The following is a 72,089-nucleotide window of genomic DNA, read 5'->3' as shown; positions in this document are numbered from 1 at the left end:
TGACAGTTGTGGTGAGCTTCCGACGGAGCAGCGTTGAGCTATGTCTGTGGCGGCTATGGGTAGTGTGGGTAGCTACGGCGGCGGCTGTGGGCTATGTTGGTTGCTTGCTGCCGGAGTGTTGTTTGTTGAGGCCGAGAAATAAAAAGGAAAAAAACAAAGGGAAAGTATAAAAAGAAAATGGAAAAAAGCACTAAATTACATATTTACCCCGACTTAACGGTGTACACTAACGGGGAACCACATGTCCGTTATGGAGGGACTATATGTGCATCGTTTTGATAATTGAGGGGCAACATTTACACCCTTTATAATTCAGGGGTGACATTGATAATTGGCATATTATAGAGGGGCATTTTTTACAATTTTCCCTATAAAAAATTTGTCTTTCCCACCATTACACATTGTTTATCAAAGAAATTTACATCCAGGTACGCAGTTAAAATTTTAGGTAATCTAATATGCAATATGATTACGTAACGATACAACACGTGTGTGTGTATATATATATATGTATGTATGTATGTATGTATGTATGCAGTACTTTATATATATCTTGATTAACTTGACTTTAATTTTTTAGTACTTAATTAATTTGATGACTTGGTGATTTTTTGGCATATGGTTTATTAATTTAGAAATAATTTATTAAACTCTTAATTATTTGTTATGATATTTTTTTTTTAATTTGTATATATGAAGGACATATAAAAATTTTACTGGGGAAGTTTAAACGAACGAAAATGTTAATTAATTTTTTAGGTAATTTAATTGTTATGTTTTCATGTCACACCAAACATGTTAATTAATTTTCCCTGAAAAGTTATTCCTATCAAACATATTCTTTGAAAATATTTTCTCGATAATTTAATTGATGGGGAAGTTCCAAACAGCCTCTAAGAATAAATTATGTAGCTTAATTAGGAAAAATTAATTATGTTTCTAGAATTAGCAGGATAATTAGGATGATATAACTTAATTAGTGGCAGATCAGAGTTAATATATGCCTAAATTAGCATATATAGGAAAATTATGTATTATGTATATCATAATATTGTAACGTTTTATCCGTTACTATTATTATAACATTAGGATAAGTTATGATAATATTCAGTATTTGATGTGTGGTGCAACACTAATAACCTAATAGCTAGACTACCATTATGATTATGAGTCTAGTTTGGGTTTAGGAGACCTAAAGACATACAACCACAAGGATGACCAGTGGTTATATAAGGTCACTAGTCCTCTCACTGCTCACATTACATACCTCATACACCATCTAGAGAGAGCTGAGTAAAGTGAGAGACAAAATACTCATTATCTATACAGTAGTCCGGATCGTTCAACCGTCTCAAGAACTATGGCTGGAGGTTAGTCGGTCCTGTATCACATATTATATGCATGTGATATATATTTAGTCTAATAGTTGGTATCAGTCGCCATAAATAATCTCTGCCTAGTTTTTAATTGCTTAAATATTTGCATATGTTGTATACGATTTTGTATAATTGAGATACATATGTGAATATTCTTGAGTTCGCAATTAAATTTTTCTGGACTGCTGAAAATAATTTTCCGCATTAAGAAACAACAAAAAAAAATTATTGGATAATTAATTTTGGCTTTTGCTGCTACTTCACCGTTTTTTTTTTTTTTCATAATCCGATCGCTGGATTATACGAGTATGCTGGCAGCTATTGTTGAAGGAGACGACGATTGCTCATACGTTCGCCGTTCTCCCTTCAGTGACTGTCAACAATGGTGCTTCAGCAATGGTGATGACAACGCAAAGGGTTCGGCTGGACTGGTCTGCGACGTTGGCCGAGGCGGGCGAACGGTGTTGGCGTAGGGTGGCGGCCAGGCGGCGGCGGCGCTAGGTTTCCCGGCGACGGTGCTACTGTCTGCTCTCCTTCCGGCGTCCTTTGGCTGCTGTTCGTTCTCCATGGCTTCCCGTTGCTGCTCTGTAGGCTGCACTGCTGTAGTTTAGACGAAGAAGATGAATGAAGTGGATGAGGATATGTAATGGGCCGGGTCTGGCCATTTGGGCCAGACCTAGGCTCATTATTATATAAAAAAAAAAACTGGGCCTGCTATGGTTTTGGGCCAGACCTGAATTGATATTTAGACTACATCAATTCATTCAGTTTAATTCCTTCATCATATTTGGACTTCTTCTAATCAAATTATCCAATTGAATTTTTTTTATTAAGTCTATTATTAAATTATCATTCAACTTGAATAATTATTCAGTTTTAATTTTTTCAGTTGAATTTTAATTTAATAATGTTTTTCAGTTTAAATTGTATTGAGTGTTGGAATTTAATTGTAGAGTATTTGTGAGTAATGTGCATAATCTGAGCATGCTATTTATGTCTTTATTGCAATAATTATTTGACTGTTATAATTATGCCTGTAGAAAAACATGTTCATTAAGAAAAATTTAGAGCCTTTTAGGTGAATTTGTAACACCCCCGATTTCCATGCCATTTTAAACTTAAATAAGCAAGATAATCTAACTACAATATAAGCAAATCACAGCGGAAGTCTAACTATATAAAACTGGAGAACGAAGAGTGTTATGTCACGTCCACACTAAGGCACAGGCAAGAACATCATCAACATCAACAGTCTACAAGTCTATCATGAGACAAGGTCGAACCAACAACAATCTATTGTTCATCATAAGAGGCTCACAGGCCCATAACAAAACTAACAGAGTCCGGGGAACTACACTAGCCATCTCTATATCGCGCTCGCCACTACTCGGGACCTAAAAAGCACATAAATAATTGGGACGATGCCCGGTCAGTGAATAATGCTAGTAACCCACCAATACATGTTAAGTATCGTACATAGATAGTATATACAAAATCATTTTCGAAGCGGAATACTATACTGTATATATAAGTTCAAAGCCAAAGATAGAAGTCAACCACAAGACTCTATATCACTCACAACAAAATTAAGGGAACACATCCCAAGACATCAAGAAGCAACAATGACAACACAAGTAAGGCTCAAGGTATATTCTACCATCACTCAGTAGAATATCACCCGACATGCTCAGGACAAGAGAATAAAGAGACACACATTGGCAACACATGCCTTCGTGACATCACACATCACGAATAGAGAAACACACATCGGCACACATGCCTTCGTGACATCACTCATCACAAATACAATAATCCTTCCTTATGCCCGGTTCCAACCTTATGGCTACCCCCAACCTTATGTCTAGTTCCAACCTTTACATCCAGGACCCCTGTACACCAAGTCCAACCTTATTCCTCCGAGGACCGTCGCCCCCACTCCGACAATCTCCAACATTACCACCGATTTCATAGTACACGAGGGTACCGACCACACACTTTGGCAACACATGCCTCCCAAGAAATACGTGAACCTTACACACAGGTCACAAACTCCATATTTGCGTCATAGCCACCACGAGGACCACTGCCGTACCTTGGTGACTAATGTCCCATTCCATTAATCGTGCAATCCAAGTACAGCCACACACACAACACCATCATAGGAATCAATCAACGGATCACAACGAAGATATGAAACCATACTCAATCAAGGAAAGGATCACAATCCGACAACAACGATGATTGACAGAAGTCATCATCCACAATAGGAAAGGACAAACCACACACGCTAGCATTTCAACACCGAACTAGCATGCTTATCAAATGGGTAAACAACACATAGTTCCGAAGAACACACAAGACTCACCTGGTTCAACGAATCACAAGGTTGAACACTTAGCACGATTCAAGACACCAAAACCTACATGGAATCCTACCATATAGTTATAGACCTACGAAACATCAAGAAGACACTCAAATAGTTCCGCAAAAGAACATTGACAAGTCAAAACATCGAATACCGAGCCAAAAGAATCACGGGGAAAAAATCCCCAAACACCACCATATATGTACCCCGCGGGTGGGGCCACGGGTGGACCCCCACCCGTGGGAATACATTCCCACACGCCTTGTTCCCCACGGGTGGGGCGACGGGTGGACCCCTACCCGCCGTTCCGCCCGCGGGTACCGAACCCTAAACAAAATAATCCCTTTGGGGATTTTCAACACCAAGCTCAAATTCAAGTCCAAAACATGCAAAATCTAACCAAATACAACAAAATGACTTGAATCAAAGGAATAACCAAGCAATGACATACAAGAACCCTAATAACAAGCTCTAGATGTGCATTTTCACAAGACAATGCATCAACACTCACTTTTTATAGCAAAATCACATGTAGAATCCAAGAAATCACCATATAGGTAATGAAAATAGATTTTGTAAAGCATGGATTACCTTATTCGCTTAACATCCAAAAACAACGCCAACGTAGGCTCAACTCACAAAGCCAAGCTACCGGGAACCTGTGGATCAAACCGGATCTCAACTATTAACAAAAGTACTAATTAAAACTAATTAGGCTTATAAAGGGATTTGAACCCTAGCCTATTTTAAAATTATCCACACCTTAACTAACTAAGCTAGGCTTTTCTTTGTTTACTTATTCATTCTTAATAAATGAATAACTAAGTTACCAAGCTCAAAAGATATAACTTATTAAATAAAACCACTAAATAGAGCTTAAGCTAAAGGGGAATTAAACCCTAGTCTTTCATCCTAATAACCACACACTAAACCACTAAGCTAACAAACCACTTAGTGACTTACTTAAAAACAAAACTAATTAACATCTAACTAAACAACAACAAGAGAAGCAACTCACCATCCATCACCTTCTTCGTTTTCCTCAGGCTGTCAAAGCCGCGGGTGGTGCCACGGCAAGATCCTCCACCTGTGACATGCCCTGCTTCGCCGGAGACTCCAAGCATGCCGGAAGACCTCCCACGCTGCCGAACTGCTTCGCCCCGCTGGAAACAGAGGGGAAACAAAATATGGTCCACACAATAACGATTGCAAGAGGATAGGGTTACTATATTTAACTTGGGCTAGTTAAATATAGAAGGTTGGGTTTGGGTCCTTACATTTTGGGCTCATAAATAATATACATATATTTATATGGGCTTGGGGTGGTCTAGCTTGAGTTCCAAAATCATTAGTAGGCTTTTAGGAAATAATATCATTTTGGGCTTATAGTACTTGGGTACAAAAATACAGGTTCACAGTACTAAATAGACCCGAACCCGTTTACAAAATAGATATATAAATATTTTATTAAAATATTTAATATCGGGACTATAACTTATTTTAGGAAAATACGGGGTGTTACAGAATTAGTGCCTTTCAAGTTAGATTATGCATATTATTACTCTACTCTTCAGTTATTACTTCACTCGTGTTTTATAAAGTTCCTAAAGCACATAAAGTACATAAACAATTCGTAGTTTACCCTATTCAAAGCCTTATCCATAGGTGAAACTACTCTTTAGATCTCTCAAACGATTTTACTTCAAAAATGAGAACACATGAATTAGGGAAGTTTCTTGGGGAGGAATACTAGTTCTATGGCCCTGGCTTAAAAGCCTTGTTGCTACTTGTCCCCTTGCGACAGTACTCTATCTAAGGAGTTGGTTTTTAACCGACCTTCGTCTCGACCAACTTTCCTGGGAGTATACCTAAGGATTGTCTATCATATTTTGGTTTAATCTGTTTGTTTATTAGGCTTTCTTGCTAATGTGATTGTTCGTCCCGAAAGGGTGGTGAGAAGTTTAGAGGGGGGGGGGGGGGGTGAATAGACTTCTCTAACTTTTTGAACTTTCTTCGAAAACACACAAGGTAAATAACACTTGTAATTTCAACTCTAAGTAACAAGCATTAACAAGATAAACAACTTAGAGTGTGCAGCGGAATGGGTAGCGGTAAAGTGTTATGCTTAATTAGTGCGGTGCTCAAAGAGAGATTCTAAACATGCAACATGTTAGAAACACTTGATATGGTTCAAAGATGGTGTACGTAAAGTTTGGCTTGCATGCAAACGTGGGAACTATCAAACCCAGACAGATAAAGATATGCGATAAATCGTAATCGGGTTATTTCGCAGTTAGAATAAGCATGCACAAAATATATGAGCAGTAAGTAAATAGAGAGAGAGATTTATAGTGGTTCAGAGGTGGTGTAATCCTCCTAGTCCACTCTTCTCCTTTCACTTCAAGGAGGAAATTCACTATTCTTCGATCACCCAGATACAATAGTGAATAAGTGTCCACCGACACTTCTCCGAGTGCTTCGCACAAAGCTACACTCCTCCAAGGTTTTTCACAAGCTCCTCTTGTTACTCCGCCTTCCCGAGTACTTCGCACCAAACTGTACTCCTACACCACGAGAACTACGCACAAAGCTACGTCTTCACAGGGTTTTCACAAGCTCCTCTTATTACTCTGCCCTTTACACTGAGTGCTATGCACAAAGCTACACTCAACCAGGGTTTTTCACTCTCTCTAGTTACTCCGCCCTCTTTCTACACTCAGTAGAGAATTCTACAAAGAGATAAAATTTTCTCTCAATGTAATTCTATGAAGCTCTGTTTCCCCCTTTTTCGGCTAATTGAAAAATAGCTTGTATCTTTTGCTTGTATGTCTTAGCCGTTGTTCAAGTCGTTAAGTCGCTTCTTGTCTTCAAGTCTGCTTGGGTAATTTATAGCCCATGAAAGCTATTTGCCCGTTGATCAACTTCCGATCTCGATCGTCCATTTTGAATTGTAGTTGATCAAATAATATTGTCAACTTGATCTGAAATATTAGGTACAAGTCATTTCTCCTTTTGTCAGATGATTTGAATAATTTGCCCGTTGCCGTGTCTTGAATTTTGTAGCCTCCAAAATTTGAATAAGTTCGGCGCGGCAAGCTTGATATTTCTTGTCCTTCATAAATGCTCTGACATGTCAAGTTGATTAAATAATTTATCTGCTGATTCTTGCTTGAGTATAAAAGAATTTCTCCGCCAATCAGCTTTCTTCGAGTGTCTCCGGTTCCACCGTAAAAACTTGATGTTCAGATGAAAATATATCAGATATTTTCTCCTTCATGTTCCTTGTAAAATAATATACTGGAACCTCTGTAAAAACTTCATAGTTGTTCATGTAAAATAATATACTGGAACCTCTGTAAAAACTTCATAGTTGTTCATGGTGAGATGCTCTGTTTCGATTTTAAGCTTGGTCCACCATACTTAGTGTGTTTCTCCATCTGGTGCATGGCTATAGTGAGACTTTGTGCATTCACTTTGGTTAGTCTCCATGTTAAAAATGAGTCACTTGAGATTTGAACTTAGGATCATTTAACATAACTCACACGCATTTCTTCCAACTCCTCTAGCATAGTTCTTAGTGATTTATTCGCATCATAATTGTGTTAAGCTATAATCCCGCTTAACTTCTTCAAATAAATTATGATCTTCCAGACTTGTACATGGGTTGCATGATATGGGTGCACCATACTCCGTAGACTTAAACTGACTCAAATAGAATAAAAATGGGGACTACTTGATTTTTCAAAAATACATTCGCCTCATCAAAATTTACAATATATTCCTAACAATTTTCCCCTTTTTGATGATGCCGAAACTTATACCCAAGTCATTTTGGCTTTGCCAATTTTGAAAAATAATTTCTTTTTAATTGCTTTTATTTCGACTAGCCAATTGACGGGTTTAACAAAAATTGTGACTTAAAGATTTTGAAATTTGGACAACCTAAACGTATATATGAGACTTTGATCGTGGGGTGTTCATTTTTCTTTTTAGCTTGAATTTTTCTTCCCCCTAAATTTTATATCCTCATTTTTATACGTGTTACATTAATTCTATGTCCAAATTAAAATCTTGTGACATACTAAATAAATAAAATAACTAAGACACACTAGTATGGTACGAAAAGATGTCATGCATTTTCAACCCATTTTAGCTTAGCATAGATATAGTATCAAGAGATAATGTGCTAGCTAAAATAAATTATACACCAAAAATTTGATTTGTCAATCGAAATTTTTACCTTCCTTTCAACTTGGCATTGATGTATTCTCTTAATTTCTTGAAATCCTTCTCGAGGCCCTTGTGTTGATAAGGTGCGGTTACTTGTCCGGTGATATAGTTGCCATAAGCTTCTCTTATATTTTCTCCTCTCAACACGCCGGCTTCGTGCCAAGTAATGCACTCATCAAGTGTTCGGCCATCGCTCATTTGCTCACTTCGGTGTCCGAACTCCGTTTGAAGCTCTTGCAATTTTTGTATCCTCGTGGCAATTGGCTTCGGCATAGGTGCAATTGGCGTGGATTGTGGCAACACATCATGAGGAGTTGAGCTTGAGCTAGGACAAGTGCTTCTAAGATAATCTAGCATGCTCACACGGCCTTGTCCACTTCGACCTCTTGGTGTTGATGACGGTCGAACAAGTTCCACAAATGGTCCTCTTGGAGCTCTCGGCTGTGCATAGGCTTGAGGGACAAAATGACGTGCTAATCCTTCCCCCTTTTCGGCAGCATTAATGAATTTTTGAAAGCTTTCGGTGGAAGAATTTTGCTTGTCACGAACTCCTTCAAGTAGATCCAAGTTGATGCGTGATTGTTGTAGAAGACCATTCACTTGTTGCTCCAAAAGTTTTAGCCTTGAAGTTGTTTCGGATCCAAACTTTCCCATTCAACAAACAATTTGATCACTTCATTCTTCAATTCTTCCTTAGCCGTATCAATTTCATTTTTCAATAGGCCTTGCCTATTAAACAATTGCACAACACGGTCCACCATGTCTTTGTGATAGCCATCAAGCTTGTTGTCCATTGCATCCACCTTGGTGTTTAATCCTCCCGTAGACTCTTGAAGAATTGCTTTGACATCCCCAACAATTTCTTCCAGTAAGGATTGAGCATTGAACATTGTTTCACTATGCATCGGTGGTGTTGGATTCGGCAATTGATGAACAAAATCATCTTGAGGAATAGTGATCATTGTTTCGGCTAGATTGGGTTCGGCTTCATCATTATTGTAGCAAATCAACAATGTATTTCGGTTCCTTGGGTGATCTTTATCGTACAGCTCACAAGTTGTTGGTAAAGTAGGCAAATTCCGTGCTTCATCCAAATTTAAAGAAATTTGTTGACTTGGTGCACTCACATCACCATGAATAGACTCCGTAACCTCCGTTGCGGGATGTGGAAAACAAGATTCATAACTTAAATTTTCATCCCCAACAGTGGCAGGATACGGATCAATCTCCGGCAAACTTCCACCATCAATCCGTGCCAAAGATCCCTCTCCGGGTCCCCTTCGGCTATCCTCCAAAGATGCAATCGTTGCCCGACGAATTTCATTAGGATCAAATTCACCTATTGGCACTTCGGATGCGGCTTCAACCATGACATTCTTCTCGGTCCTCTTCTTCTTTGCAAGCTTAGTCAAAAAACATGAATTAATCACCGAAAGGCGGGTGGCTCGGGCAAGATCACGTGTGCCTAGCCAACTCAAGACTAGTTCTTCTCTTTCCAAGGTTTGTGGCCCAATTGTCTCGGCCAACTTGTTGTGATCTCCTAGCCTCCAAGCTCTCCAATCAAGTGCCCGTTTATATTCCTCCAAAAGTGCACTATCCGCCCCAATTGTTGATATCTCATCATCACTTCCAACTTCAACTATGTCACACTCAACAACATCCACTTCCATTCTATTTCCTCCTTCTACTAAGCCGTGGCTTTCAAGGATAAAGGGGTTCGGGTTTGGGAAGGGTAAGGGTCTTGTGGTTATTGGGTGGCTTGATTGTTCTTCATTGGATCGAACGGCAGGAGTGTTTGATCCTTCCTCGAATAAACTATCTAAGGTTTTGGAATGGGTTTGGTAATTTCCTTTTTTTGGGTTGGTTTTGGTAGGCTTGTGGGTAAGGTGGGATTTTTTGGTTCGGTTGAGTTTGGTGGCCGAAAGAGGTAGCTATGGTTTGTGATGTGTTTGGCTTTGGAAAGGGTAACATTCTTAGTCCTCAAAATTTCACCAATTGCAAACCCGTAACCGATTTCCTGTTAAAACCAACCATCTACCAAAGGTTTTGCCTTCTTCAAAGATTCACATAATCTCCCAAACATAAATGCACCCCAATCAACACAAACATTGTTCAAGATAATATCCATAATCAACAATTTATCCCCCGACAACTTGTCACGGCAATGATACCGGGACTCAACACACTTGTGTACAATATCCAACAAGAGTCCGTAGTCCTTCTTCAAGTCTCTTTTGTTGCCGTTTATTCTAGGAGTTAGCGGTGCGTTTGCATCGCGTATCTCGGCCCAAGTGGCATTAATATCAAAAACATGATTTTCTACCCGCAAATTCGTTTCAACAAGATTGAAAATTCTCCGAAAATCATCGATTCTTATTTCTACATCAACTCCTTTGATCATAGAAATAATCGAACCATTTTCAATTCTAGCATTCATATATAATTCGGTCACCTCATCTTTATAAAATCCAACATATCTAAAAGTGCAAAAATTTAACAACCCACAAGATTCAAGAGAGTTGATAATTTTTACCCCAATTGATTTGTCCTCCACTTGTTTGTTGAAATCGGTGACATCAAGAATCATTCCACTGAGCACACGGCTAGACTTCCTTGTTCCTCTGGTAGTAGTTGTCTCCATCTCCACTCTATCAACCTCCATTGAGTAGAACTTGAGTTTGGGAATTTTGGTGAATTTTTGGGCTATTTCGGCGGTGATGTTCGAAAATGGGTAAGGAGAATGGGTATTTGGATTTAGAGGATATTTGGGTGAGATTTTGGGTTTGGGTGATGGGTTTTTGTGTGTAGAAGATTTTTGTGTAGAAGATTTAGGATGGGTATCTAAGCATTGGATGATTTGTAGCTTCTTCTTGTTCGAGAATTCCGGCCGGCGAGAGGAAGAAGAAGAAAAGAGTTTGATTTTGGAGTCTTCTCCTTCTACCCGTTAGAATTGAGAGAAAAAGGTGTGAAATTACTTCTTTGCTCTCTAGTGGATGGAGAGAGAGTATTGATCTCATTGAGGATAAATTCGACCTTCCACATGATTTAAATTTGCAAGCTCAGATTTATATACTCCATTTGTGAGTACATGACGCCAAAAATTGTGCTTCAAATAACCGCCAACCTGGAGCAAATCAGATAAAAAAAATCTCAAAAATAATCTGTTAGAGCAATAAATATATTCCAGATAATTATTATCATCTCGATTTCATATTCTAATAAAGCTGATAAATTTTCTGAAATGAAACCTGAAAAGAAATATTGGACAGACAGATATCTAATTTCTGAAAAGAGCTACAAGTTCCCAAAACATTTAAACCTTTTGACTTTCTAAAATTGGGCCTAACTTGTTTGACTTTTGATTCTCCAAAATGGGCAAGCATTCATCAGAAAATACTCCCTTACATATGAACCCAATTAGACATGCAAAAAAAAAAAAAAAATCTATTTTCCCCCTAAATATATGCTTTATCTATAAAATTAACCCAACAAAAAAAATTTGTTCCCCCTTAATTACATACTAAGCTTTTTAAATTAAATTAATTAAGCAAACTAGGCAAATAAATTACACAAATTAAATATGCTAAAACGTGACAAAATAAATAGACATACGTATCATATAAATAAATTAAAACACATGTACGCAAATTTCGTAAGATAAAATTATAACACATTTAGGCACATATAAATTTTACGAATACATGTACACAACTAAACACATATTTTACGTACATACAAAAATAAAATAAGGCACGTAGATCACATAATTCACATGCAACATGCACAGTGCGAATAAAAAATAAAGAGTTTAGAAATTGCTTAGCTCATTTCGATCATTCCCATTTCATGCCTTAGAGTTGCAAAACGAGATTCACACAACGGTTTTGTGAGAATGTCGGCAATTTGATTTTCTGTAGGAACATGATCGATTTTCAAATCTTTCTTTTCGACGTGGTCTCGGATAAAGTGGTGTCGAACGTCGATATGCTTGGTTCGCAAATGAAGCACCGGATTTTGGGTTATGGCGATTGCACTTGTATTATCGCATAAAATGCTAACATTTTCGCACTTAATCCCATAGTCCAATAATTGTTGCTTCATCCACAAGATTTGTGCACAACAACTCCCAGCTGCAATATATTCGGCTTCGGCAGTGCTCGTAGCTATGGAGTTTTGCTTTTTGCTGAACCAAGAGACCAATCTTCCCCCTAAGAACTGGCATGTCCCTGAGGTACTTTTTCGGTCTATTTCACAACCTGCAAAATCTGCATCTGAATAACCAGTTAGATTAAAATCTCCTTCTTTGGGATACCATAATCCCACATTGATTGTTCCTTTGAGATATCGAATTATCTTCTTGGTTGCAATCAGATGACTTTCTTTGGGCTTTGATTGGAATCTTGCACATACGCCAACCGAGTAGGATATATCCGGTCTGCTTGCGGTTAAGTATAATAACGATCCAATCATCCCACGATACATCGTTTGATCGACGTCTTTTCCTTCATCATCTTTATCCAATTTTTGAGTTTTATCGACTAGACCTTTGGTGAATCCACAACTAATTAAGAACATCGACAAGGTGTCGTACCAAGCTCGCGGAGCTTGTTTTAACCCATACAATGCCTTCTTTAATTTGCAGACTTGATCACCAACGTCTTTTACCTCAAAACCGGGTGGTTGTTCGACGTAAACTTCTTCATCAAGTAAGCCATTAAGAAATGCGCTCTTTACGTCCATTTGATAAACAATGAAATTCTTGTGCGCTGCGTATGCTAGGAATATCCGGATTGCTTCGAGTCGTGCGACGGGGGCGAATGTCTCATCAAAATCAATGCCTTCTTCTTGTGAATACCCCTTCGCGACTAATCTTGCTTTATTCCTAACAATGACGCCGTCTTCGTTTGCTTTGTTCCTAAAGACCCATTTAGTGCCAATTACATTTTGGTGCGTTGGTCTTGGAACAAGTTTCCATACGTCGTTGCGCTTGAATTGATCTAATTCCTCTTGCATGGCATCTATCCAACTTGGATCGGCTAAAGCTTCATCAATTTCTTTTGGCTCCAGTTGTGATAGAAAGCATGAGAACATTGCATCTTGTTGTAGGTTCCTAGTAGATGATCGCGTTTTTACTCCGTCCCTCGTATTTCCAATGACTAAGTCATGTGTGTGGCTTCTTAGCCATTTTCGATTCGGTTGAAAGCTCATTGGATTCTCAGAGTTTCCTTCTTGTTGCAAAGTCACTTGGTGCGAATCCATTTGTTGCGAATTGTTGACGGGTACAGCTTCTTGTTCATCTACTGGAATTTCTTCTTCTTGAATTCTGGGTGCAATTTCGGTTTTACGTGATATTTCGGGTATCACATTGGATATTGCCTCAATTTGGTGAACACCCATATCACTTGATTCTTCTACTTCATGCAATACATTATCTTCCAACATATTGTTAGAAATAATTAAATCACGATTACCTTCACTATTTTTGATATTTATGACGTGATTTTCATCGAACACAACGTGAATCGATTCTTCTACCACCATGGTTGATTTGTTGAATATTCTATATGCCTTGCTGGTGGATGAATATCCCAAGAATATTCCTTCGTCCGCTCGCTCGTCAAAAGTCTTTAATTGAGACTTTCCATTAACAAGTACAAAACATTTACAACCAAATGTATGAAAATAGGTGAGATTGGGTTTTCTACCTTTCCATAATTCATATGGTGTTTTGTTATAAGACTTGTGGATTAAACTGTGATTTTGAGTATAGCACGCCGTGTTGATTGCTTCTGCCCAAAATCTTTTTGGTAATCCGGCGGCCGTTATCATGACTTGTGCGACTTCCTTGAGTGTTCGATTTCTTCTTTCAGCTACACCATTTTGTTGCAGCGTTCGTGCGGCAGATAATTGATGTAAGAGTCCTTGTGAATTGCAATAAGATTGAATTACTCTGTTCACGAACTCTGTTCCTCGATCGATTCATATTGTTGCAATCTTCATGTCCTTTTCGACTTGTAGTAGCTTTAATAGCTCTGGCAGCTTTGATAAGACTTCATCCTTTTTCTTGATGAATATTGTCCAAGTGTACCTAGAAAAATCATCAACAACAACCAAAGTATATTTCTTACCACTTATACTTACTGGGTCTACTGGACCAAATAAATCCATGTGCAGTAGACTTAAGGGTCTTGATGTTGACTCTTGAGCTTTGGCTTTGAATGATGCTTTGATTTGTTTTCCTTTCTGGCATGCGTCACATATTTTATCTTTCTTGAACACAATATTGGGTAGTCCTTCGACTAACTTCTTTTTGACAAGCTTGTTGATGGTTTTGAAATTCAAATGATTTAGCCTTCTGTGCCATTCCCAACTAGCTTCATTCGAATTATTTGCCATCAAGCATACAGATTCCTTTGTTGTACTCCAATCTACAACGTACATATTTTTCTTTCTTGATCCGGCGAGTACGACTTCATTCGTGGATTCGTTTTTGACTTGACATTTGCCTTTGTAAAATTCTACGAGATATCCTTTGTCGCAAAATTAACTTGTACTAAACAAGTTAAATTTTAATCCTTCGACATAAGATACGTCATCAATTCGTAGACCATTTTTCACAATTGCGCCGGTTCCTTTTGTCATTCCATATCGATCGTTTCCACCGAAAACTACTTTTTTTCCTTCGACACTTTTGAACTCAACTAGACTAGCTTTATTCCCGGTCATATGTCGAGAGCAACCGCTATCGAAATACCAAACTTCCTGCAAGAAAGATTAATTATTTTTAGGTACCCATGCTTGATTGGGTCCTTTTGTGTTAGTAATTTTTGGCATCCAAATCCACATAGATCTCATTGATCCAAGAGTAGGTGATTTGTAACCATTAAAAACATTACAATCATAGCGCACTTTCGAATAATGATTCGGTGCGGGTTGGGAAGCAGATAGTTGCTTGATTCTATGAAAAAGAGCAAATCTGGACTTGGTCCATGGTTTGTTATCAAGCGACCAATCTTGTTCTGAGGGATATAATCTCCCAGCCCCAATTCTCGGAATTCTTCCCATATTCCTATGAGGTTTTGTTGCACTTGACTCGTTGGCTCTCTTTGGAGATACAAATTTTTGCCTTTTAAAATTTTGTTGCCTATCCGAGATATTAATTTTTGGATTCGGCCTTGCAACATTTTTCTAGGCATTTATTTGATTACCAACTCCTTGTCTCATTGTGCTATACTGACTTTTCACAAATTTTACCACTGGAACTTTATTAATTAAAGTAGTAGTAGAATTAGTCAGTTTCACAGGGGTTTGAGAACATGATGGATCATAGCCTAGTCCGACTTTATCTCCAGCGGGTTTTTGCATGTTTACCATTTTATCCATTATTTTGGATGAATTTGTAAATGATGCGATCACTTCCCGAAGGTTATGTTCTTGAACCTCTCTAGCTTTGCACTCTTCTTGAAGTCGAACATTTTCGGCTTTCAAATTACTCATTTCATTTAGAGCATTTTGCAACTCTTGTGACATTTCTTCCTTTTCAAGAATTAACGTATTATTGCGCTCTTTGATTTGAGTATGAGTGGCCATGACTTTTTGACAATCTTCCATAAGACTTTGAAATGATTCTTGAGTCTCAAAGGAAGTGTCAACGGGACTAAAAGAGCTAAAAGAACTAGAAGATACCTCTTCGTCGGTTTCACGCGCCATATAGCATTCCTCATGTTCGGATGTCTTGCTTAATAGGCATAGTAGCGTCGTATCTTCTTTTGATGAATCACTCTCGTCACTAGACGATTCTTCGGATTCACTTGCTTCTAGCGGATCGCTTATTAGTGCCTTCCGTTTTCCCTTTTTGAACTTCTTTTCTTCGGATTTGTATTCCTCCTGTGGAGAATTAGAAGTGTTCGAATTTTTGTCCGCCTTGGGGTGTGGACATTCGGCCATAAAATGTCCAGAGGTGGTGTAATCCTCCTAGTCCACTCTTCTCCTTTCACTTCAAGGAGGAAATTCACCATTCTTCGATCACCCAGATACAATAGTGAATAAGTGTCCACCGACACTTCTCCGAGTGCTTCGCACAAAGCTACACTCCTCCAAGGTTTTTCACAAGCTCCTCTTGTTACTCCGCCTTCCTGAGTACTTCGCACCAAGCTGTACTCCTACACCACGAGAACTACGCACAAAGCTACGTCCTCACAGGGTTTTCACAAGCTCCTCTTGTTACTCTGCCCTTTACACCGAGTGCTACGCACAAAGCTATACTCAACCAGGGTTTTTCACTCTCTCTAGTTACTCCGCCCTCTTTCTACACTCAGTAGAGAATTCTACAAAGAGATAAAATTTTTCTCTCACTCAGACTTGAATGTAATTCTATGAAGCTCCGTTTCCCCCTTTTTCGGCTAATTGAAAAATAGCTTGTATCTTTTGCTTGTATGTCTTACCCGTTGTTCAAGTCGTTAAGTCACTTCTTGTCTTCAAGCCTGCTTGGGCAATTTATAGCCAATGAAAGCTATTTGCCCGTTGATCAACTTCCGATCTCGATCGTCCATTTTGAATTGTAGTTGATCAAATAATATTGTCAACTTGATCTGAAATATTAGGTAGAAGTCATTTCTCCTTTTGTCAGATGATTTGAATAATTTGCCCGTTGCCGTGTCTTGAATTTTGTAGCCTCCAAAATTTGAATAAGTTCGGCGCGGTAAGCTTGATATTTCTTGTCCTTCATAAATGCTCTGACATGTCAAGTTGATCAAATAATTTATCTGCTGATTCTTGCTTGAGTATAAAACAATTTCTCCGCCAATCAGCCTTCTTCGAGCGTCTCCGGTTCCACCGTAAAAACTTGATGTTCAGATGAAAATATATCAGATATTTTCTCCTTCATGTTCCTTGTAAAATAATATACTGGAACCTCTGTAAAAACTTCATAGTTGTTCATGGTGAGATGCTCTGTTTCGATTTTAAGCTTGGTCCACCATACTTGGTGTGTTTCTCCATCTGGTGCATGGCTCTAGTGAGACTTTGTGCATTCACTTTGGTTAGTCTCCAATTTGTGCATTCACTTTGGTTAGTCTCCATATTAGCTAGTCAGTCTCCCAGCTAGTCTCCAATTTAGCTAGTCAGTCTCCCAGCTAGTCTCCATGTTAGTTAGTCTCCAATACATTTGAGCTAGTCTCCCATACAGTGGAGCTAGTCTCCCAAGCAAGGTAAAAATGCTTCACTTGAGATTTGAACTTAAGATCATTTAGCATAACTCACACGCGTTTCTTCCAACTCCTTTAGCATAATTCTTGGCGACTTATCCGCATCATAATTGTGTTAAGCTATAATTCCGCTTAACTTCTTCAAATAAATTATGATCTTCCAGACTTGTACATGGGTTGCATGATATGGGTGCACCATACTCCGTAGACTTAAACTGACTCAAATAGAATAAAAATGGGGACTACTTGATTTTTCAAAAATACATTCGGCTCATCAAAATTTACAATATATTCCTAATAGTGATTATGTTGTTTAGTCAATTAAAGAGTAGCCACAGCATTTTAATTTACCAAAATTACATATTAAGTTTTACTCACATAAAGTAAAGGCAAGAATATTGTAGTTAATTCTGCGTGATATGGCAAAATTTAGCCCACAGACAATTTTGTTATATTTGTAGGGTTAATTAGGATGAAATACCATACTATGATCATAATTTTCCCACAGGGATTATGTATCGGCATATAGTTTTGGTAGTTTTGTCATTAAGGGTGGAAAAAAAATAAAATCGCACCCATTCAGTTTCCACAATTCAGTTTTGATAAATTCATTATGCGTAAAAATTTAGCCCACAGGCAATTTTTATGGCATCCGAATTTATCTTTTGCATAATTTTACATTGGTAATATTATGTACTTCAGTATCTCTCTCTAATTTTGTGCCTCGAAAATTCTAACCAAGCTTTCATTATTATTCTTTACAGCAAATCATCCTGTCACCCAAAAGAAAACTATTAATGTTCCAATCCTTAATGGAGATAACCACAAGGAGTGGAAAGATGCTATTCTCCTGCAATTAAGATTATTAGAGTTGGATTATGTTGTTCTCAATGAGGAACCCCTTGAGGTTACTGAAGAAAGAACTAGCGAAGCCAAGCAGCTTCGCGCAAAATGGGAGAAATCCAATGGATTTTGTGTGCTCTTCATTTAGTCAAGAATTTCCACAAAAATTCGTTTTTACTTTGAGGACATTAGGAAAGCTAAACCCTTGCTCAAAGCTATCGATGATAACTTCATTGAATCAAAGAAAGTTTTGGCAATAACTCTAATAATGAGGTTTAGAAATTTGCGTCTTTCCAATGTTAAGGGAACGCGGAAACACATTATGCAACTCAGGGACATTGCAGCTCAATTAGAGAAGTTGGAAATTATTGTACCCGATGATTTTTTGGTGCATTTTGCACTTGATACCCCCCCCCCCCTCAGGAGTACAATCCTTTTAGGATTTCCTACATCACACATAAAGTGGACTGGTCTATCAATAAGTTGATAACCAGGTGTGCAATGGAGGAGCGAAGGCTTGTGGCTAAGCTTGGGTATGTTCCATCTTCTTTTGTTTGTTTCGAATCTAATATGTCAGAAGTTAATACTAATTCTTGGTGGGTTGACTCTGGTTCAACAATCCACATTGCAAACTCTTTGCAGGATTTGACAAAATTATGACAGCCGACGGGAACTGAGTGTAGCATCTTCTCTGGAAACAAGATTGCATCACCAGTCGAAGCTATCGGAGTTTGCAATTTAGTTTTGGACAATGGTTTTGTATTGCCGTTAGAAAAGACATTTTATGTTCCTAGTTTTTCTAGGAACATAGTTTCAGTATCTAGAATTGTACCCTTCGGATATTCTTTTTAATTTAATACCAATAATATCAAGTTATTTCGTAATTCTACTTGTGTTGGTACTGGTACATTGTCTGATGGTCTTTTCCGTCTTAAATTAAAGAATGATTCAGTTTACAATTCTTTACATGTTCAAAACGGCACCAAACGGTGCAGTATTAACGACAATTCCTCAATGTTGTGGCATCGGAGATTAGGTCATATTTCCCCTGAGCGTATTAAAAGGTTGGTAAAGGATGGAGTACTTTATACTCTAGACTATACTAACTTTGAGACTTGCATTGACTGCATTAAGGGTAAGCAGACAAACAAGTCAAAGAAATGTGCCAATAGAAGTTCAACGTTGTTGGAAATTATTCATACTGACATATGTTGTCCTGATATGACAATACCTGGTCAGAAATATTTTGTGATACCCCATATTTTCTGGGCACTGTACGAGGACCTTACGTGCGTAGACTAAATTATTTAGAGTCTCCTAATCCATATTATTATAGAAATATTATTCTTTGAGCCTAATAGCTTCCTAATCCAAATATAATATGTAAAGGCATATACTTTTCCTAATAATGAAGATAGTTTAAATATTTTCCTAAACTCATATTACTAATTACTAATATAATATAATAACTGATCTTGAAATTCTAAAACTAGTATGCTTTTATTATATATATTAAATATTAAATAAAACTAAAGTTTTATAATATATATGTGTAGTCAGTACATGGCTAAAGCTAAAGTTTTTATATATACATGTATTTATATAGTTATATATTACGTGTACAGATATAGATAGGTGTCTAAGCTAATTATTAAATTATCCTAATTAGTTATTATTAGCTAATGTAGATATCCTAATCCCTGAGCACGACTAATATTAGGAGTCTCATTAGACTAATATCCGAGACCCATTAGTAATCTCAAATAGTGTTGGTAATTATGCACGGCTAAATAGGAGAAGGCAGAACCTGGCAAATCCATTATTTTGTTTACCAATTCCCTCAAATAATGTCACCAGTTTCTCATCATCATCATCTTTAGCCGACATCATTAATTCACACCTCGCCTTCTCAATTCAAAGGAGAGTTTACGGAGGGACGATCGTAAAATTTGATCCAAGGGTTTTATTAATTTCGGAATCCAGGTAAGATTTATGTTCACTAAAATTTATTTTCCCCCAAATCAAAAATTCATTTTACTAAGTGTTTATGTGATTTATGGTGTTGAAGAATTTGTGATAATTAACGCGGAAAGTTAATTTATTTTATAATGTGGGTAGATATATGAGTTTAGATGTTTTGAAATCCCTGTATATGTAATATGGTGATTTTGTGGTGATTAAAAAGGGAAAATTTTTACTCTATTTGATTATTGCCTGAAAAATTCTGACTGGTGCAGCTGGAAAGAAAATTTCGTGAAAAATAGTTTCTAAAAATATTTTTGCTTGAATATTTTTCTGGAGAACCTAGACTAGTTATAATTGATGTTTGTAAAAAGTTTTGGTTAAAAATATGTTTCGATTTTTCTAGAAAAATTTCGTAAAGTAGAGGCAGTGTGCTGACAGTTCAATTTCTGTCTGGCGCAGTGTTGGGAAATAATTCGGGAAAAATACTTTTAGACCTTGGATTAATTTGAAACTTTTTGTGTATAATCTAGACTCACTGTACCTTGTATCTGGAAAATTACATCTGAAAATGTGTTACCAATATATTTCTATAAATTTTGCAATATAGGTCATACCTGAATTTTCTGTCGGTTCCTTATTTGAGGTGTTGGGAATTTGTTTGCTTGAGAAATATCAGTAATGTTGTCACTTTTATAAAGATTGAGGATAAAGGAAATTGATTCTTAAGACTTGTGTAGTATCCTGTTGTGAAATTCTGGATACTTGGGTTATGACCCAGTTTGTTGTGGAGTGAGCGGTTGAATATACCGACTCACTAGGGAGCTTAAAAACTCTCTGTTGTTTTGTGGAGTGAGCAGTAGAAACATATCCTGTCTCACTAGGACATTTAGTCCTGTTGTTTTGAGGAGTGGTTAACGGAGTCTACCACTAGGGTATTTACCCTGTTGAGTAGTAGTCAGTAGAAACGTATCCTGGCTACTAGGACCAGTTACTACCCATTGGGCTTGGAAACCCATTGGGGGTGTGCACACTTAAGGTATTAGTTCTGTTCCACTTATATGGGATTTTTGCGTAGTGTTATAGTTGAGTGAGTACTGTTCACTAGGGCTTATTGAATAAGACCCTGCCCATCATTTGGTTGGTTTAAATGGGATTTTTGAGTAGTGTTCAGTAAAGAGAATTACTGTTCACTAGGGCTTAAGTAATTAAGACCCTGCCCATTATTTGAGATTGAATGGGATTTTGTGTAGTGTTCAGTATGGTGATTACTGTTCACTAGGGCTGGATGAAACAAGACCCTGCCCATTGCATTGAGATTGGTGTTCCTTCATGTTGGAATAAAATATATTACATTTGAAAGGTTCCTAAAATTCCTATTGTGAGAAATACCGATTTGGTATTGTTGATGAAAACGAAAATGTTTAAGGGGTCATTCTAGATGCAAACTATCTGCTCCTATGTGTTACATGCTATGTTCAAAATTTTTTACGGGGTGAAGTGAATCTTACAAGCTTTATGCTGAATTTGTGTGTTTCCTTGTGTCTTTTTCTTTAACTCTGGTTGCAGGTGTGTTGCATGAGCATTGCACAAGAGAACGAGCAAATCACATAGGGATATAATATATAATATATTAGATTAGTTAGTTACTTTGTGAGTAGTTTTTGTATTAGATACTACCTTTGGGATCCTTTTAATAAATATTTTTGAGCCTTAAATCTTGAGTTAATTTTAGTTGGTTGTAAATTTAGCCTTAGCGTTTGGGTATAGAGAAATACCTAAGCGTGGCGGTAGCACTCTCCTTTTCTTTTAGTTTTATTTTCGCTTCCGCAGTTACATTTGTTTTCAAAAAAAAAAAAAATTGTATGTATTTTCGACAGTTTATGTAGTTTAAGAAATGGGGGTGTTACATATTTCATCACCTTTATTGATAACTTCTCAAGATTTTCCTATATGTATTTACTTCATCATAAACATGAAGCATTGGATGCCTTTAAATCATTTAAAGCTGAAGTTAAAAACCAATGTAACAGGAAAAGACACATAGTTAGGTCTGATAGGGGTGGTGAATACTATGGTAGATATACTGAGGGGGACAAGCAGTCCATTTGCTAAGTTTCTTCAAGAGAATGGGATTGTTGCCCAATACACCATGACTGGTTCTCCGGACCAAAATGGTGTAGCTAATAGAAGAAACCGGACCCTTTTGGATATGGTGCGAAGTATGCTTAGCAACTCTAAGCTTCTGAAGTCGTTGTGGGATGAAGCACTTAAGACGACAACGTATATAATAAACCGTGTTCCAACCAAGGCTGTCCCTAAGACACCATTTGAGTTATTCAAAGGTTGGAAACCGAGTTTGCAACATATGCGTGTTTGGGGATGTCCGTCTGAGGTGAGGATATATAACCCACACGAGAAGAAACTTGACCCAAGGACGATTAGTGTTTTCTTTATTGGATATGCACAATCTTCTAAGGGCTATAGGTTATATTGTCCATCTCATACTACTAGGATAGTGGAATCAAGGAATGCTAAATTTCTTGAAGATGACTTGATTAGTGTGAGTGATCGGTTTAAGGACTTAGTTCCTTCCTTCGATCATATTGACTCTCAACCTTCTACGTCATCTGGTGGGGTTGTACTTATCCGCAGTGCTCCTTTAGTTCCGCCTGTATATTTACCACCTACTGTTGAGATTCCACAAACTGTTGAGGTTCAGCTTTTGGAAGAACCAGTTCAGGACTTACAGCAACCGCCTGAACTAGATTTCGAACCAATGGTTGAACCAACTCAGGATATAAGCAAAATTCTGAGCTAATGCAGACTGAACCAATTCAAGAACTGCCACCAGTTCCTGAAGAGGTAGTTGACCCGCAGCCTATGCAAGGCGGTGGGGGTCCAACCTTAAGATGGTCTACTCGGATAAGGCGATCAACAGTTCCTAGTTATTATGTTTCGTATCTACAAGAATCTGACATAGGGGTCGAAAATGATCCTGAAACATTCTATCAAGCCACAAATTGTGCACAGTCTGACTTATGGTTGGAAGCCATGAAGGATGAAATGAATTCCATGAAGGACAATGGAGTTTGGGATCTTGTTGAGTTGCCTAATGGGGCCAAGGCCATTGGCCGTAAATGGGTTTTAAGGCTAAAATAAGCTCATTAGGCAACATTAAGAGATACAAGGCCCGACTTGTTGCTATGGGATTTACTAAAAAAGAAGGAATCGATTACAAGGAGACCTTTCTCCTGTATCAAAGAAAGATTCACCTCGGATCATTCTGGCATTAGTTGCACATTTTAATCTTGAGTTGCGACAAATGGATGTGAAAACCGCTTTCCTAAATGGTGATCTAGAAGAGGAGGTTTATATGAAACAACCTGAAGGTTTCTCTTCTAGGGGTGGTGAGCATTTAGTATGTAAGCTTAAGAAATCCATATACGGTTTAAAACAAGCTTCCCGTCAATGGTATATCAAGTTTGATGGGGTAATTTCTTCATTTGGTTTTATTGAAAATCCCTCGGATAACTGTATATACCAGAAGGTGAGTGGGAGTAAAATTTGCTTTCTTGTTTTATATGTGGATGGCATCTTACTTGCCACCAATGATAAGGGGATGCTTCGTGATGTGAAACAATTTCTTTTTAAGAACTTTGATTTGAAGGATATGGGTGATTTTCTCTTATGTTATTGGCATTAAAATTCATAGAGATAGGTACTGGGGTATATTGGGTTTATCTCGAGAAAACTATATAAACAAAATTTTAGAGAGATTCATATGAAAAATTGTTCACCAAAAGTTGCTCCCATAGCCAAATGGGATAAATTCAGTTTGGACCAATGTCCGGAAAGTGATTTGGAGAAAGAATCCATGGAGAACATTCCTTGTTGGATGTCTTGGATATATTCAAGTCTGTATAAAGGCGGACGTTGCTTATGCGGTTGGAATGTTAGGGCGTTACCAACACAATCCGGGGTTAGACCATTGGAGAGCTATAAAGAAAGTTCTAAGGTATCTAAGAGGAACCAAAGGTTACAAGCTTGGGTTTAGGCAGACGAACAATTTAGATGTTGTCGGTTATTCAGACGCGGACTTCGCTGGCTGTGTTGATTCTCGAAAATCAACTTCAGGGTGCGTCTTTATTATGGCCAGTGGGGCTATCTCATGGAGAAGTGTTAAACAGTCCTTAATATCTACTTCTACCATGGAAGCCGAGTTCGTTTCCTGTTTCGAGGCTACTTCACAGGGTGTTTGGCTAAAGAATTTTATCTCTGGGCTTAGAATTATGGATTCTATATCTAAGCCATTGAAAGTCTACTGTGACAACTCAGCTGCAGTCTTCCTAGCTAAGACCACAAAAGTGGGAGTCGAATTAAGTACATCGATATTAAGTTCTTAGCAATTAGGAAGCGTGTCAAAAATAAAGTTGTATTCTTTGAACACATTCATACTGAGTTCGTGTTAGCAGATCCCTTGACTAAATGCATGCCTTCAGTAAATTCAAGGATCTGGTTCAGAAAATGGGACTTTCATCCACTTTGTGATTTGTATATACATTCAGTTTCAATAAAATTCTTTGGCATTCAAACATTTTCTCAATTAAGTGTGTACACCTTCATTTGTTTCATATTGATGAGAAAATGTACTTCAGGGACTTGGAATAAACATAGGGTTTATTTCATTGGGTTTTGTTTCCTAATTAAGTGCTCAGTGGAAGTTTGCATTTGATCATAATGTATACTACTCGTGCTAATGAGAACATATCATTATGGTTGCTGTTTTTCTGTTATTGAGTGGTAGTGCTTGCATGCGCACCAAGTGGGAGAATGTAAAGTTTTATCCGTTACTATTATTATAACATTAGGATAAGTTATGATAATATTCAGTATTTGATGTGTGGTGCAACACTAATAACCTAATAGCTAGACTACCATTATGATTAGGAGTCTAGTTAGGGTTTAGGAGACCTAAAGACATACAACCACAATGATGGCCAGTGGTTATATAAGGTCACTAGTCCTCTCACTGCTCACATTACATAGCTCATACACCATCTAGAGAGAGCTGAGTAAAGTGAGAGACAAAATACTCGTTATCCCTGCAGCAGTCCGGATCCTTCAACCGTCTCAAGAACTATGGCTGGAGCTTAGTCGGTCCTGTATCACATATTATATGCATGTGATATATATTTAGTCTAACAAATATATCATTACCTTTAGTATAATTTTAGTAGGTTAATTATTGTAGGTATTAGTAATATAGTATAAACTAGTATGTGTCCCGTGCGATGCACATACTATTATTAATTTAACAAATGAGCAAATTACACTTTTGGTTCTATGACTATAGGGAGCGTGTTAATTTCGTTCCATGACTTTTAAAACTAACAATTTAGTCCTTTAACTATGCTTTTTTAGCCTTTTAAAAAAATTATTCATGAGGGCAAAATAGTCTTTTTACGTAAGCTGCTTCTTCTTCTTCGCGTTCATGAGCTACGGCTAACAGTTGCCTCTGCTTCCAAGAAAGAACAGCTCCAAGAACCGAAGCCTCAGGTTCATAAGGAAGGTATGATTTTTATTCTCAACTTTTTCTTCATGTCTATTGCGCATTTCTTGATTCATCTTCCCCATATCGCACGGTATAAAGCTCTATAAGAGATCTAAACTCTGAGAAATATTCTTCTCCCTATTCTAGCCACAACCATCCTCCCTATTCTAGCCACGACCAAAACATAATTGTAGTATTGGTTGTGGTCCTGTGGATGATGGTTTATTTATAGTGTTGAAATAGGTGTAGATGTTCATCTAAATATTGATTCTGAATTTTAAATTTATCTCCAATCAATTAATGTTAGAAACATAACATAATTATTGCAATGTTAGTTCTCAATTATAGATCAACAATTATTACTCAAATTAATTTTGTAAATTACTCTCCTATCCACTAAAATCTTTTTGCTTATTATTCACTTTGATTTTCTTTTCATCTTTATTTAATTATTTATGATGATTATGATCGATTAGGGAAAAATTTTCCCTAATCATTTTGCTTTAATATATATAGAGATAGAGATAGAGATTTTTCCTAATCATTTTGCTTTAATATATATAGACATGTTATGTTGACTAATTTAATAATTATGTTGATTTGATTTGATTTGTAATTAAAATTACATGAATTTATAAAGTAATGTGAATACAATAAATGCTTTCACACTTTGGAGCGAAAAAATTTTTCCTAATCGTTTTTCTTTAATATGTATAGAGATAGATATAAGTCCATTGTATATAAAGATTTGGCTTATTCTACTCTTTTAATTATTTTTCTTGGAGTTCTTGAAATTGAAGTTTGTTGTGACTCAAATATATAAGGTTAGGAGCTAGAAACCTACTCAAAAGATTTTCGATCTATTACGGTCCTATCTAGGACCGTAACAACTAGTGCTCTTGTTGAGAGAATTTGTGGAGGTATCCCCTAACAATTGGTGCTTTCATTGATTCCATTGGTGAGGGTATCCCTTATATTATTATTATTATTATTATTATTATTATTATTATTATTATTATTATTATTATTATTATTATTATTATTATTATTATTATTATTATTATTATTATTGTTATTATTATTAATATTGTTATTATTATTATTATTATTATTATTGTTATTATTATTTTTGGTTGGCCGCATGGTTAGAAATTAAAAAAAAAATGGCGAAAATTTTGAAACAAATGGAAAAAGTGGAAAAATTACGGCAAAAATGTAATTTTTTAAAAAAATATTATTATAGAAAATATTGCTCTGTGTTTATTGATTTTTGTACACCAACACTAGTACAAAAAATATCAATAAAATCTAATAAATCGTGTCCAAAGTTTGAACTTTGGACGCCGAATGTGTAGTGCGGTGGCAATTTTGTAATTAAATTGCCACTATATTATTATTATTTTTTTAAATAATTCGCGTCCAAAGTTTCGAACTTTGGACGCGAATCATTAAATGCGGCCAAATTTTGCGTCCAAAGTTTGCAACTTTGGACGCGAATCATTTAATGCGGATATAATTCGTGTCCAAAGTTGCTAACTTTGGACGCGATTTATTTTTCTAATCCCCCAAATCGATCAGTTCATCGCTCTCTGCTCTAACCCTAGCAATCGACCTTCTCCATCCTAGCAATCGCTCTAACCCGTTCGCCGTCCGCCGTTCATCGCTCTCCGCTCTCCAGTCCGTCCGCCGTCCGCCGTTCATCACTCTCCGCTCTCCACCGCCGGTCGTCGCTGCTGCTCGCACACCCACCACCGCCGGTCGTCGCTGCTGCTCGCACGCCAACCACCGCCGGTCGCCGCTGCTGCTCGCACGCCAACCACCGCCGGCCGCCGCTGCTACATCGCACGCCACCACTGCCGCTGCTACGAACGCCGGCCGCCGTCTCCAAGGTGCGTTTGCTAGATATGGTATGTAAAATTTATTAAAAGTAAATAGTTTTAAATTACACTTTAGTAATGTTAAAACTAATTATTTGATTATTTTAAATTTTTGTAGGAATTATTCTTTAATAGAAAGCCTTATTCAGAAGCGCAAATTGATGAGGTTCGTGAGGTTTGGTCTAAATATTTTACTCAAGAATGTATATAAATTTTTGAACTATGATTTAATTATAATAGTTAATTGTAATGATGAATTGTTGGTACTTATCTAGTTTAGCTTATTACATAAGTGTTGAAGTAGTGTAGTTTAAATGTGTTGAAAACTTTGAAGTGTTGTGAATTTAATGTATTGAAGTTTAATTTAGTACGTGCAAAAGTGTTGGCAATTATGTATTGAAAACTCTGAAGTGTTGTGAATTGATTGTATTGGAGTTTAATTTAGTGCTAAAGTGTTGGCGTAATGATGTATTGAACTTTATTAGTTGAAAGCTTTGAAGTGGTATGTAGTGGTTGTGACTGCATGTTCTGGATGAACATAATATTTTTTGTACAGGAAAAAAACTGGATTTATTAACAAATTATTATAAAATAAAAAAAAAAAACTATAATTCGCGTCCAAAGTTCTTCAACTTTGGACGCGAATAATCATTTTATTAAAAGAAGATGATTAATCGCGTCCAAAGACGAAGAACTTTGGACGCGATTTACTGACTTTGCGCGTCCAAAGTTGACCAACTTTGGACGCGCAAAGTCAGTGGTCAACACTGTAATGAGATTAATCGCGTCCAAATTTCTTCAACTTTGGACGCGATTAATCGTTTTTCGCGTCCAAAGTAGCTTTGGAGGCTGATTGTATATACAATCAGCGTCCCCGACATCTGCGTCCCAGCTACTTTGGACGCGAATTGTGCTTTACTTGCGAATGACTGTTTCTGTACTAGTGTATGTCATTTAGTATAATACTTAATGATTGTACATGTATAATATATTAAGATATTGGAATGACAGAATGATGTTCTCTGTGGCTTATTGTGTTCTTCATCTTTTCTCTATCTTGTTTATCTAGATTCCCATTTATCAATATGTTTGAGCTAATAGGCTGATTACAACACGGTATCAGCATGCTCTTTAGGTGATCTAAGGAAACCCAAACCCTAAACCCACGCACTCTAACCGCAAGTGCTTTGGCGATTTGCGAGAAAAGAGTCACAGAACCTTCGCAAACTTCTCTGGCCATTTTTTTCCGGCGTCGGCGGCCGGTGTTTGGCCGAACTGAATCGGTCATCTTCTCGGTCCCTTTGAGACCATTATGGAGGTGGGTCGTCCGCCTCCAGAACCACTTGAAGCGGTTGAGAAGTCTACCTGTTCATGAAATTCATGAGTTTCAAGCAGATTTACTACGCAGGGGTTCAGAGGCCTTCGTCAAGCCGTCCTCGCCATCATCCGGTTGACGATCCTAGGCCATCTGTGATTTCTTATAATCTGCCCGAGTCAATAGCGCAATCTCCGGCGATCCAGCCATCGGATCATGGTGTTGATGGTGGACTTAGAATCACCTCTTAATCTCGACCAATCGCCACTGCTCCGATCGATGATCTGCTGCCAATGATCAGGGTGACGATTGGAGGCCATCTGCGAGCTCTCGTGATTCGGTTGAAGCTTTGTCCATGGCGGATTTGATGACGAACCAGACGTCTGATCAAGGATCATTTGGCATGGATGGGGTCGGGGATGAGTTGCGAAGGTCCACCACTGACCAGATCATTGATTGGCTACCTGCGCATTTTCCAGTGGCAGTGCGCAGCTGGTCACTTTCGGGCGACCTGGGGCGGCTGACAATAAAAAGGATGATTCTGATTTTTAGCCGCCTCTACCGTCACGTCTACCGCTTCTTCTCCTCCATTGTTGTCGATTGCTAGATAGATGATGGAAGATTGGAGAATATCAAGGCTAGATAATCAAAATCCAAAAGCTAAGTTTTCTGATCTCCTCCAATTCCTATAAAAATATACATATGTGTGTGTATTTATACCATTGATTATCTAACAACACTGCTGGAAATCTCGCGTTTTCCGTCCAACAATAATTTGGTCGGTAATGTAATAAAAATCTCAACTTTACGCCAGTAAAGTTTTGTGGACGAAAAGTTGGACGGAAGTTCCGTCCTACCTGGATGTTGGACGGAAGTTCCGTCCAACATATACTATTGGTCAATAAATTTGAAATGACTGGTAGGTGGGTAGTAAATGTGGTAGGTATTTTTCCGTCCAACACACAACGTTGGGCGGAAATAACAGTATTCATATCTGCCCTGCGTATTTCAGCTCATTTGTTTTCAACTTTCTTCTTCATTTCTCTCTTCTCTTGCTTCTTCATGGGTTCTTAACAACATAAAAAGTGATTTCCAACAAAGTGTATTCCAAATTCAGGTATGATTTGAGTATAATAGCTTTTAATTTGTGTTTGCATATATATATATATATATATATATATATATATATATATATATATATATATATATATATATATATATATATATATATATATATATATATATATATATATATACTCTTGCAATGCTATTGTATTTTTTTTTATCATGCTTGTATATATGGATTAATATTAATTAATTATTAGTTCTCTAGTTTCCTAACCATTTTTATCAGATACATTATTAATTAAATTGACAAATGGTGATAATTATTAGATTAAATAGTATTTAATTGTTATCTAACAAACTAACAGTATATAATCATTTTGTGATATAGATTAAACATTTTTATTAGATATATTTCCAATTTTGTGATATTTGTATTTTAATACTAGGTATATATGGAAAGTATACCAGAACATCGAAAATGGATGTATAATCGATTGTTACCTGGAAAGAGGGGAATCACTGATGAGTTTTTAGCTGGTGTTGAGCAATTTGTTAAGTATGCATGTACACTTTCTGTATACGAGTTGACAAATACAATTAGGTGTCCATGTAGTAAATGCAAGAATAGAGTACACTTATCTGTTGATGATGTCCGTGTTCACTTGTATAAGAAAGGATTTGAACTGTATTATTGGGTATGGACTTGTCATGGTGAACCTATTCCTACAGTAAACGAGCAAGTTTTGGAGACACGTAACGAAAATAATCAATATGAAACAATGGTGTTTGATGTAGGTGATTCATCATTTATTCCATTTCATGTGGAAAATAACCAAGAAGAAGAGCCACATACAAGTGCACAAAACTTTTATGATTTATTAAACACGGCTAGACAACCTTTGTCACCTAGTTATGTTGATGAAACGGAGTTGTCATATGCGTTGAAGATGATGAATATAAAGGCAACTTTTAACATTCCACAGCTAGCAATGGATCAAATATTTGAGTACAATAAGCATATAATGGGTCCAAATAATCGAGTGCCATTTAGTTATTATGATTAAGAGAAATTGATTTAAAAGCTTGGGCTTGATCATGAAAAGATTGATTGTTGTGTTAATAGTTGTATGTTGTACTATAAGTCTGATATCAATGAGAGACATTGTAAGTTTTGTGGCGAGGCTCGATTTAAACCACGACCACCTACTTGTGCTCGTGGGAAAGAAGTTCCTAAGAAAATGATGCATTACTTGCCTCTCATCCCTAGATTGCAACGATTGTATGCATCACAAAGTTCTGCTGAGCACATTAGGTGGCATTATGAAAATCGCCGTCAACTAGGTATTATGTGTCATCCTTCAGATGGTGAAGCGTGGAAACACTTTGATACTCAGTATCCCGACTTTGCAGCAGATCCTCGGAATGTAAGACTAGGTTTGTGTGCTGACGGATTTTCTCCTTTTGGTTTAAATGCTAAATCATATTCTTGTTGGCCGGTTATGGTTGTTCCATATAATCTTCCACCTTCAATGTGCATGACTACCCCGTATATATTCTTAACTTGTATTATTCCTGGGGAACACAACCCAAAGGCGAATATTGATGTGTATCTGCAACCTTTAATCGATGAGCTTCAGTTGCTATGGGATATAGGGGTTTTAACTTGTGATGTCTCGTTAAAGCAAAACTTTATGATGCGAGTTATGTTGATGTGGACCATCAATGACTTTCCTGCCTATGGTATGTTATCTGGATGGCAAACAGCAGGAAAACTAGCATGCCCTTATTGCACTCATTATACTAAATCTTTCTATTTAAAGAATGGGCGTAAAACATGTTGGTTTGATTGTCATCGACAATTTCTTCCAATGGATCACCCTTTTAGAAAAAATCGTGATTCCTTCTTAAAACATCGGGTAGAGAAATCAAGACCCCCAAGGATTTTGACAGGGGAAGAGTTGTTGCCTACTATTGAGATGTTGCCAAAAATTACTAATGGGACAATCGGTCGACTTGAAGGGTTTGGATGTTCACATAATTGGAAGAAAAGAAGTATATTCTGGGATTTACCATATTGGAAAGATAACCTCATCCGTCATAACCTTGATGTCATGCATATAGAGAAGAATGTGTTTGATAACATCTTTTACACAGTTATGGATGTTAAAGGAACTAGAAAAAATAAAGACACACCTGCTGCTCGTTTGGATATAAAAGAGATATGTCATAGGCCACAACTCGAATTGGTGGAACATAATGGTCGATGTCTTATGCCAAAGGCGAGTTACAGTTTGAGCCGAGGTCAGCAGACTGTTGTGTACGAGTGGTTAAGAACTCTAAAATTACCTAATGGGTTTTCTTCAAATATAAGTAACTGTGTTGATTCAATGTGTTCAAAATTGTGTGGGATGAAAAGTCATGATTGTCACGTTTTTATGCAATGTCTTCTGCAAGTGCCTTTACATTTTTGCCAAAATCACAATGGAAGGCTTTAGTTGAGTTAAGCAGATTTTTTCGAGATCTATGCTCAACTTCTCTCAGGGTTGACACGTTGAATGAAATGAATACTTCCATTATCCTTATACAGCTGTAATGGAAACACCATGTAATCAAGCACATAGACGGTTGGAGGATACTAACTCTGAGCGTACTCCCTCAAGTTCAAGGCCCACAGAGCATACTACCGAAGAGCCTAGTGAGCATACTTCTGATGCAGCTTCCGGGTGTATTGATGAAGCTGCTTTAAGTGGAGGAGGAGAGGGTATGACAACAGAATCATCACCAAGCACGATTCCAGCAGACCGATTTAGGACTTTTATTCGCACAGTTGGCGGAGCTGCGTAAGACTTTATTTAATTTAATTTATGATTTTTGCTGCAATTAGTTTAGTTAATTAGTATGATGGATTTTAAGTAATTGTTTACATGCATTAGGAAAGTGATTATGCAGTCCAATAACTGTAATTATTTTTTGCATGATAATTCAGATTTGAGCCTCATTCAGCACACCGTCAGATCATACTTTGTATACAACGGATGTTCACACAGCCAATCAAATCATTTAAGTACGCTCCTCAACATTTGAAAGATGTGTGGTTTAATGAGTTTAGGGTAAGTAATGTGAAATCACTTCTTTTTGTGACTCAATAGCAGAATTTACAAAACATTCATGGTTTTAAAAGTTTATTTTAATTGTTAATAGAAAAAGCATCGTTGGGATCCATTGGAGGAGGATATTGTTCGCCGCATATTTCTGAAAAAAGGTGCAAAGTTGCTTTCAGACCATCTTCGACTAACTCGTGAGGGCTTGGCAAAAAATAGGACCAAACCAGACTGGATTTTAGAGGACGTGATGGCTGGCTTAATTCGCATTTGGGAGAGTGAGGAGTTCAAAAAGCTCTCCGAAAAAAACAAGAAGAATAAAAATTCAGATTCTGACGGACTAGGTGCATCACTTCATAGCTGTGGTTCTATTCCAATGACTGAGCATCGTAGAAGATTGGTAAGTTTGAAAATAATTAATATAGTTTATCTTATAATATTATACTAAATATGTTGTGTATTTGGTATATTGTTCTTGAATAGAAAGAAAAGTTGGGAGAAGATCCAAGTCATGCAGCCTTGTATGAATACACTCATAAGCGCAAAAATGGAAATGGAGCATATGTTTGTAGAAAATCACAGAAAGTTGTTGTAAGAAATATTCTTCGTATTACTTCTATTCTAACTATCACATGAAATTATTTTAGTATGTGAACATGCTTTGTCTTATTCTATAGGATACAGCGAATGGCTTACGACAAACTCAGCCTAGTGTATCAAATGGACAGTTGTGGTTGGAGGCCACCGGCGGTGTAAAGAGAGGAGGCTATGTATATGGGTTTGGCTCAGATACCCAGTATTACTTCCCGGAGGCTTCAAGGGTTTCAAATTCTAAATCAGGAGCGTCATCTTCCAATGCAGCTTTGATAGCAGAAATTCAACAAATGCGGGAAGAGAACAAGATGTTCCGAGAGCAGGTTGAAAAGATGGGTGCTATATTTGCACAGTTTAGTCCGAATTCTGAATGGTTAGTCTCCTTGAACGTAAACAACTCTACTTCAACAAATGATGAAACACAAGCAGCTAGTGATGAAGATTAAGCGGTATATATTTTGATGATTTTTTGTTGGTGTGTGGTAATACTCTTACTGCTATGTAATTTTTAGTGGTTAAGCACACTCCAAGTCCCTAACCCGGTAGTTTTTATTTTGTTTTAAAGGCCTAACCTAGTAATTAGTAAAGGTAGGTTTAAGTTTTTTGGACAGTGCTGGCCTCTCTTTTGTTATGAGGTCATTAAGCTAGCACATGCTTTATTTTGATGGGAGAAACTCGTACATGCTTGTTGGAAGTACTATGGAAATAGCATGTACATACTTGTTCCTAACATGTATTTGGTGTATGGAAATAGCATGTTGTTGCAAGTACTATGAATATGACTATATTTTTGTTGTAAATATTTTTTATGTTTAAATGTATTTTCAATTTGAAATTTAGTGTGTTCATTGATTTGTTGGTGATATAATTTATTAATAACAGTTAGAAATAAAATTATGATAATATAAAAATAATAAATGTATTTAATATGGTTTAGGATTTTTCTACTAACAGTTGGAAGGAAATTTATAACATTTAGTACTTGATATTTCAATCCAACAGTTCGTCAGAATTTCCGTCCAACAATTGGAAGGAAAACACGAAAGTATGATATGCTCATTTTCCGTCCAACGTTGGTCAGAATTTTCGACCAACAATAAAAATTGGACGAAAATTTCCACGTTTTAAAATGGTGGGTTTTATCCAAAATTTCAGTCCAATTTTTGTTCGTAGGACGCTATTTTCGACAAAATATTGTGGTTGGATGGAATTTCCGACAACGGGTTTTCCGAACGTTCGTTTTGGTCGGTATGTTGGACGGAAACGTCGTTTCAGACCAATATATCGCGTTTTCCGTCCAACTAACGTTAGACGGGAAATGCGAGATTTCCAGCAGTGCAACTGTTCTTGCATAATGATGTGGAAACTTATTAGTTGAGGACACAGATGGCGATGATGTTTGGTCTGCTATCTGTTTCTCTTGGTGTCCAATCAAAAGCCACAATGGTGAGACATCTAAAGTCTATATATATATATATATATATATATATATATATATATATATATATGTATGTATAGCTTAAGTATCAAACTACTATTACATACCAAGAATCATTCCTCTATGATTTATGCCATAATTTATGAAATCTGTTTTGGAGCATGGATATTGCCGTCAACTATTCTACATGCTAAAACGCAAGAAACAATGGCTACATATTAGAAGTTTGTCAAACAACCTTCTTGGAGAGCTAAGTATTCTTACTTTCAAAGTAAATATCTCTACCTGCATATATTTATTTGATATATGATATAATTACTATGTGCATGTGACCATTTTTTCCTGAATATGTCTTTATCGACTATTAAAAAATGTATAGTGATTACCTTGGGTGACTAATACCTATATGGTTATTGTCCGATGATTGGCTTGGGTCACGTAGCATCGTGGCAACGGCAATTAGATATTGTATTTTTTATTGCCATAATAATCTTCATTATATATGATATTGAAAATCATATTTTGAGTTCAAATTTGACTCATTGCATATCACAAATCAATCCCTCAAGAATTGTTATCCTAGTATACGTGGTTTCAAAATAAACATTTTTCTATCTACTTTAATTTTAGTGTGCAGTCTATTTTTATATTTCACCACCACAATGTACCTCTAAAAGGACTATCAAAGAAACCTTCGTCTATCGATTAAATATCGAAAGCCCATGATAGGCGATCAATACATATAATTGGGTACGTTGACTGCATTCCTAATGAAGATTGTTTTCTCGGCATTAGGGAGAGATAATATACTAACTTTTAATAGAATGCCAAGAAATTTCATAGAACGAAAACATCTTCATTATTTAAATCCATGTACTAGTTAGAGTGAACTAGAAGTTCAAAAGATAATCTATTTGCGATTTTAGAAAATAATCTGCGAAAACATACCTATTGATCATAATGATCATAAAAGAGTGATTAGGGCCCATATGCCTTCCCCAAACTTGGGACCAAACATATCTACCGATACTCCTTGACACTAGAAGTGTAGGAGATCTACCAGTGAAAGAAATATGAATCATACTAGATCTAGTAAAGAAGCATTGTCACTCTTGAAATAGCATTGAACAATTATGTCCTGCAGACGCTCGTCTAGATGACGAAAAACCTTAGTAAAATTTATAGGTGCACCAAACAAACGTAATACTAGGGATGCGAAACGACCGAATCAAAATATCTTTGGGAAATGTCTAGAATCTGGTTGTTTTAGAAATTGCCATTAACTTTTACAAATATGGGAGACATTTATAAAAGGTTATAGTTGTCGACAATACAATTGCCATTACAAATTGCTCATTATATGATAATCTGGATCCAGAGTTAGGCATCGGAAGTGTCATGACTATTTAATATATAAAGGAGCAATTAAGGCATAGCTCGACTCGCTAAAATGGATATATTATGAAGCGAGCTGAGTTTGTAGCTTATGGGTTCACATAGAGACCCTTCCCAAATATACTCTCCCACGGTAAATGGCATTAAGTTCCGCTACATAATACAATTGGCAGAATAATAAATTTAGATATGCAGTTAATATTTATTTTAAGAAATCCTGATGGATTTATAATTCCTGAAATGAGAATTTATTTAGTATTATTATGTGCCATTATTTTCTCTTTAAAGAGTTGCGAATGAGGTTATTATCCTCATATAGAAGGAATAATATGTACCCTTATGTGCTCAATAAAGAGTTAATAATGAACTTATTTATTATCTCAGTCAAATTGATGGTATAAGCATCAATGAAATATCCAAAGAGCTTGATGATATCAGTTCATGTCTAAAGACGGAGATTTTGAAACAAAAAATTGGGAAATCTAAGTATAATCTCGACATGAAGATCGAGTTTTTCCTTGGAGAATTTTTTTTATACACCAGTCATGCAACCTACATCTAAAAATGCTTTTTCACATGTCTATATGCATAAGTGTCATGTTTTATCAAACTAAAGGTTGCCTAATAATCTCTTGAAGCAGATAAGGAATCGTTTGGACTCAAAGTCCCTTAGTTCATTATAGTTGGAGCACCATTTTAGAACCAGAACTTCAATAATCACAATAGGCATGATATTTGCGATGAAATTGCTAGCAAAATCTTAGTGCTCCTCCTACAAATGAAGTACTTGAATAATGATTAACATATCCTCCGGTATCTTCGAGATACAAAAGACATGACATTTATGTAAGAAACTATGATACGGTTTTAATAGGCTACTTGGGTACTAGCTATTTTGTTTGATCCCCGCAATGCCAAGTCCAAACTGGTTATACAATGAATTTCCCTAAATGTTCAAAATGAGAACAATAACACTTGTGTTGCAAAAATGTTATATGTGCTCTAGAAGAGCCATAAGATTAATATACAAGATATTTACTCTAGTGACGATCCAGAAGATTTGTCCAATCTATTTATTCAAATTTTGAAATATATGTAGAACTTGAAGATTGTTATCTTCAGGGGAGACGGTAAGTACATTTACTCGAATCAATCCGGAAGATTGGACGTAAAATCCTGAAGATTAAGTCATAAAAGACTAACAGTTGCGCACTATTTGCAACACATAAATACATAAATATCATGTACTCTTTTCCTCACTAGTTTTCTCCCATTGGGTTTTTCTAGTGTGGTTTTTAACGAGGCATGAGTATAATATAATGATGTAAATGGGGAAATGTTGCAAAATAATTGCTTCAATGGACAAATCCCAAAATCCTGAAGATTATGCAGTTTGTGCCCGGACGGCTTATGGTTGTACTCTTTTTCCCTTAACTAAGTATTTCTCACAGGGTTTTTTTAAGTTAAGCTTTTTAATGAGGCAATCAATACAATATATGATTTTACAAATATCATGTCACTACAAGAAAAATGCACATAGACAACGGTTAATAACCGTTGTCGTAGGGGTATAATTTCAGTTGTTGAAGCCGGTGTTGTTGTAAGTCCCGCGCATAAACAACGGTTTTTTAACCGTTGTCTTTTCTAGAAACAACAACGGTTTTTTAACCGTTGTCTATTAAGTGTTGTTGAAGCCGGTGTTGTTGTAAGTCACTCACATAGACAACGGTTAATAACCGTTGTCTTTTCTAGAAACAACAACGGTTTTTTAACCGTTGTCTATTAAGTGTTGTTGAAGCTGGGGTTGTTGTAAGTCACGCACATAGACAACGGTTAATAACCGTTGTCTTTTCTAGAAACGACAACGGTTTTTTAATTGTTGTCTATTAAGTGTTGTTGAAACCGGTGTTGCTAAAAGTCACGCACATAGACAACGGTTAATAACCGTTGTCTTTTCTAGAAACGACAACGGTTTTTTAACCGTTGTCTATTAAGTGTTGTTGAAACCGGTGTTGTTAAAAGTCACGCACATAGACAACGGTTTTTAACCGTTGTCTTTTCTATAAACGACAACGGTGTTTTAACCGTTGTCTATTAAGTGTTGTTGAAACTGGTGTTGTTAAAAGTCACGAACATAGACAACGGTTTTAAACCGTTGTCATTTCTTCCAAAGACAACGGTTTTTGACCTGTTGTCAATTCAATGTTGTTGAAACCGGTGTTGTTAAAAGTGATGCACATAGACAACATTTTTTAACTGTTGTCTTTTCTTTAAAAGACAACAGTTATAAACTATTGTCTATTGTGTGTTGTTGAAATCGCTGTTGTTAAAAGTCACACCCATAAACTGTTGTCTTTTGTAAAAAAGACAACAGTTTCAAACTGTTGTCTATTGTAATATAGACAACTTTTAACCGTTGTCTCAACCCGTTTTTAATCTGCTTAAATTTTAATCATATAAAAAAAATAATTTATACATTCACCAAGTGTAATTACATTGCACAAGCTAAGCAAGGTTCAAAATAACAAGTCTAAATACTGAGCATGAACAATTCTAATCAAATCATCATCCAAGTCATAATACTACAAAAAATAATTCCGATCCACGAACCAAGTCTAAATGATCACAACGTCAAATCATACCTACTCTATATAACTTGATAGAATATCGGCCCATTCTGAACGCACCAGATCAATAATCGCTTTGTCATAATCAACTTGTTGGAACTACATGTAAATAGTGAGTAAATAAATTAGTATAGATATAATAAATTTGCAAAATAATTATATGATTTTTGACAAGACCATGACAACAACAAAAAGATTAACATATACTTAAAAAACATGCAAAATATTATTATAAAAAATAACAAACAATAATCATTGAGAGCAGCACAGGTTAACATGCATGCAACATCTAATATATATATCATGAAAACATAGTACAACTAACTAACATTAAACCTAGCTAGTAGCTAGTTAGTTTGTAATCATGCATGCATCACAATTCTAGAACCCAATTCTGTTGGTAGCTAGTGTTAATCTCTTCTCAACCCAATTCTGGAAAATCCACTTCTCCAAATTTCTCCTCTTTCAAATCGAAGAATGATATAACCTCATCCTCTAAGTTTTTGATATAAATTCTGTCATTAATGGTTATAAAACAGAAAGTAAATCTGATCTACTTTACTTTATTCCTCATTCCTACAGTATTTTGAGAGATTTTCATAATGTTTCACAACAATAAAATTACCAAATTCAAACTATAGTTGCAGGTTCTCTAGAAGGTGGAAACAAATATAGGGGAACTGGAGAAGAAAAGCACTAATAACAACTAAACAATCTAAAACCTGAAGGAATTCCTTTAGTTAGTAGTTTGATTACTAATATCTGTCACCTAGACATATCAGCTTATCCTCAAATGTCCATGCCCTGCCTTATTATAGATACACATAGGTAATTCTATAGTTAACTCTAAACATTAGGATAACTTCTGTCCGAAAAGATGACTATTATCATTTTGTGGTCTTATAAAATACTCCATACATGCTATCATCTCACATTTAATCTAATTTAGTTTTACCAAATGAAGACTTTTCATATTGATTACTCAGAGCTCTGGGCAATATTATTGAAATACTGAGAACTAATTTGGTTAGGTCTAATTTTATTCTTTGACAATACATTTACTCAAAAAACAAAAAAGGTTTGTAGATTTGCACATGGAATATTTCAATCATTTACTAATTTAAGTCTACCAGGAATCCAGGATATAAATTCAAACAAATTAAAGTCATAATCAAATGAATTAAGGTAAAGCAATTGATACATTAGCATCCCCACTATGACCTGAAGTTGTTAACCATTAAAAGAAGTGTACAGAACTTCAATTTACTATGATACATCTTCATAAAAAGCTGACTTGCAAGTTGCAACCTGGGTCTACTATCAGTGCTTCTCCATGAGCAGCAAGGTTATCACCAGAGGAATGGAGGTTTGGCACTTAAAGGTTAGACCTAATTCTGGGATGAAAACCTCAGCACGATGATCCAAGATAGCGTTCAGTCCCTATATTTTATGAAATCATAACTAGTTAGATCATGCCTAGAATAATTTCTTAAATGTACACAAATAAATAAATAAATATTAAGGATGAAAAGTAAAAGAGGAAAACAACCTCCAAGACAGATTGTGGGCCAAGATTGAGTTCATCTAGCAGAACCCATGATCCATTCTTAAGTGCCTGAAATAAACACAGTACCAGTAAATTTGAATCTGGACCAAAAAGACAAATACAAGCTGCCATGCAAGGGGAAAGAAACTCATTTATATAACCACTTTGGCCAGATTGAAATGAAAAAGGAGGATAACTTTCACCAAGAGCATAAGCACAAACAGGTGATCAATCTAAGATAGATACCGGTTATTTGCTGAGAAATTGATGTGGCCATTGTTTTAGATTAATTATGTCATTGTAAAAAATGCATGTACTTGTATCTGATATTCTGATGGTCACCTCCATTGAGAACTTTACCACAACTCAACCCCCTTTAGTGCTCTCCAAGGCAGCATTACCTGACACATTTTGATAACAGAAATAATTCAGTTGCTATGAAATGCATGTGGGAATGCACTTTCTCAGCTAATAAACAGGTAAAAGATAGAAAAGGAAGAGCAGTACTGGTAATTTAAACAGATGTCACCAGTCTGGGAAGTGGATATCAAAGTTAGAAGTAATAAATAGGTAAAATCTACACAAACGAGTGCAAAAAGTTTTTTTATTAACTTTTGGAAGGAATTGGCAGCCAACATATTGACAGATCTCCAACTCTCCAAGTCTTGCTGAGAGAAATTACAATATCAATTAAATCCTCAACTTCAAGCAAAAAGTTTAAAAGACAAATTCCATTCCCATCTTGGCTAACAAAGCAATAATTTAAAAACCCATAAAAGGAAATTGTTCTCCATATAAAATTTTGAGAATAGAGATCTCATTACACATTAAGGAAATATGAATAATGAAGTTCAATTCATAGTTATCTTAAATACAGATCAGGGTGAAAAAAAGGGCTTGCATACCTCACGTCTCACAGATCCAATCATTTCAAAAGTTTCCAATTCTCAAAATTGTACAATTCGGTCCGTTGAACCTGGAAAAAATCTAGAGCATTGGATTAAAAGCATAAAAAAGAAAACCACAAAATGTTTAAGAGAAAGGAGCATGTCTAGCAAGTAGCAACTAGCATAAAAAGAAAATATACATGAATAAATGAGAAACGGAACCGGAGGTTGGAGTGATGGCGGCAGAGGAGGGATGAGGGGCGGCACTGTCCGACATTGTGTTTTCTTCTTAGGGACGGCACTGTGTTGGAGTAAGGCAGAGGTTTTTTCCACGATTGAAATTTTATTTTGGTTTTCGTCTTTCGCGCTTAAGTGTACTGTGAATAACGAAATAATTAAAAGTCAAAATTTGTAAAGAGGGAATTATTTTATTTAAGAGGGAAAGAGATTTTTTTGCAGTGCAAGTCTTGAAAATCAAAATATAAAGAATAATATTTCTTTATAAAGGAAAACTACAATTTCATTAAATCAAATGCTCAATACAAGTAAGGATAAAAGAAAGCTAAATTGAGGGGCTGGCCAGTTGAAGTGCACGGGGGCGGAATAGGGGGCGTCGTTGAAGTGCACGGGGACGGACCACCCCGCCCCCGCCACGTCATGACATGAGGTGGCCAGCGGGACACGCCGCTAGCGGAGTCGCCAATCGGCCAATGGCCGGTCATGGTCAGTGGTCAAAGTTGTCAGCCCAAAAATATAGAATAAATATTAGGTGTCGCGTTTTAATACAAAAAAGTTGGTGTAGCTTAGTGGGTTGAGTTGTGTGTGTTATGTTGAAGGTCTTAGGTTTAACCCTTATTAATAGCGTTATTAACCTATTTTATCTCTCCTCCTTTGTACTCTTTTTAGGTACATTAATTATTGTATGGACCATGGTCTACACAAGTTGCGTGGACCATATTTTGTCTACTGTAAAATAATGTACATTCAGTAAAAAAATAATGTATATTCAATACAAAAATAATGTACATTTAGTATATAAAAAATGTACTTTATGTTATGGTTCACATAACATTGTTTGGAACTTTGGACCATGGTCCACACAATAATTTGCTTATCCTTCGTAACACACTTTTGGGCCAGTTGAAATTTCCAACTTTGCAAGTCAATTAATGGACGATGATGGGCCGGTGCTTTGGCTGAAAAGGGGAAAATAAATGGGCCGGTGCTTTGGCTGAAAAGGGGAAAATAAATCGGCAAAAATTCTATTGCTGGGAATCAAACTGGGGTCTCCTTGATGAAAGCCAAATATTTTAACCGCTAGACAACAACGAATATATATTATGCTAAATCAGTTAATTAGTTATTATACCAAAAGACTAACACTAATATGGAGTATATTTTACATTATAAAAATATACTCAGTAATAAAAATTTGCGGTGAACATGGATTGAACACATAACCTTCAAATCTTCAGTCTGACGCTATCCCAACTAAGCTATCCTCGCAATTAAGAAAGAATTTCTTCATGACCATATTAATCATTAAACACTTTGATTATATAAATGTTTTGGATTTATTTTTTCTTTGTATTTGCAGTGTGCGTTTTGGCATATGTGGTTTTGAGATTCTTGCATCACCCCAAATTCAATTATGTAAATTATTATATATATATTTTCCCTAAAAGAATTTCTGGACACAAAACACATTATCAAGGCAGTGCTACTAAGCCGGAGGCTCACGAAATCCAAGTGGTTCCGTGAGGAAGACCGCAGCATTGTAATAGTTAACTCGAAGGAAGAGATGGTCTTATGGTAAGTAGAGTAGTTAATGAATCGAACATAAATGAACAAAGGTTATTCATGTTTGTTTGTTAAGGTTTTTGAAATGTTTGTGTTCGTATTCGTCTGTTGAGTGCTCATTAGTGTTTGTTAACGTTCGCAAACATGTTCACGAACGTGTTTGTTAACGTTAACGAACATGTTCGTTAGCAAGCACGTTCAGAACGTGTTCGTTAACATTAACGAACACGTTCGTGAATATGTTTATTAACGTTTGCGAACACGTTCGTTAAGAAGGCCGCAACCTTCTTCCAGACTGGAATTGAAGAAGACAGTCCGCCACTGCCTTCTTCCAAATCTGGAAGAAGGTAGTCGACCTTGTTCCAAACTGGAAGAACGCAACGACTGTGACACCCCGAAAATCCACATTCAAATCATGGATTAATTGAATAATTAATCCTATTTCATTTGAGGAATTAATTCCTAAAATCCTGATTTTTAATACTCAAGGACTAGCATTTGACTAGTCAACCTTAAAGTTGTGTTGTACCTTGAGCTTTGAGGGGAGTTCCCTTGTTCCTTACACTTTCTAAAGGTTAGTAAGGGTATTCTTGATGACTTTCCACCAAGAGTTAGTATTGTAACCTAACCTAGAAGACTTCTTCATTTCATTCCTTACATTTCCTAAAAATTAGCTCTACCTTCTCTCTAGAAAGAAGTGTAGCTTATTCTCCACGCTAAGTTGAAACCCTTGTCAAGATTCCAAGATTTGCTTCCAAGATTCAACCTTTCACCTATTTGGGCATCTAGGAGGGTAAGATCTAAGTCCATCTTGTGTTTTTGGTTCCATCTTAGTTGTTTTTTTCTTAAAGGTAGGATCTTTATGATCTTTTGGTTTAATCTTGAAGTGGGTTTGGAAAGTAAGCCTTGTGGGGAGCTTGTTGTGGTGTAAAGTGAAGTTTTTTGGTCTACAAGAGGTAACCCATGCTCTACCAAAACCTATTTTGCTTACCTATATGTGATTTCTTGGATTCTACTTGTGTTTTGATATGAAATGTGAGTGTTTATGCATTTGTCTTGTGAAAATGCATATCTAGAGCTTGTGTTTAGGGTTCCTTTGTGCCATTGCTTGGCATTTTCCACGATTCAAGTCATTTTGTTGTATTGGGTGAGATTTGGCATGTTTTGGACTTGAATTTGTGTTTGGAGGAGAAAATCCCCGAAGGGATTATTTTGCACAGGAGTATGTACCCGCGGGCGGAACGGCGGGGAGAGCCCTACCCATCGCCCACCCACAAGTACATTGGCTTGTGGGTAGTGTACCCGCGGGCGGAACCACAGGTAGGGGCCTACCCGTGGGTCCACCCGCGGGGAACACAGTGGAGTTTGAAGGGGGATTTGTTCCCCGTGATTCTTTTGGCTTGGTATTTGGTCTTTTGACTTCCCAATGTTCTTTCGTGGAACTATTTGAGTGTCTTCTTAATGTTTCGTATGTCTAGAACTATGTGGTAGGTATCCATGTAGGACTTTGGTGTCTTGAATCGTGCTAAGTGTTCAACTTTGTGTTTCGTTGAACCGTGAAGTGTCTTGTGAGTTCCTCGGAACTATCTTGAGTTTTTCCGTTGACAAGCATGCTAGTTTGTGTCTAAATGCTAGCGTGTGTGTTGTTTGTACCTTCCGATTGATTGATGATAACTTGTGTTATTCATCGTTTTTGTTGTGGGCTGTGACCCATTCCTTGATTGAGTATGTTTCATACCTTCGTTGTAATCCGTTAATTGATTCCTGTTGAGGTGTGGTGTGTGTGGCTTTACCTGGATTGCACGATTAGTGGTATGGGACACTAGTCACCAAGGTATTGTAGCGGTCCTCGTGGTGGCCGTGACGTGAATATGGAGTTGTGACCTGTGTGTCAGGTTCACGTATTTCTTGGGAAGGCGTGTGTCGCCATGTGTGTGTACGGTACCTCGTGTACTATGAAATCGGTGGTTTTGTTGGAGATCTGTTGGAGAGGGGACGACGGTCCTCGGGGGAATAAGGTTGGACTGGTGTACAGGGGTCCTAGAGGTAAAGGTTGGAACTAGATATAAGGTTGGGGGTAGCCATAAGGTTGGAACAGGGCATAAGGAAGGCATTTCAACTCGTGATGTGTGATGTCATGAGGGCTTGTGTAGCCGTGGTTGTGTGTTCTCTCTTGTGACGTGTGTAGTCACAAAGGCATGTGTTGCCTAGGCATGTGTTTCCGTGTGTCGTGTCTTTATCCTTGTGTTGTTGTTATCCGTTGTGGTCTTGGGATGTGTTCCCGTGTTGTTTGTTGATGAGTGATGAGTCTTGAGTTGGTGTTTACTCTTGGTTTTATGCATATATATATATATATATATATATATATATATATATATATATATATATATATATATATATATATATATATATATATGTATTCCGTTTCGAAATGATTTTTGTATATATATCCTACCTATGTATGATACTTAACAGGTATTGGTGGGTTACCAGCAATATCGCTGACCGGGCGTCGTCCCAATGTTTATCTTTGTGTCTTTCAGGTGATGTCTAGACGAGCGCGATGTTTAGTGACCGGTAGTCTAGTGCCTTTACCTTTGTTTTGTGGCCTGTGTGCCGTTGTAGTTTTAGACTGATGTCTTTTGGGATAGATGTATACACTTTGCAGATTGACCGTCGTAGCGTTTACCGTGTTTGGTAGACGTGGCATAACACTCCGTTTGGATTTCTTTTATCCAGTTATCGTTTTATCTTCCGTTGTGCTAGTTTTTGTTGTATGATCTGCAGGTGTTAAGGCCTTTTTATATAGGTCGTGTTTGGGGGTGGGGGGGGGGGGGGGGGTGTTACAACGACGGCCTACTTTCAAATCTAGAATAAGGCAACAACCTTCTTCCAAATCTGGAAAAAAGGCAACCAATGCCTTCTTCCAAATCTTATTTCTTATTTGTTATTTGAATAAGTTGTGTAAACAATTTGGAGTGACATCAATCGGGTTTGCGTGTCCAACACAAATTTCAGCAAATATGATTAACATAAAGTGTCATGTTGTTACATCATATCTCATTCATGTCATGAACGAACACAAGGATCAGCAATTCATATTAGCACTGTATCATCAACAGTAAGTCTTTTACTTTACTGATCATGATTTGCCCACATGTTAAAAATTGGTGTATGTATTTGATCCTTTGAAATGTGAACGCACCCTTGATGTCAAAGCTTTTGTGAATATGTAAGTAAAAATCTTATTATTAATATATGTATTTTAAATTTTATTATGTTATTTATATATTGATATAAATTTTTATTATTAGTATCGGGCGTTATGATCTGTTCTTGCAAATGGACGATGAACTATAATTATTGATTGGAAGGAATGCAAAGTATGAAATTAAAATTAAAGTTTTAATATGATATTAACCTTAGTTTTTATTTATTGTTTTATTATGATATTAACATGAATTTATATACACACACACATACAAACATACATATATATGTGTGTGCACGCGTGTATTTTGTAGTGTCCACAACAATCGGGAGGCGTTGAATGTGGATACTATGTACTGTGATACATGTACGACACTGTTACTAATCATTGATTGGTTGATTGTTTAGATGGGCTAAGTAATTTAAATAGAACTATTTGTATAGTTAAATTATAATTTATCAATTAATGTGTTTACTAATTTGATTAATTAAAAAAAATTGTAGGCATTTGAATAAGCAGTGTTCTCCATGAACAAAATAGATAAGTTCGATAGTTGTGGGCAAAATACTTTTTAGAATAGTGCGTTTAACTTTATTTGGCTTAAACATTATCTTTATTATTAATTGATATAATGTTTTGTTAACAAATTGTATATCTTGATTTCAATTTTAAATGTGTTGATTGTTATTATTCTGTTGATAGTATAAATATATTGTGCTGATCTATTGTGTTTATTATTAATTGTGAAGTATATAGTTTGCAAACTATATTGTGATTATGTTTGTCTTGATAGTTATTAGTGTTGGTTTGAAAATCAAACATTATCTTTATTATTAATTGATATAATGTTTTGTTAACAAATTGTATATCTTGATTTCAATTTTAAATGTGTTGATTGTTATTATTCTGTTGATAGTATAAATATATTGTGCTGATCTATTGTGTTTATTATTAATTGTGAAGTATATAGTTTGCAAACTATATTGTGATTATGTTTGTCTTGATAGTTATTAGTGTTGGTTTGAAAATCATTATGAATAGATAGTTTAATTTGTTGTTATTAGTTTTGTAAATTTTTATGTTGTTTTGTTGATTTTGAAAAATTCTGTACAGGTTTTGAATAAATAAAATTACGTAGTTTTTAAAGTTTAAATAATTTTTTATAAATAATTGTTTCCGCGAAACCCTCTGTGGGGAGGGTGTCTCGGAATGTCATTATTAAAAAAAAAAAAAAAAAAGGGTTTCCGCGACACCCTCTTTGAAGAGGGTGTCGCGAAAAGTCATCATTTAAAAAAAATGGTTTCCGAAAGAGTGTTGCGGAAAGTGTTTATTAAAAAAAATTCGTATGCTTTCCGCGACATTCTATAAGGGTGTCGCGAAAAGGTTACACTTTTCCAGTCACACTCATCTGCTACACCTGTACAAGTGTAGCGGAAACACTTATACAGGTATAACTTGTTAGGACTGTATTACTTGAGTTAGACTAGGACTCTCTCTTGTGTCTTTATATTTATGTCTTCAGACTTTGGTATTGAATACAATACACATTCATATCCCCATATGGTATAATTTTTCAGGTTTTCTCTCATGGCAGCCCTCGGTGTTAATGATGACAGCTCTTTTCGTGACTCATCTGAACGGACCGTTAGTGAGGCTCCTCCTGTTCCTACCGGAAATAGTCTTTTATCGGCTCATCACTTTGTATCCGCAATTTTTTGTTTTGGAGAACCCAGATGTTGCCTTTCTTGGAAAGCCAAGGTCTTCTTGGTTATGTCGATGACACACTGCAGTGTCTATCTCTCTCCCCAGCGGTTGCTTCGACCGCGAAAGGTGGTGAGGCGGCTGCTTTGGATCTTTAGTCGCAGCAGCAGCAATGGAGGCGCCAAGACAAGGCCATCTTGTCGCTTCTTATATAGTCACTTTCGGAAGAAACTATGCATCTTGCTGTAGGCCGGACTTCTTCGCGTCAACTATGGCTCGCCATCGAGCAGGCTATTGGTTCTTCGACAAGGGCTCGCGCGTTGCGACTGCTTGGTGAGTTGCAGGGCTTAAGTCAAGGTGATTCTTCCATATCAGACTACCTCGGCCATGCGCAAATGTTAGTGGATGATTCGGCCTTTTTCGGACGACAGGTTACCTTGGATGATCAAAATTTGTATGTCTTTCATGGCTTGCGGTCTGAGTTCTGGCCGTTGGTTGCGTCCTTGAAGCGAGGCGCTCCGGTTCCATTGATTGAGGTGACGAAGTTCTTGATGTCGCAAGAATGGATCTGTGCGGACGATGGTGTCTGTCTTGGTGCGCCGGCTGTTATGACCGCGAGCCTTGGTGGTCGTGGTGGGCGTGGGGGTGGTTCGCAGCAACGCGATGGCGGTGGTCGCGACAGATGGAATAAAGGGCGTGCTCGTGGGCGCTCTAATTTCGGGCCGCGGTGTCAGATTTGTAATAAACATGATCACATCGCTCACTCGTTTTATCACTGGTTTTCAGCCTCCCCGGCTCCTCAGGCGAATCTGGCTTTTTCTAGTGATGATATTAATCTGGGTGGTCCTCATCAGTGGTTCCCTGACACTGGTGCTACGAATCATGCTACACCTGATTTGTTTGTGATGACTTCCACGACCAATTATGATGGCCCGGAGACTCTACGAGTCGGCAGTGGTAAAAGATTGCCTATTGTTAATGTTGGTTCCGCTTCAATAGCTACTGCCTCTAGGTCTTTTAGAATGTGTGATGGCTTGCATGTCCCTGGTCTTTCTTCTTCGTTGTTGTCAGTTCAACGTTTTGCTAAGGATGATAACGTTTTCTTTGAATTTCACCCTTTGTGTTTCTATGTGAAGGACATTATGACCAGGAAGGTTCTTTTTAAGGGGTCTGCGTCTGGGGTCTTTATGCCTGGCCTGCTTCGCGTCCATCTCCTGCTGCGTTTGTTGCCGCATGTTCGTCGTCCTTTGTTTGGCATATGCGGCTTGGTCATCCTCACTCAAGAGTCTTGCGTCAAATTTTAGGGTCTTCGCCTATTAGTACTTTTAATTCTACTGATCTTCCCAATATTTGTTCGTCTTGTCAATTGGAAAAGTCATCTCGTTTTTCTTTATTTCGTGTTGAAACTACTAGTACGCAACCTTTGGAATTAATTTATTAAGATATTTGGGGCCCTATGCCGTTAATTTCTGCAAATGGATATAAATATTTTGTTTTATTTGTGGATGATTATAAATGTTATATGTGGTTTTTTCCTATGCATGCTAAGTCTGAATTGTATGCTATCTTTGATCGGTTTTGAGCGTTCCATTTCTCGCAAGATTATTTCTTTTCTGCCTGATTTAGGGGGAGAGTATAAAAAGTTTGGTTCTACACTGGCTTCGCTGGGTATTCGTCACAGTCAGTCTTGTGCGTATACTCACGAACAAAATGGTCAGGTAGAACGCAGGCATCGACATGTAGTTGAGATGGGTTTGGCATTAATGGCTCAGGCGTTTGTTCCATATCGTTTTTGGGACTACGCGTTTGAGACTGTTGTTTATCTAATTAACAAAATGCCTACTCGTGTTTTGTCTGATGAGTCTCCTCATTCCCGGTTGCATTGTTCTCCCCTGTCCTATTCTTTCTTACGAGTGCTTGGGTGTTTATGTTTCCATGTGCTGCGTCCTTATAATCGTAACAAGTTACAATTTCGTTTTTCTCCATGTGTCTTTCTGGGGTATCCTGATTCTTTTCGTGGCTATCGTTGTCTGGATACTAACACTATCAAGGTTTTTATCTGTTGCCATGTGCGATTCGATGAAGCTGTTTTTCCCTTTGTTTCTTCTGTTGCATCGCAGGTTGTTTCATCGCGAGTTGACCCGTGGGTTGTTGCGTCGGTTTCAGTGGTTCCGGATGTGGTTCGTCCGGCTGATAGCGCAGCTGGGCAGTCAACAGTCAAATTTTCTGAGTGGCGCGAAGCGATGGATTTGGAATTTAATGCCTTGGTTCAAAATAATACGTGGCGGTTTGTTTCGTTTAAAACATGTATGAATGTTGTAGGCTGCAAGTGGGTTTTTCGAACCAATAGGAAAGCTAATGGTTCGATTGAGCGGCATAAAGCTCGGCTGGTTGCGAAAGGCTTTACTCAGGTTGCTAGGAAGATTTCTTTGAGACTTTTAGTCCCGTGGTCAAGCCGACTACGGTTCGTCTTCTTTTATCCTTGGCTATATCTCGTGGTTGGACCATTCGCCAGTTGGACATTCATAATGCCTTTTTGAATGGTAATCTGGCTGAGACTGTTTATATGTGCCAACCACCCGGTTATGAGGACAAGACATTGCCTGGTCATGTTTGTTTGCTCCAGCGGTCTCTTTATGGGCTTAAACAGGCGCCCCGTGCCTGGTTTACACGCTTGCATTATTTTCTTGTTTCGGTTGGTTTCTCACCCTATAAAATTGATGTTTCTCTCTTTATCTATTCGCGTGATACTGTTCAGCTCTATTTTTTGGTTTATGTGGACAACATTTTAGTCATGGGATCTGATTCAGATTGTGTTGCTGGACTTGTTAATAAATTATCCTTGGAATTTAAAGTTCGTGATATGAGAGTGCCATCATTCTTCCTCGGCATAGAGACCGTTTCATTGCCTGGTAGAATGCTTCTGTCTCAATAGCTCTACATGAAGGATTTTCTCAAACGAGCTGGTATGGTTGATTGCAAGCATGTGGCCACACCAGTCTGGCTAGCTAAGGTTACAGACGATCCTCTGGTTCCTTATGTTGATCCCACTCAATATCGGAGTCTGGCAGGTGCTCTTCAATATCTTACAGTCACCCGTCAAGACTTATCTTATGCATGCACTCACTAATGCAGACTAGGCCGCTCTCAAGAGGGTTTTGAGGTATGTTAATGGGACTTTGCATCTTGGTCTTCACATATCTCGCTATGTTTCCGTTTATATTCATTCTTATTCTGATTCAGATTGGGCCGGTAATCGGGATGATCGGAATTCAACAAGTGGTTTTGCTGTGTTCTTGGGTGGTAATCTTATTTCTTGGGTGTGCCAGAAGCAGCAAATTGTGGCTCGTTCCTCGACTGAAGCCAAATACAAGGCATTGGCTGATATATCCGCAGAAGTAACTTGACTTGTTTCTTTAATGAGGGAGATCGGTTTTCCTCCTGTCTCACTGCCTAAATTATGGTGTGACAATTTGGGGGCCACTTATTTATGTGCTAATCCAGTTTTTCACGCTCGCACGAAGCATATTGAGATTGATTATCACTTCGTCCGTGATAAGGTGGTCAAGAAGGAGTTGCAGGTTCATTTTATATCAACTAAAGATCAGCTAGCAGACATTTTTACTAAGTCTCTTTCGTCTTTATGTTTAAATTTTTCCGTGACAATCTCAATGTTTTGGCTAGCCAACCTTGTGCTTGAGGGGGAGTATTAAGACTATATTACTTGAGTTTGACTAGGACTCTATCTTGTGTCTTTATATTTATGTCTTCAGACTTTGGTATTGAATACAATACACATTCATAACCTAATCTAGCTTATGTGCTCATTTGTACTAGTGATTGTTTCTTCAGCCCAAGAAGTGGAAATGGCAAAGGGGGATGTGGATGGAGTTGCTACAGGGACTATTTATATGCTTTGCTCCAAAATCGTAGGTGGGTCTAAGATGTGGAAAGGGAAATGTGGGTCATGGGATTAGGAGAGGAGATATGGGTTGGGCATGTATGAGTTGGAGCATTATGCTGTGCAACCGTGTGCACCATGCATGGTGCACACAGTTGCAAAAACAACGTCATTTTAACGTCCGACTTTTAAAAAAAAAATCAGTTTCGATTCTCATTAATGGCGTTATGTTGTGCATAATTTGAACTATATAGTTTATTCATTCTGGATATATAGTTCATTCATTCTAGATATATAGTTCATTCATTCTGGATATATATTTCATTCATTCTGGATATATAGTTCATTCGTTCTGGATATATAGTTCAAATTATGCACAACATAACGCCGTTAACGTCAATTGAAACTGTTTTTTTTTTTTTTTTTTTTTTTTTTTTTTTTTTTTTTTTTTTATAAAGTCTTACGCGCGTTTTTAATCAAAACGACGTTGTTTTTTCAACTGTGTGCACCATGCGCACGACATAATTTTCCGTATGAGTTTATCATATCTAGGAGAATTTGTTGGGCAAGGGTTCAACCAAGATACACTATTGTAATTATAAAAGCACAAGTTATAAAATAATATCATCTAGGTTTTGAAATAAGAATTTAAAAATTTGAAAATATTAATATTAATATTAATGTCTTTGTGGTTATCAAAATAGTTTTAAGGTAAAATAATTTGTCTTGACATCACAAGTTCTAAAATAATTACGGTTTCAAAATAATTTTTTTATTAAAGAGTATTTATATTAAAATAATACAGTTTGAAATAACAAGGTATTACAAAAAGTCTATATATAAAGTTGATAGGGAGAAAATTTAAATATATGGAGTTTGAAAAATGGATTTCTACTAACTAATTATATTTAAGAAGGAAAATCTACAAAAGTCCAATATAAAAGAGTCTAAATGTTTAAATGAAATACTACTCAACTGTTAAAGACTATCACTAATAGTGGTGTGATGATAGTGGTAGTGCGGTGGTGATGGTCAGTGCTGTTGCACAGGGCCCCCAATTAGAGAACATATATATACATATACTATACAGCATGCAGTAAGGCCCGTTCTGAGCATGTCTAACATGTGTGACCGTACAGGGCCCCTAATTTTTTGGGGCCCCGTATTTAAAAAAAATACATATGTATATATGGTATACAAGATTTCAGATTGTGTAGGGAGATTGCGCCAATTTGTGATATGGTGAAATTGTGCCCAATTAGCAATTACTTTAAAAATCCCCCAATATATATATATATATATATATATATATATATATATATATATATATATATATATATATATATATATATGTGTGTGTGTGTGTGTGTGTGTGTGTGCGTGCGTGCGTTTGTTATTTTAAAAATCCACCCCCCCCCCCCCCCCAAAAAAAAAAAAAAAATTATTTGTGTGTGTGTGTGTTTTCTAATCCCTTGATTCCATTTCCTACTTTTGGCGGTTACCAATTCTTAAATCTCAATTAACAAGCACCATTGTTAATTAAGAATGGCAATTCTCAATTTAAAATCTCAAATAACAATTAGCATCTTCGACCGGGACCTTCTACTAATTAGCAATTACCATTATTTTCATTTTTTAATTCAATTTCCAAATCTCAATGAATAGTGTGGTGATATTGATGGAAATGAATTGTATATTGTGGTAAAATTTTTTAGAGAGATTTTATCGAAAGAAAAGATAAGGGCAGTGAGTATATTGAATTCATTGAGATAGATGGGTTGTTTTTCAAATTCTATTATTGCATATCGAATATTATTGACTATCCCAATTACTGCAAGTATGTTGCAAGAGAGACTCAATGGAATAGTTTTAATCTCCATTGAAAATGAGCTTTTGGAAGAAGTTGATATCGAAAGTTTGATAGATGATTTTGCGTCTAAATGTGCACGGCGCATATCACTTTTTAAATAAAATTTTAGATGTATTTTGTATACAATATTAATAGTTTGATACAACTTTTTGAGCAATTATTATTGATATATAAAAATTACTTGAAAAAGGGCCCTAAATTAAGATATTGCACGGGGTCTCAATTTTTATTGGAATGGCCCTGGCAGGTAATGCTGCCTGCTATATAGTATGTGTATATATATAATTTTTTTAGAAATTCGCCCCCAAATTTGGGGGCACAATTGTAAAAAAAAATTAGTTATATACATATATTATATGAGTTATTTATAATTATATATAGGCCCCGCATGGTAAAATAGTTAGATTATTTGTTAATTTTAGCTTATTTGACTATTATTAGTTGTTTGACTTGGTTAAAAAATTAATATAAGTGTTTGATTAATCAACTTTTTGTAACTCCAAAAAGCAAAACTTCAAAAAGTTGCTCCAAGAAACTTTTACAATTATCTTTTTGAGAAAATAAATTATACCAAACATCTATCAGCTAACAACTAATTTACTAAACACCTTTCTACAATTAGCTAATGTTATCCACTAGTCATACCCTCAAACTCAATAAGCTAAGAGCTATCAACTAACATCCATTTACCAAACAGGGCCATAATTTTATTTTTTTACAATCGGGCCCCAAATTTGGGGGCACAATTGTAAAAAAAAATTATATACTTATATACTTTTATATATATATATATATATATATATATAGGCTGCGGATCTGGTGAGGTCTCTATTATACATGATATCATGAGATCTCATCACATCCATTAATTCATTGTGAAAAGGATTTCCCCACGGAGGGTATCCGGTTTGAGCTCAAGGAAAGCGCTGATTAGGAAGGGAATCAAGATTTTCAAAGTCACAACTTAGGAAAGATGATGTTGTAACGTTGAACAGAGTCAAATCAAGAAGGGAACAAGAACGAGGTTTGAAAGGATTGAAGGAATTTCTCAAGTAGGGGCAAGGGATTTGACGAGGGTAAGAGAAGAAGATCGGCTTCAAGTGGTAAAAGGGTTCTCGACTTCCGGCGAAACTTCGGCTTGACGCTGATCACTACGCTTTGGTCGAACTGAAGGTCCTCTACATTGACTCTGTCGTGACTTAACTCTTAGACCTTGCCAGATTCCTCCATAAGTTGGAGTCACCGCCACCTTGCACAAGGTGGTTGGATAGAAATCAAGAACAAGGTTTGGAAGAAAAGGATCACTTGGCAAAAATGGTGATTGGGTTTGTCTATGGGAAATAAAAGATTAAAGAGGGTCAAGGGTGACTCTCGAACAAGCTAACGCCCGAAGCTAACACGCAAGGAAGGGCACAGAGACAAGGGAAGGTGCAACATAAGGGTACAAGAACTTACTTCAACGGTTCCCACTTGTATCTGCCTCACGACTGTGGATCTTGCCTTGCCGAGGTCCCGACTTCGTACACAGGTCCTGGATGCTACTTGCACTTAGTCCATTGCTGCTTCCACTTTGAGGCTTACTTCCCGACCGGGGTCCCACACTACCAACTTGCTTTGAGTCCGCTGAAGTATTCCTCTTAGTCCTGCACTCAAAGGACCAGTGATCCCTCTTGCCACAAACAAAGCACTCTATCGGTTTCCCAAGACAGTCCATGCCGGGGTGGTCACTTCCACACTTCTTGCAAACGGAGCGCCTTCCCTTAACCTTGTTGTTCCGGATTGGTTTGGGAGCCTTACCTCTCTTAGAGTCGTCTCTTTGAAGACTTCTTGTCAATTCAGCACCAGCAACCATCAAACTCCAAACCACAGGTTTAACACTTCCCTCAAGCTTCCTCTTACTGTTCTCCCGGATTCCTTTTTGAACTTGCTGTACCCGGTAGAGGTCAACTGCACAAAGGTAGGCCTCCTTGACATGAGCAGGATAGAACCGCTCACGTAACTTAACCTTCAGGTTTTCCCAACTGAACTCCAGATCTTGTCTACAAGCTGGCCTTTCAAGAATCCACCACGAGTCCGCTTCTTGCCTAAGGTAGAACATAGCTAACTCCACCTGGCGATTCTCCAGGCAAACCACAGCTTTGAAGATCTTTTCAAACATCCGGATCCACTCGTCCAGCACTGCGGGATCTTCTTCACCGGCGAAGATCGGGGGACGGAGACTTGCGACTTGGCGTACTATGTCACGATTCCCATTTTGAAGAGGGTGGTTGTTGTTGAGGAAGGCGTTGCTCAGCGTCTGGGTGATCTGCGTTAGTTGATGGAGGCTTCAAGAACGCTAAAGCTAAGCAGAAACAACAAAGCAAACAGAATAAACGGTAAACAACACACAGCTAACCACACGTCCTAGAAGTCCTAAGTCCTAAACACTTAGATACTTAAGGTCATCTTAGGGTCTCAAACCACACTTAACTTCTTAAAAGTCCAAACTCTAACATCCTAGGCTCTGATACCAACTGTAACACCCCCGATTTTCACAACTTTTAAAAACCAATTAAAGATTAAGAAAAGGATAAAGGCTACACATTAAGATAAGACGAAGCGGAAGCTACTTAAATAAGTATGGGAGATGTTATGCCACACGTATACATCTATAGGTGCACAGGCTAAGTCTAAACAACACATCCAAGTCAAGCTTATACAAATCCATGGCTCACAGCCAAAAGTCTAACAGAAATAGTCATAGGGAGGTACACTAACTAACTAACTGCTAGCGCGCTCTCCAAGTGCTACTCATAACCTGTAAAGCATCATAAAGATAGGGGATGACACCCGGTCAGCGAACATTGCTGGTAACCCATCAATACGCGTTAAATAGCATATATAGATAGTATAAGTCAAAACCATTTTTGAAACGGAATACAGTATATATCATTTCAAAAGCCATAGAGAAAAGTCAACTTCAAAGACTCATTTTCACTCTCAAAGGAAAGAGGGAAATCAACATCCCACGACAATCAACAAGACAAGAATAACAACAATATACAATACAACTCGAGATGTATTCTACTGATCACAAAGTAGAATACATCAAGACATGCTCATTAGCAAAGATTAGACATTCACATATTGGCAACTACATGCCACCGTGACAACTACATGTCACAAGAACACAGTTCCAAGTTCCAACTTCCAACTTCCAACCTTATGCCATGTTCCAACCTTGTGGCTACCCCCGGCCTTATTTCAGTTCCAACCATTACCTCCGAGTAACCTCTGTACTTCTGAGTCCAACCTTATGCCTCCGGGGACCGTCGTCCCCCCACCTACAACCTCCAACAAAACCACCTACATATGAGTACACGAGGGTACTATTCATTTCATTCACACAACCACCTACATATGAGCCTACGCTCAGGTCACACCACCAACTTGAATCATGGCCACACGAGGACCGCATCAGTACCTTGAAGATTAAAGCCCCATAACCTTAATCGTGCAGTCAAGGTACAACGATTACATACGTTTTCATATCACAGGAATCAATCTATGGATCACAACAAAGATATGAAACCATACTCAACAAGAAAGGATTACCATCCGATACGAAACGATGGTCAACACAAGTTGTCAATCTCAATAGGAAAACAAACCACACACACTAGTATTTCAACATCAAACTAGCATGCTTATCAAACGGGTAAACCAAAAGTAGTTTCATAGAACATACAAGACTCACCATGGTCCAACGAATCACAAAGTTGGACACTTAGCACGATTAAAGACACCAAATCCTACATGGATTTCGATCATACCATTCTAGACATACGAAACATCAAGAAGACACTCAAATAGCCCAATAAATAACATCGAGACGTCAAAACATCAATACCGAGTCAAAAGGATCACGGGGAACAAATCCCCGCACACCTTCAAACGTGTTCCCCGTGGGTGGGGCCATGGGTGGACCTCCGCATGTGGTTCTGCCCGCGGGTACCAATGCCCACACACATGTACCCCGCGGGTGGGGCGGCGGGTGGTTCCCTGCCCGCCATTCCGCCTGCGGGTACCGACCTGAACCCAAAATAATCCCTTTGGGGATTTTCAACAACAAGTCCAAATTCAAGTCCAAAACACCCAAACTCTCACACAATACAACAATATGACACCCAAGAAATAGCCAAGCAATGACATACAAGAACCCTAATAACAAGCTCTAAACATGCATTACCACAAGACAATGCATCAAATCTCACATTTCATCACAAGAATCACATGTAGAAGCCAAGAAATCATCATATAAGTAAGAAAATAGGTTTTGTAAAGCATGGGTTACCTTTGTAGCCTAACACTTCACTTTCTCACCCTTAAAAGCTTCTCCTAAAGCTCTTCTTCAACACCAACTTCATAAACATACCAAAAGACAACAAAGATTCGATTTTTAGAAAAAGACATATAAAAGGATGCTAAAAACACCAAGAGATCAAGGATCATACACTCCCCTATACTCAAGATTAGGAAAGTATGAATCTTGGAAGCCAACTTGTAGGATCTAAGAGGCCCAAATTTTGGCTTGGACAAGAAGCTACCAAAATCTTAGAGAGAAGGTAGAGGTTTTGTGTTTTAGAGTGTTGGTGGATGAAATGAAGAATTGTTGCTAGGTTAGCTTGAAGCACAAACTTTAGGTAAAAAGACACCTTTGCTCTTACTAAAGTTAGAAGAATAAGGGAACAAGGGAACAAACCACTAAGCATAAGGTACAACTCTTTGACTTTGGTTGACTAGTCAAATTCTAGTCCTTCGACTATTGAATTTTCAGGATTTTTAGGAATAAATTAACACAAAGACTAGGATTAATTCTCTAATTAATCTTTAGCTACAGTTTGGATTTACGGGGTGTCACATGGTTTGTTTTTATAGAAGAAGATTGTAAGAGTAGTACGTGTTGTTTTTATTTTTATTTTTATTTGGACACCGGAGTTGAAATTCCGGTGGTGTGTGCAAATATGTACTGCATCGTGTGTAAAGCTTAGGGATGGAGGCATTGCGATTTTAAAAAAAAATACGAACATTAATAATATGTGTGTGCATGATTTTTTATTTATGTTTTGTTATTAAGAAAACAATTGTAAGTGTACTATTCATTGGTTGTTTTGTGCACCGAAGTGGTAATGTACGGTGGTGTGTGCGTATATGTGCAACAGCAGGTGCGAGTTATTTAAAAGCGGTCTTGGCATGACAGTGTTATTATAATTTTGTTTTTATTCGTTGAATTTGGATTTTGGGTAAAAGTAATTATTACTAAGTGTGACCATGAATGATCCACATTATTGGATATACTAAAACTTAATTTAAGAATGCAGAAGCAATGTAAAAAATCATTTTACGTTGGTGTGTGCGTGTATGTGAGCTGGCGTGTGCAAATTCTGTGGATGAGGTTTGTTTTTTTGTTTTTTTTGTTTTTTAACGTAAATATTTATTATGTATGTGCGTGAATTCATGTTGTTAGTTTGTTTTTAAAGAAGAAGATTGTAAGAGTACTATGTGCTGTTTAATTTTTTTTTTGGTTCACTGGAGCTGTAACTTACGGTGGTCTGTGCGATTTTGTGCTTTGGCGTGGGCAAAGGTTCGGGATGGGGGCTTTGATATATATATATATTTTTTTATAAAAAAATCATTAATATTAGGTGTGTGCGTGATTTTTTTTTTTTTTTTTTTTTTACGTTTTGATTTTAAAGAAAAGATTATAAGTGTACTATTCCTTGATTTTTTTCTGCACCGGAGTGGTAACGTAGGGTGGTGTGTGCGTCTATGTGTAATAGTGTGTGCGAGTTATTGTAATGCGGTCTAGGAATGACAGTGTTATATAACATTTTTTTTGGGCTTGCACACACCTAAGTCATGCAACTTCACCCTGATTGCATATTCGAGAATCAACTTCACCTAGGATACATATTCAGAATTTCAAAATAGTAAAAGGCAAAAACTCGTAAGCAGGACTAAAAACATCACTTTAACGTATAACTACGAAATTAAAATGTCATTTTATAGTCTCAATTCATGGATTTAACAGAGATCGAAAAGCTCATATGAGAAACCAAACATGACATTGTAAATTAAAGAAAACCTCTGTACACATCAACACACTTTCTATTTCAAGTAAAAATGCTAAAGCAGTGAAGATTTCATCAAACAAATCTGTGTAAAGAGAAATGGTTTTACAAACATAAAAAATAGAGTTGCTTGCACTGTGAAACTATAGCATCAAAGGGGGAGTAGGGGAACTTGAAGGCCTGTGTGCTGTTGTTTGACAATTTATGAATAGACTGCTTACACAGGACATGTCCACAAGGCAACGACATGGGAGGATTCTCTTCATTCACCTGATCCCTGCTCATTGGACAGACGAAAACCGAATGAAACTGGAATTCCTTTCCTAATTCTACTGGCACTGGTAGTTGCTTCATAGATTGCCACTCTTGCTTCTTTGCAGCCATAATGTGTGCCAACTTCAGCAGAGTAGGCAGTCCATCAACATCGGCAGCTATTGCCACGCTTAATGGACTCTTACAAGACTAACCAAGCTGAAAATATATAATGCAGATATGTATCACAATATGTAAAAATAAATGAAGCGCCAGATGTCCACTGGTTTAGTGGTTTTTTCTTCTCTTCGTTGTGGACCATCATCGTAGGTGGAGTCCAAGCATTTTCTACGGCATCCCAACATTCTTCATCCAAGGATTTGATAAAGGCTTTCATCCTAGCCTTCCAATAGGCATAGTTGCTTACTCCTTTCAACAATGGTGGTCTTGTAATTGAGGCACCCTCTTCCATTATGCAAAACAATACTCGAGTATCCCTAGGATCTCGCTAGCAAATTAAGCGACGACTCTGATACCAATTGAAAATATATAATGCAGATATGTATCACAATATGTAAAAATAAATGAAGCGCCAAAATAAGTACACAACTGAATTTTTTTAACGCAGTTAGAGAACACCTGCTAATCTGCGGGTCCACGCCCAAAACTTTTTCACTCAAGATCAACCCGCAGTTTTTACAATAACAGGTTCAATGAATTACAAAACTAGGTCTACCACCTATTTAAACATTAACCTCGTAAAACAACTCTATGAAAAAGTATACCATACAGTTTGAACTAATTCTACCAATTAAACAAACTGTAACCAACCTGAATTTTAACACAGCTTGTACTAATATAAAGTGGAGCTGACTTCTCTAGATAATACACCAATCTTTCCCTATTTTGAAGTTTCCTGGCAGCGCCTTCCAAATAATCTTTTGTAGCACATTCCAAATTCGTATTGCTTTTTTTCCTGTTTTGGAAACTTCATTTTCCTTCCAATACTATAATTACGGTTTATAGTATTTTCCACCTTGAATTTCGCAGCATGTAACCCACACACTCCATAAAACATTTCCTTAATATACTCCCATTCACTCATAATTAAAACACTCATTTACACTTCCCACAATAATAGTATCATGTCTCACCCTTACATATGTACACACACGTCCCATGCATATCTCATTCAAGTATTGAATCTTTCCATAGCTTCATCCCATTCCACATGATCACAACTTGTTTGATTATATGCCAACAACTAAGTACTAATTAATATGTATATATATTTATACATATATATAAAACATACGTAATATATATATATATATATATATATATATATATATATATATATATATATATATATATATATATATATTAAGTATGTAATGCACAAGTATAGAATATATACATATATACATAATATAGTACTAACACAAGCAAAGCGTAAAATAAATGCACACGTCGTAGCACATCTATGAACACACCAAGTTCACAAAATGCACACGCCATATAAAACCTACTCACACACCAAGTTCAAACAGGAAGTTTTGCTGAATCATTTGCAGAACATGAAAAATGCTACAAGAATGACAAGGCAAAGGTTGAAAGGTGGAGGGATGCATTGAGAAAGGATTGCAGAGTTTCAGGGCATCATATTAAGAATGACCATAATGGGCTTGCTTCCGATCATCTTTCCTCTTCGTCTTCTCATGCATCTTTATACATGTTCTTTGCTTCTTTAGTTTTTAAATCCCAATTTGATATTTTATATTTAAATGCGAGTAGTGCATGTTACTACCTGGTTTTTTAAGAAAGAAAATGATTTTTTTGATTCTCTAAAAACTATCTATTGTATGGGTGAGACTCGTATGAGACATCACGAATCTATATTATTCAAAAGAAAAATCATATGCACACACCAAATTCACCAATGCACCAACCACATAACCCACATGCACACATCTAAGAACAGAATATAAAATTAAACTATGACATAATAAGAAATATCAAATCAAGGATAGCATCACATGCAAAAAGACTTCAAGATCAAGGTGCCTTTGTTTCCTTTCAGAACACATGCTACATTGAAGTGAGGAATGAAAATGATGGAACTAATAAACATGATTTCCTTATTTCTGAACTAAAGTCATCACACACAGAACAAAAGATGGTTTGCCTACCTAGGAGATCTAGATTTGATTAGTGGTTTATAGCAAATGTGAAATTGAACTAATTATACAATCTAAAGGACACACAAATCTATGCACTAATAGATAATGGTCAAGAATCAACTCTGCAATAAAAGTTCTTAAGAAATACTATATGATAATAATTAAGAAAAAAAAGAAAAAAGAAGAGAGCAGTAGCTAAACTTTCCCTGTCACTCATTGCTAGTTGCTTCACATTTCTTTAACAATGTTCCTGGCAGTCATAGGATATCCGTTTTTCAGATGAAGTTCTGCAAGCAAGTTGTAAAGCATATTGCTTGAGGTATTAAACTTGGCACTCAAATCGATTACATATTTGTATGCTTTCTCATTTGATTTATCTGGAACAAAGCCTTCAGGAATGCTGAATGAGTAGCACGCGGAGGTTCAATATTCGCCATTACCATCCAGTCCAGATACCACCAACAAACAGTTTAAAACAACTAGAATACCACCGAATTTCCCCACAATTTGACCCTTAAAAATGTGTTCCAATTCATACTCGCACAACAAACTCGGAATTGAAAAGAATATGTAAAAGTAAGACACTCCAATGTAGCATACACCTATCCCCTACTCCCCCTCCAACTCGAAAACCCTACAGTGGTTCTCAATCAACGGAGCACCGACTACCACTGCCGGCACCACAGCCCAAAAACGATGAACATACACACATCATGTGCCGACCGGAAACCAACCCTACCCACCACACCAAACCCATCATTCGGCCATGTGAAAACCCAAAAGACGAACAACAACAACTCTAAGAAAGTAAGAAGAAATCAGCAAATGAGTAGGAAAATACCTTGAACAAAACCTGAAGAGAGACTTAGACAGCATGATGAAGGAATAGGCCTGAGCATTGGACGGATCAGATTGATATTCCGACCATCCGATCGGATTGCGGATTGCGAATTTGAACTCCTATCCGTTTTTTTTTGTAACTAAAACCCTATCGGATATGCAATGTCAGATTTCGGATTATACGGATCGAATGTCGGACTGAAGTCGGATTTGGAAAAGGTCATTAATAATAGAAAATTTAAAACTGAAACAACATAATATTATCTAATCTACCAAGTCTCTATTACCAAAATCAGTAATAACTAATAAGTAAACAAAATATTACATGCAACAACTTTTTAATGGAAAGTTTGCACTTTGCAGAGCTAAATAATTTAAGTTTACAAACAAAATTGCAAACAGTAAACCAAAAATACAAACTTAATCTAAGTTTAAGTTATAACTTCCAAAACATCAAAAATTCGAATCAATGCCTTTTCAGCAATCATTCAAATCAAGGCCTTTTCAGCAAATCAGCTTACATCAATCACCATTTCTACACTTCTTCCTGTTAATATGAAAACTTAACACAGTATTAGATTATTAGACAACATATGTAGTAAACACTAAACAGATAACTAAGTAACAATAGTAGGCTCAGATTACAATTTTCCATTTCAAGTAAGGATAGTGGCAAATTGCTCAAATGTGTTATAATAACACATGAGCAACATAGCAACACTATACCATTTTTTCAGACAGTGGTGGAAGCATCATCATTGCCAAAAAAAATAAGTAATAAATAATAATGCAGAGGGTGAGAGGAATACCAGAGATTCAGAATGGATGTAATGGGAGTAAGGGATACCAGTACTGATTACTGAATACTGAATACTGCTCAACTCTAAGTGGGGCAACATTTCTATAATATAATTATAGAAAGTTGCCAAGCCACTAAGACTGTTAAGACTCTTAGAGTTTCATCTTGTGATGGCCAACAGCAAACAACAGTACAACACCAGTAAAGATAAATAATTATTTAAACAAATAATAATTATTGAAAACATTACAGGAATGGATGGCAGCATTGATGGTACAGTAGTTGCAGCTCCAGTGGGTAACTCTGCAAAACAGTTAAGTAAATAAGTAATTAGTTCTAGACTATCAAGTTACAAAAGTAAAAAAGAAACTATTTTTTAATGGATATTTTTACCTTTCTCCAATCTTTCAACCTCATCTAAATTTTCCTCAAGTGTGATTGGCTGATTATGTAACCTCAACCAATCTTGGGTACACAGTAGGGCTTCCACAATTTTAGGAGTCAAGGAACTCCTAAATGCATCAAGCACCCTTCCACTTGTACTAAATGCACTCCCAGATACAACTGTGGAAATAGGAAAAGCAAGTACATCTCTAGCTATTTTGGAGAGAATAGGAAATCTCTCAATATGATTCTTCAACCACTTTAGAACATCAAAACTCACAGATTCATCATCCTCTACCAGATTTTCTCTCAAGTAAATTTGTAGCTCTGTCTGCTTACTGCTTCCACCACCACTCTCCAATCTCTTTTTTTTTTTAAAGTTCACTCTTCATCCTTGAGACAGGCCTACCAACTGTACAAGTAGTAGGCTGAGACTGGACAGGTTGGTTAGAGGATGAACTGTCAGAGTATGTAGCTGCATAGTCATTATACAATGCAACCATTGAATTTTAGACCTTGGCAAAACATTCTTTGCCTTTGACATCTCCATACAACTGGACAAACTGGTGAGGCATGTACTCCTCCTTATCTCTGGGGTCCAGAATATTGGCAAAGAAAATGATATGGTTCATTTTTTCTGGATCTCCCCAGTACTTATCAAACTTCTCTTTCATTTTTGTCCCCATTGCCTAATAAATACAGTTACACAGAAACTCAGAAAGCATAAGCATTTAAAAACATAAACAATTAAACAACTTACAAGATATATAGAATTACACAAATAAATTGCACAAGTTTTTTACCTTTTCAGTTCTCTCAGCTTTAGTCATATCTTCCAGCATGCAACTTAGATCAGAGATCTCAGAGAAGGATGTGTTAGAAGTGACATAAAGAGAACCAGATGTTCTCACTGTCATTTCATAAAAATTTTTCAAAAGCTTCATTAAGCTTTCAACAGTCTCCCAATCAAGGAAAGAAGGTGCAGAACCCAAGTCAGCAAAAAAAGAAGGATCATTTTGATGATATGAGTCAAAGACACTTTGATATTGAATTGCAGTGTTGAGCATAATGTAGGTGTTGTTCCACCTTGTAGGGGCATCAAGCTGTAAAGCTGATTTGGCTTCCACCCCAATGAGTTCAGCAAGTTCTCTGAACTTATTCAACCTAGCAGGTGAGTTCCTAACCCATCTCACTGCATCCCTCACCCTTTTAACTGACTCATCTGCAAACCTCAAGCCATCTTGAACCACTAAGTTTATGATATGGGCTATACACCTCATGTGCATATACTGCACCCTAACAGAAGAAGAACCCCAAGGCAACAACTTGCTTTTAAAAAATCCCATAGCTGTATCGTTAGAAGAAACATTGTCCACTGTCACAGTGAACACATTTTTAACCCCCCACTCCAACAGACAACTCTCTAAGGCTTTGGCAATATACTCTCCCCTATGAGAAGAAATAGGGACAAAGGAAATTATTTTTTTTTGAAGCCTCCACTGGTCATCAGTAAAATGTGCAGTAATGCACATATAATTAATCCTTTGGACAGAAGTCCAAGTATCAGTGGTTAAACTGACCCTTTGGGTGCCCACCCTAAACAACTTCTTAAGACTCAACCTCTCATCTAGGAAAATTTGGTAGATATCCCTAGAAATAGTCCACCTAGAAGGAATCTGAAACCTAGGACAAGCTACAAGAATAAACTTCTTGAACCCCTGACCCTCAACAAACCTAAAAGGGAGTTCATCTATTATGATCATCTCACACAATTCCCTTCTAATAGCCTCTTGATTAAAGACCCATGTCCCCAAAACTCCAACAGGAGCCTCTGTAGCAGAAGTTGAAACAGTATTGAAAGTGAGAAGGGACTGCCTAGTATCCTTTGCATGAGGATTTTTAAGGCATGCTACCATATGATTTCTCAAGGATGATGTGCCATGTTTCTTAGACTCACAGACAAACACTTTCAGGCAGTAAAGGTGTAACACCCCGTCTTACGGCCCCTAAAACCATTTAATTAATTAATCAATAGCCCAAGAGAAAGAATAAATCATAATGATTAATTAGGGAAAAAGGCCCACCATAGTCCATGGGCCCTCATATATAAACCCAACCCCTAAACCCAATCCTTAGTTCCAAAAGGAATAGAATTAGCGAGCCTATAATATTAGTTCCTAATTAGGACTCCTAAATATATAAATAGGGGACTTAGGAGGCACCTAGAACTTCCCACAAAAATAACGCCCCACCACCCCAAAAGAGCTCCAAGAATCCCCCTAGGAGAAATCAAGAAAGCAAGGAAGCTTAAAGAAAGATCCTTCATAGCCAAGGAATTAATTAAGGCTAAGAGGTAACCCATGTCTCAACAAAACCTATTTTCATAGCTATGATTCCCCCTTAGGGTTTCCCCCATATTATTGTGTATTGGCGAGATATGATGATTATTATTGATGTTTGATGTGATGATCCCATGAGGGATCCTGATGATCTTGATATTGGAAGATTCTTGATGATTATGGAATTCTTGATGATTATATAGAGTTCTTGAAGATTATGCGTTGTTCTTGATAATTGTGTGATGCTCTTGATGTTTATGTGTTATTCTTACCGAATCTTGCAATTAGAAGACGAACCGTATACTTGTTTATATAAAAGTGATTAGAACCCTAGGTTGTATCGTATGATCTTATTCTTGGATTATCGGGTGGGGAAATCGCATGTTTGGGTGTTGATTATATTTAAAAAAAAGCATGATAGGTTATGTGCCGTTCGTTTCTTGTATTTGATTCGTTAATTGTCTACGTGTTGTCGTTAATTGCGTTGTAAAGTGTCTAAGCATGGTTTCGGGTTCCACAACGGTTCCCGGGGCGTAAAGTGTGTGAAAAGAGTCAGTGGGGGGTAGGGGACCCGCCACCTACCCACGGCCGTAAAACACCGCCCGGCAGCGGGTGGCCGGCGGGCGGGCAGCTGCCCGCCGGCGACCCGCTGCCCGGAACAGTATTCTCCGGCGGGCAGCCGGCGGGTGGCCCGCACCCACCGGCTACCCGCTGGAAATTCATCCCACCCGGGATCCCGGCTTCCCCGTTTGATGTTCCCCGTTCCCCGTGGTGTCCCAACGGACTCCGTTTATCGTGCCTATGTCTAGTTTGATGTTTCGGGTACCGTTCGTAGGTTTATGAGTCTATTATATTGCATGCTAGTTGAATTGGTATCCCGTTGACCTAGGTGGATGAAGTATGAACCCCTTAGGACCATTCTTAGTAAGTGATGGATCACGCATAGGTTTTGTTATACGTTTTCTCCCCCTTCCTAATGTGTAATGTGGGTTGCATGTGCTTGCTATGTGTTATGTGTGTGTTACCCCAATTCGGTTGCGATCGGATTGGTTATCCTGAGCTGCGGTTCAGAAGCTGGCTATGGTCAGATTGATACTCTTGGGCTGCGGTCCACCGTTTGGTTGCGATCAAACGTTTCTATATGAGCTGCGGTTCGTCCTTTTTCCTGGCTGCGGTCAGATGGCATTCTCTTGGGCTGCGGTCCACTGTTTGGTTGCGATCAAACACTATGATGAGCTGCGGTTCATCGGTCGGTTGCGATCGACCCCTCCGTGTTGCGATACGGGGCAGGGTGCTGCGGGGCCGTGTCAGAGCTATATGCGCTGACCCTCATGTATGGGCATGCGATTGGTCATGTGGCGCCAACAAAGTGTGTTATTGGTTGTGACATGGACGAGTTGTGATTACGAGTGTCTTGGGGGATGTGACTATGGGTTTTATATTGGGGATTGTTCATGTTGGGTTATGATCATTGTTTATGCTTTGCCTTATCTGCCTTATCTGTTGTGAAATGCATATGCTCGTTATAACTGTGCTTGTGTCTGGCCTTATTTGTCGAGTCATTCCCGGTTTTAAAGCTAGTGTTCGTAGGGTATATCTTCATGCTCAAAATGGTTTTCGTATATCTATATATATCTCTATATGTATTGTATTTCAACGCGTTGGAGTGGGTTACCAGCATCTCTCGCTGAACAGATATATTTGGCTTTCAGGCACAGAGGACTAGAGCACTGAAGCGCGCTAGAACTGGAGCGTAGAAGTAGAGTAGTTTCCCTTTCGGCCTGCGTGCCATATTATGCATTGTGTTTCAATGGATATTAGTTAGACAGCCTGTGCACCTGGGTTCTCTAGCCCAGGTGTGGCATAGCACCCCGTACACTTATGATATACTTTGGGATGTAATGAGATATTACCTTTGTTATATAAGCTTAAAATGTCTTGAAAATCTGGGGTGTTACAGTTGGTATCAGAGCCTAAGTTTGACCCTAGGAAAAGACTCTTAAGACCGGACTTTAGGACGTTAGGCTTGAACTCTAGGTACCTAGGAACATAGGACTCAGGAATCTTAGGACGCGCGGTGAGATTGTGAAACCTACACATAACTTCTCTACACGTTACCCTTCCCCACTCATCACTTCACAAGAAGTGCATCAGACTCTAACTTAACATTCTTATAAACACTGACCAGAAAGACGATAGCATGGCGCCAAACAGAAGGCAATCCAGAACTCCAGAGCCCGCCACCGACGACCCCTTGACCCAAACCCTGCAGCAACTAACACAAGTCGCACAGGCACTAAGTGACGCGGCCCTTCGCAACAATAGGCCCCCACTGCCTCCATCAAACGCAAACTCGGACGTCGCCCGACAAGTCTCAAATCACCGACCACCCACGTTTTCGGGAGAAGAGGATCCCGCGGTCCTAGAAGAATGGATCCGGACGCTTGATAAGATTTTTGGAGTAGTGGAATGCCCAGAGGAACGCCGCGTAGAGATAGCCTCGTTCTACTTCGGGCACAAGGCCGATCTCTGGTGGATCCACGAGGGACCCACCTATCAACAAGAACCGGGGTTCAATTGGGAGAACCTCAAGACACGACTACGAGAGAGGTTCTATCCAACCCACGTAAAAGCATCCATGTACAAAGAGTTCCTTCATCTAAAACAAGGAACGGCCACTGTCATAGAATACCATAGACGATTCCTCGAACTGGCGCGCTTCGCACCAGAGCTAGTCCCCACCGAGGTAACCAAGATAGAGAGGTTCGTGTCAGGCCTCAACTTTGAAGCTCGGAAAGCGCTAGTGGTAAGCAGACCCCGAACCCTCAACGAGGCTTATTCCAGTGCCGCGAACCTCTATCGAATCCAACTACTCCAACGCGGGGTTCAGGAACAAATACGAAGAAGAAACACCGGAAGTGGGGCACCGCCAATGAAAAGAACGTGGAACGACACCGGCACGAGGCCGAACAACCCGACCAACCCAAGGCCACCCCTGGGAAACAATGAAGCTAATCCAAGAAGCTTCCCTTGCCCGAGGTGTAACAAAAGCCACAGAGGCAAGGATTGCGCGGGTAACCCCTGGCGATGCTTCAACTGCGGAGAGGAGGGGCACAAGGCCTTCCAGTGCACTCGACCCCAAAGACCACGCCCCGCCACCGTGGGTCAACACGGGGGCACCAGTCACCAAGGGGGTTACGGCGCTCCCGGAAAAGTATTCGTTATGAGTCACACGCAAGCCAAACTCGGAAACGAAGAAGACCTAGAAGGGGAAAACCCAATCCCGGAAGACGAGGACCATACGGATCCCACCGAGGAAAACCCAAAAAACGAATTCTGTCTAGGATAAAACCATCACACCCCTTGTATCGTATGGACCACCTATTTAGCTTAAATACTTCGAAAACATTATGTGGAAGACCACACCACCAAGAAATGCCTAATGTCACCATTAAGAATTGAACTCTAGACCTCACATTTACAAGTCCAAGTCCCAACCACTAAGCCATGAGTGTTTCTTAAAACCTTAAGGGGATAACCCCTTGTTAAATCCCTCCAAGTCCCTAAAACCCACAAAACCCCCAAATCAAAAACCCTTCTTCTTCTTCCTCCCCTTCTTCTTCCCCACTCTTTCCCTTCCCCACCTCACACACCTCGCCGCCCCACCCCAGCAGAACCGACGACCACGCACCACCGTCGTCGGCCGAACGCCACCGCTAAGCGCCACACCGCCGCGCCGCCGTCCCAGCCGACCTCGCCCACCGCCCGGAGAGCACCCAGCGGCGACACGCTGCCTCCCTACCCGAGCGACGCCGCCCGCCATCCACCCAAGCTTCGCCCGCTGCCACCAACGCCCACGCGACCGTAGGCCTCCACCGCCCCGCCGGAAAATTGTCGAGCTCCGCCCCACCATCGCCACCTTGTAGCGGCTCGAACTACCGCCGGAAACTTCGCCGGAGACCCGCCGGAAAGCTGCCGGAATTTCTACCGGAATTCCTCACCGCCAAAAGAAAAAAATTCAAGATGCCGGAAAAGCCCCTCGGAATCCGCACCCCGGAGTGGAGCAACGCCGATTACATCGTAATCGGAGGTAAAGCACTTGAACCCGACCAATTCTCTCCGGAATTGGTTGACATGCTCAAACACCAAGGGCTTTTAGATACTTACCTCGCCATCAAAGGGGACACATACCCCGAATTGGTGAAAGAATTCTACCAACACCTTGTGGCCACCAAACGGGGTAACAAAGTAGAAATTACCACCAAGGTCCATGGCAAGGAAATTGTGCTTTCCGAAGGCCGGTTGGCCAAGCTCTTGAAATTGACCACCACGGGTGTGTCTGACTATGACCGAAAGGGGTGGATTGATACCCAAACTACGGGATACAAGGACTATCTTGGGTACTTACTCGGGAAAGAGGACGGGTTCACCTCGGCCACTCGACCAAATCGAAAGTGGCTATCGGCGGAGCAAAAGATATTGGTTATGATTGTAACCGAAAGCCTCTTGCCCACCAATAACAAGAGCAAGGATGTGGGGAGCTTGGAGTGCACCTTTGCGTATCTCCTAAAACATAAAATCAAGTTCAACCTGCCGGCACTCATGCTAAAGCACATAGAGTTTTGCAAGACAAACAACCGGCTTAGCCTACCCTACGGGATGATCCTAAGTTGGATCATGGAGAAAAAGGGGGTAGACCTAAGCCACACCGAGGTCAAAACCGCCAACGACATGGTTTTCAATGCCCAAAACCTCCGCCGCAACGACATCTACTACACCGAGGGAGGACACTATCTCACCCTCGAAGAAATTTGCCAAAAACCCGAGGAAAAACGTAGGGAATTGGTTGATCGATTGGACATCTCCAACAAAAAGCTCAAGCGAGCAATGCAAGATTGCGGAGGTACGGAGGGAAATGAGGGACAAGAGGAGGAAGACGGGCCTAACCCGTCAGTGCACCCACAGCCAAGAGGGAACCCGAGGGGACAAAACGAGGGTTCGGTCAACGAACGCATACTCGCTCAGCTCGACCGGCAGAATCAAATCATGGAAGAAGGGTTCTCATCCTTGATTCGCACCACACGCGCACTCGATCAAAGGGTAGCAGCGATCGAGGCCACCTTGGGCACTCGCGGTGCATCTAGTTCCAGCGCAAGAAACCGAGGTACAACCGAAAAATTCTCTATCACAAAACCATCAAAAGTTCAGCCTACCCCAAGCCAAGACAAATGTAAGGCCGCAACCCTAATCAGGAGGCCGAGCTACGAGGTGTCTAGGGGTGAAAGGATGGACTATAACACCGGGCTTCGGGGACGAAG

The 72,089-nt window shown here is 38.0% G+C and overlaps 3 long non-coding RNA genes across 3 annotated transcripts; all 3 read right to left on the bottom strand.

The window, feature by feature from the left end:
• Positions 1-26,833: 26,833 nt before the first annotated feature.
• Positions 26,834-46,405, bottom strand: LOC109150781. The gene is made up of 3 exons (XR_002049225.1): positions 46,324-46,405; positions 29,449-29,458; positions 26,834-26,844 (listed from the first exon to the last, which is right to left on the bottom strand). It is a non-coding gene; the product is annotated as an uncharacterized LOC109150781 (long non-coding RNA).
• Positions 40,052-41,701, bottom strand: LOC109150770. The gene is made up of 5 exons (XR_002049213.1): positions 41,585-41,701; positions 41,403-41,473; positions 40,840-40,898; positions 40,501-40,566; positions 40,052-40,391 (listed from the first exon to the last, which is right to left on the bottom strand). It is a non-coding gene; the product is annotated as an uncharacterized LOC109150770 (long non-coding RNA).
• A 513-nt stretch (positions 46,406-46,918) lies between the features above and the next one.
• On the bottom strand, positions 46,919-62,364 carry LOC109150775. Its single transcript, XR_002049219.1, has 3 exons — positions 62,351-62,364; positions 61,104-61,105; positions 46,919-46,994 (listed from the first exon to the last, which is right to left on the bottom strand). It is a non-coding gene; the product is annotated as an uncharacterized LOC109150775 (long non-coding RNA).
• Positions 62,365-72,089: the final 9,725 nt, after the last annotated feature.

This window comes from Ipomoea nil, unplaced genomic scaffold (assembly GCF_001879475.1).
Source record: "Ipomoea nil cultivar Tokyo-kokei standard unplaced genomic scaffold, Asagao_1.1 scaffold2280, whole genome shotgun sequence".
Taxonomy (NCBI): domain Eukaryota; kingdom Viridiplantae; phylum Streptophyta; class Magnoliopsida; order Solanales; family Convolvulaceae; genus Ipomoea; species Ipomoea nil.
The sequence above is the reverse complement of the archived record's forward strand: the minus strand, read 5'-3'. Positions and strand labels throughout refer to the sequence as shown.